The 72089-nt window shown below is 42.8% G+C and overlaps 1 protein-coding gene and 1 long non-coding RNA gene across 3 annotated transcripts; one reads left to right on the forward strand and one right to left on the reverse strand.

The window, feature by feature from the left end:
* Positions 1-24030: 24030 nt before the first annotated feature.
* Positions 24031-39264, reverse strand: TNFAIP3 (TNF alpha induced protein 3). 2 transcript variants are annotated; one of them, XM_048226130.2, is made up of 9 exons: positions 38963-39264; positions 35351-35660; positions 31971-32161; positions 31150-31297; positions 30821-30991; positions 29837-30017; positions 27741-28660; positions 26891-27087; positions 24031-26180 (listed from the first exon to the last, which is right to left on the reverse strand). In XM_048226130.2, exons 2-9 carry the CDS (start codon positions 35643-35645, stop codon positions 25896-25898), a joined length of 2388 nt encoding a protein of 795 aa, XP_048082087.1. In that variant the 5' UTR covers positions 35646-35660; positions 38963-39264; the 3' UTR covers positions 24031-25895. The 2 variants fall into 2 exon arrangements, with proteins under 2 accessions (XP_048082087.1, XP_026360673.1); XM_026504888.4 differs by having other exon boundaries at positions 26906-27087; positions 38963-39263.
* Positions 39265-40957: 1693 nt separating this feature from the next.
* On the forward strand, positions 40958-50645 carry LOC130543506 (uncharacterized). Its single transcript, XR_008958885.1, has 3 exons — positions 40958-41112; positions 47592-47646; positions 48678-50645. It is a non-coding gene; the product is annotated as an uncharacterized LOC130543506 (long non-coding RNA).
* The last annotated feature ends 21444 nt before the right edge of the window (positions 50646-72089 follow it).

Raw genomic sequence — 72089 nt, forward strand, 5'->3', positions numbered from 1 at the left:
ACCATACAGTACATCCCCGGTTTCCGATGTAAGGCTCGATGATTCATTAGTTGTGTATAACACCCAGTGCACCATGCAATACGTGCCCTCCTTACTACCCATCACCGGTCTATCCCATTCCCCCACCCCTCTCCCCTCTGAAGTCCTCAGTTTGTTTCTCATAGTCCATAGTCTCTCATGTTTCATTCCCCCTTCTGATTACCCCCCCCTTTCTTTATCCCTTTCTTCCCCTACTGATCATCCTAGTTCTTATGTTCCATAGATGAGAGAAATCATATGATAGTTGTCTTTCTCTGCTTGACTTATTTCACTTAGCATTATCTCCTCCAGTGCTGTCCATGTTGTAGCAAATGTTGAGAACTCATTCTTTCTGATAGCTGAGTAATATTCCATTGTATATATGGACCACAACTTCTTAATCCAGTCAGACATCTGTCTTTGGCCCTGCATTTTGGTAACGGGCCCCTAGAAGGGTGCAATATGGACGGCCCGGGTGTTACTTTAGGTGTCTGGCCTCGGAGCTGTTGTGGCTGTAAAGCCAAGAGCGTGGCGAACCCTCGGTTATGGTTTTGTTCCAAAGGCTTTTCAAAGTGCTCGGCTATGATCATGAATCCGTCTGGTGGCCTCCTATCCTATTTTCTGCCTTTTTATCAATCCACAGATCTCTGAAGATCATCCTTTTGTTGCGGAAAAATAAGAATCAGACCAGCGAGAGACCAAGTGACACTCGGAGAGTAGGAGAACTCGGATTTATTTTACGCCGGTGCACCCAGCTGAGCTCGTGCTCCAAATTCTGGGCCCCGGGCAACGGGGTTACAGGGTTTTTATGGGGGACTGCAGGCAGTCAGGCTCCAGGGGCTATGCTGACTGCTGGTAGGTGGGTTTGAACTCGGGAAGTGGGGGCTGCTTTAGGCGGGAACAGGACGGGGGGGGCTGTGGCGGAAGCCGGTTTACGGAAGCAGAAATGGCTGGTTATCTCTTACTCCCAGTAGGGCTCCTGGTTTTCTCTAGCTTACTGCTAGTAACTTCTGGGGCCTCCCGCCTGGGCCTGCTCTGGGCAGTTTCCCTCTTCACTTTTACAAATAGGGCAGCTAGAGCTGGCTTTACTTATTGTGCGGAGCCCTGGATGCTGTAGGAAAAGAGCTTTCAAATGGGCTTTAAAGTCTGCCACAGATTCAGCTCTCCTTTATTTGCATGTTGGAATAACAGACCAATTGGTTCTGCCAGGGAAGACTTCGGGGATGGCTTGTAAAAGATCAGGTGCTATTTTGCAACCTTTTACTGGTCCGTGAGGAGAACATGTTGAAGACTGAGAATCTCAAGTAACATCCTCAGAGGTTTGCCATTTTCCCTCCTGCGTCTAACTTTGGGCTTCACCATGCACACAAGCGGATAAAGATCTGGTAGCCCAGGGTCATGGTTCCCAATAATGACTAAGTTCTTCAAAAACTTTTGGGGTCCTTCGTAGGGTTAGGTAGTTCTTTAACTATGGCTCTAAGTTAGACCTTTGACCAAGAAGTAAAAGATGTCTGACGAGGATCTCCCGCAATCTTGGGGTCGTTTTATCTTAAAAAATAACTTTTAATAGTCTCTTTAAGTGGAAGGGCAGTTCCGACAGGAAAGCATGAACGCTTAGGTGAAGAAGGGTACAGGAAGGCAGTAGGAGTCATGCCAATCTTACTGTCTCTTGTGTTAGGTACTTCTGTATCTTTAATGTTTCATTAGACTTTTGTAACAAATCTTTTAATGAAGCTATTTTGGCAACTCGAAACCCTGTAGGAGCTTCTGGCACCAATTAAAATAGGTGTTCCGTTCTATTTGTTTAATTCAGAGGATTAATTATAGCAAGACTTTGCCATTTTTGTAGATAGCTGTAGCTTCTGGGACTACAGTTTTTAGACATGAAATAAGCAGGTATGCTAGAAAGTGGCGCACTTAACTCTAGATTACAAGATCCTATTTCTTTTAGCTAATCCTTTTTGGGTCTTTCGAAGGCAGATAAATACCTAAAGGGATGTGCTGTGGTGTTGGGGATTGTGTTATATTTTACAGTATACTCCATTGCATGGAAATTTTCTTGAGGTTTGGTGGGGGACGTGGTGTTAATCTAACCTGTTTCATGACCCAATTATCCTAACAAAGGGGTCTTTCAGTTAGGTGGCAAGTTCTGTTGTAGGCAAACACTCTTGCTCAACTATAGACCTCAACGGTTATTTCGTATTGCACTTTCTTGACACACTGATGAAGGTGTTTGAAAATGACCAGAACATTCCAATTGCCAGGCCAGGAAAGCCCTGATAGCAACAGAATGCATAGAAGAACACATCCCATGCATCTCTTTCCCTGCCCGGGATTGGGGGAACACATACCAACCGCCACCCATGATCACGTGCTCCCTGCCTGCTCTCCTGCATGGACCCCGTGGAACATCTCTCTATACAACTCTAGGTGTCTATCTTGCTGGTGGAGAAGTCGGTTGTTAAGAATTGAGCCTTCTACCTCCCCCAGCTGCTGGCACCTGAAATAAATTTCTCCTTTTCTCCTCTCTAAACCCTCCTCTCTTAAGTTATTGACTCCTTTTCAACAAGTTTATCTAAGTTTGTTTGACAACAGTGTTGGCAGCTCCCAGCCAGGAGCTAAGCTTTCAATTTGTTGAGCCCCCCATCAGGACTCCCCAGGATGGAGCTGTTGTCCACAGCAGTACGCCATGGCTTACCTGTTTGTTTCCTGAGTTAGTGGCTATGATAGTCACACTTGTAACACTCTAACACCTTTTAAATGTTCAACCCTTGCCCACTGATTTTGTGGCTTTTTTTTGGGGGGGGGGGTTGAGATTCCCATTAGCATTAGCCTTTCCTTACTGCATCCAGTCCAGTTTAAGTTGGACCCAGTCCAACTTCAGCTGGTAACCACCAACTGTTCCCAATATGAAATCTGGAGACTGGGGAAAAGAATGAAACAGACCTTAAAGAATGGAGACCATGGACTGATTTCAAACAAATGGGGAACTGTAGCTGCCACCAGTAGCTCCCAGCATGGACTCTGGGTATCTGGGGAAAAAAACAAAGGCTGAAGTTTCCAACCAAGTAGTGAAAAATGGAAAACCAATTAGACTGGGAGCTCAAGGCAAAGTGGAGCTAAGAACTGAGAGGAACTTATCCTTGGAAACAGTGAGAAAGAGAACTCAAAAGAGTTCATAGGGTACCATACATGTTTCTTGTCCCCAGATACCATCAGAAGTTTGCATCAGATCCCACCACTGCCACCAAATCTGTTAAAAAACAAAATTTAACTGAGTAGATTTGAAGATGTAATTGGCTTTGTTCAAATTCATGAATTGGGCAGTATCCCACCTAGCAAACAGAAAGGAGCTTCAGGGAGCTATATGAAACGGAAGACTTTTTAAGGCAGAAATGTCGCTGGACAAGTTATTAGCAAAAGAAAAGAAAGGTTTTAGGCAAGGTCACCTTCCTTTGGGGGAAGGGCAGGGGTTTATCATGCAGATGACTTCACTAGTGCTGATCAGGAAATTCCAGATCAACAGTGAAAGGTCACACTTCTTCAGTTAAGTCTTGATTTGCTGTTGTGGGGGCAAGTAACTGTATTTTGGATTTCTTTCTTTCTTTCTTTCTTTCTTTCTTTCTTTCTTCTTTCTTTCACAGTGGATATGTAGCTTAACTGGTGAAAGCAAGAAATAATCCTCTGACTTATTCATAGCTGCTGCAAGAATAGCTTTAGCTATATTACATTTGAAGTCAGAACTTTTAAAGATGGTTGATGCCAAGGAAGAGTCAAGGAACCTAGAAAAATCTATTAGCTAAGTAATGGCCCCGGGGGGAAAATATGGGTATTATAAAAGCAGTATTTCAAAAATACATGTAGAGATGTTGGGCTTTATTTTAATTGGTGGAAATTCCCCAGGCTTGTGTTTCCATAAAGAGAGCATACTTTGGAAATTCTATTTGAAGTCATGAAGAAGGAGAGGAGCACAGAAAGGGATCCAAGCGGAGAGAAGGATGAGGGTATAGACGTCCCTGTGGTTTAGCTTCCCCAAAGCCAATCTCAGCCCCTTCTCCTCTTCCTTTTCCCATTATGAAACCTGAACAGCCACAGAGTCTCTATCCCACACTCCCTGGACTGAGGGTGGCCATCTGACTGATTTCTGGTGAAGAAGGCATTAAGTAGATTTGCAGGGGGACTTTTGAGAAAAATATCTTGCTTTCTGATTAAAAGGACAGAAACTTTCCCTTGCCCCTGATTCCTACTTGAGATGCTGAACTGAGGACAAAATCTTACAACCATGAAGCAAACCGCAAGGAAATACACCTTGAGGTTGACTGAGCAGAAAGACACACGGCTTGGAAACGTAACAGTTGTCCAGCCACCCAATGATCCCTGGCAGCGCCTACCTTTGGACTTCTTGTAAATACGACAACTACATAGCATGGGTATATGCCACTAGTAGCTATCTTCATTCCCATAGAATGATTAAAGATGATGCCAGTTAGTAGAAGCAAGATTTTCTCACCTCAACCCTGCCTCTAACACATATGCCTTTTCTTTTACCACTTGACTTAAGAGAAAAGGAAGTTATATGAAAGGTACATACATAGATCTATAGATATATCCATATACCTATAGATCTATGTATGTACATATGCCAATGTACAAAAGGAGATAAAAAGCATGTTTGTTTCTAATTTATGAATGTATAGACATTATTCAAGAAGACAAGAATTGAGGAAAATACAAGTGCAGGTTAAACAGATCACCGAGGAAACTTAATAGTATCTCCATGTACGATACTGTAAGTAATTGCAGTCTTGTCGGAGCGTTGGGGGTTGAATGACCTCCTCTTTGAGACTCACGTGCACTACGAGAGTAGGAGCATAGGAACAAATGGGAAGGTCCTATTCTTGGTCTCCTACACTTTGCCTCCGTTTTCTGGCTGAGGTGAGTCCCAGGTCCTGTTGTTCCATGTGCCTTTTCTTCCTTTTCTATCAGTCTTCCTCTACTATGACGTATTTCCTAACAGTTTTTTCTGGACGAGAGTTTACTGGGCACCCCTGCCTGCCCCTCCAGGGGTCCTCTCTCTGTCATTGATCTGCTGTTTCTCCATGCGTGCTCCTCTGCTCTCTTCCCTGATTTTTTTTTTATGCTTTCTCTCCTTTTTCTTATTTTTTGCCTTCACATATTTTTGTGTCCACTTTCCTTCCTTCTCCCTCCCCTCACCCATCTCTATTCTTCCTTCCTGGCCTCCTTTCTTGAAGGGAAATGAGAAGTAATTAACCATGAAATTATGCCTTTTGAAGATACTCATGATTTATGAAGCAGGTTACTGGGTTGTAATAGATGTTCTAAACACAACGATGAAAGGATCAAATTCTTATATTATCTAATTTTCCTAAACAATATGACTTAACCTTCTTCTACTTTAGAATCTTGTTTTGCTAGAAAAACAGAGAAACTTCTACTCCTGTTTCATGAGTATCTTCTCTCCTGCTCATGCTCAGTTTTACCGTTTTCTAACTTCATTCAGAGAAGGTGGAGGATGGAACCCACATTACAGCACCAGTGACTGGGGCTGCACCTCAGAGAAATTCGATCTTAATCTCAGGCTGGGGCTTAGATATGGGCATTAAAAAAAAAAAAGAAAGAAAGAAAAAAAAAAGAAACAACTCCCTAAGTGATTTTATTGTGTAGCCAGATGTGAGAAACAATATTCTAGAATTTGCATTCTCAGTATGGTACTGCCTACTAAAATTGTGTAAGTTTAAGTTGGGCTGGGGATATAAGGAAACCCCCCATTGAGCTGAGAAGGGTAAAATAAAGCAGAAAAAAAAAATCTCCTCTGGAAGGTATCAGGACTTCCCAAAAGGGTAAGAGGAGGCTGAGATGACAATGTGTGGGCGCTGCCCACGTTCAGGGGTATGCCCCAAGTTAAAATTGTTTCCAAAAACCCCTGTGTGACCACAGACTCCACTGAGCTTGTCATACTTATATTTAGAAACAAAGCAATAAATGCATGAAGGAATTCCATCAGACACAATAAAATTAAAATAAAAAGCTTCTCTCACCTTAGAAAGAAAGATAAAGTTTTATACTCTAGACATCTTGTTCAAAAGTGCCCAGAGAAAACACATTTTTTTTTAAACTCCATGGGAGAAAGCACACCAATTTCTAGGGTGGGTAATTTTGCAGAAAGTTTTCCCAGGTAGTTTTAGTGAAACTTTTAGGAAGTTTTTTGGTTCCATTTAATGATTCAAGTTTAGACTCCTGGGTGGGTGCGTGTGTGTGAGAGAGAGAGTATGAGAGAGGGGGTGGGGGAGGAGAAGATTATAGACTAGATCAGACACATAGTTGGTGGAATTTCATATTAAAACAAAATTACTGGAAGGCCGTTTGGCATATTATTTTTTTTTTAATTTAGAATTTTGTACTCCAGAAATCTTTTCCTGAGTAAATTATTATGGAATGGTAGAAAGTTATAACTATTTATAGTAACAAAAATTGAATACTGTCTGCCTGTCACAAAATAAAATATTATAATACACATACATATATAATTAGACATACAATGGAATACACTACGCATTTGTCAAAAATAATGTTGCAGAAGAATTTCCAGTAGTGTGAAAAAATGGTTGCATACATTGTTTATGAAAAACTTCAGGTTACATAATTGAATGTACATTACCTCATTTTGTTAACAATGTGTTTATTATTCAAATAAAGGACGAATGAGTATAACATCAAAAAGTAGTTTTTCACTAGAAAGCAAAATCCTTGAAAATAGGGAATAAATAGCTGCATTCAGATACATGGTAAGTTATTTAAAAACGTGGGTGAATTTTATTAAATTGTGTGATGGAATTATGTGTGATTTTGATTTTCTTGTTACACTTTTTTGTAAATTTTCTGCAACTAATAGATATTAGTTAAAAATGAGAAAACATACCAAATTCATATTATATATGAAATAAATACACAAAAATGAAATTAATTTTTAAGTGATAAAATAACAGAACAATGGATATCTTTTTAGTCTTTAATGTATCTTTATACAAGTGTGTGTACACACAGACACACAGACACAAAACTTGAAAATCACACTTCCCATGATATAACTGTGCTCACAGAGATATGAATCTGTAGTTTATTAAAACACAAACTCTACACACAAAAGTCAATTGTATTTTTACATAACAGTAAATAAGTTAGAAAAAATAACCAAAGTTTTAAAAAAGATAGTACTCACAAAAGCAATAAAAAATAAGGTACACAGAAATAGTCCTTTCAAAAGAAAAGCAAGAATGTTATTGAGAATCAGGTAACATTTTAATTATTGAACACAGGTGGCCTGTCCTCTCCTGAATTCCCGGAAAAGAGTAAAACCAAATTCCTCACGATTCTCTACCATATCCCCAAATCAATTTTGGAGATACTGAAGATTTAAATATAGAGAGCAAAACTTAGAAAAGGTTTAAATGAACATATAGGATAACATTTTTACGACCTCCAAGAAAGAAAAGATTTCATAAGATTTTTGCTTCTAAGGGAAGAAAATTGACAATTTGAAAACTAAGACTTTATGAAGATTCACACAAAAATTTGGAGAAGATATTTGCAACGTGTATGTCTAATAAAAAAATAGTAATAAGAATATAGAAAGGCAGCCTAAAAATTAATTTAAAAAATGGCAAACAGAACAGAAAAACAATAGAAAATGAGCAAAAAATATGAGCAGACTTGTCATAGAAAAGCAGATCCAAATGACCAATAAACATAGAAAAAGAATTTCAAGCTCATTAGTAACCAGGGAAATTTATACCAAACTCAGAATGAGATTCTGTTTCATACTACCAGATTGGTGAAAATCAAAAGTTCTTTGAACAACATCAAGTGTTGGTGAGAATGTGAACCAACGAAACATCTAAAATACCATAAGCAGAATTGTAAAACTTTTTTTTTTCAAAATATTTTGAAAAAGTGATTGGCATCATTCTAGTAGATTGAACACTGACCTACCTTTCGACCTGCCAATTGTGCTCACGGAGATACACCCAAGGTAAAGTTTAGCATGTGTGTACCAGGAGACTTGGATGAGAATGCTTGTTTCTTTTTAACAGCAAAACCCAGGAATGACACGGGTGCAGATAAAGGAGAGAATGGATAAATAAATGTGGTCTCTCCAGACAGCTGCATCCTGTGTCGTGAGGGAGAATTCCACACTACTCTCATCAGAGTACATCACTCTGATTGAAAAGAACAAGTCACAAAAGAAAATCATCTTAAGTTCAAACCTGAGCAAAATAAAGCAATACGCTGTTCAGGAATAAATTCCTCTGTAGTAAAACCAGGAAGAAAAACAAAAGAATCATGAACCTATAACAAAAAGCAGCCCGTTTCTCATGAAGGCTGCCTTCTAACCAGAGAGATCACTTACCCCCATGCGCTAAATCACAAGTTTCTGGAATGATGAATAGGAGGGGAAAAAGCTACACGGGTCTTCAAAAGTGTTGTCCAAGTTCGTAAGCTCCATGGTGGGTATACAAGTATCCAGCCCATAATTATTCTTTAGACTTTACACCTACGTTAAAAATACGCTTTTTTTGTATTATTTACTTACAGTTCTTTTGTCAAAGAATAAAAATAATGAAAACGAGAAAACTTTATTAGACAAGCAGCATTTTTAATCTTGGCTGTCTGATATTTCGGAGCCTCAGTGTTTTCATGTATCAAATGGGCACAGTACTTAACTCGTTATGTATATTATGATTGAAGAAGATCTTTTGTTTAAGCCTAGCTCATGGACCGTTATATAATAATAAGTATACGCTATATGTAATTTTAAAATTATTATTATTAAAATGTCATATTACAAGAGTGAAGAGTTCTTTCAAAATAAACAGAAATAGGACTCAGAGTCTTTTGAAATGAAATATACTGAGGTTATATGAAACAGTGATGCATTATTTATAATATTGCTTCCAAATTTGAGGACTATGTTTTATCGGAATAACTCAAAATAATCGCTCCACATCATCTGAACTGTGTCACACCCCGTTTCGCACGGGGCATTGACAGGTTACTCGCATTTTGTCCATAACATTAGGCTTGATGACTTCTTAGTTACTACGGGTCTTCAGACAGCCAGCACTGAAGATGATTCATATTAATGTTCACTTCTCTTCGAAAGAAGATAAAGGAAAAAAGTGACATGAATTTCAAAGAGGAAACTGAAGGCGACAGGTCCCAGCAGTGTTGGCTGAGATGTGCCTCTTTAGATGACACCAAGACTGACAGAAAGGCAGGGAGCCCCCCAGGAGTTTGGTCTTATGTGCGCACTCCAGGGGCATGACATCATTTGATAAATTTACATCAAAGCCAATTGGTTTTACAGCCCCAGAGAGGTGGGTTTGGGGTAGCTTCCACTGATAAAAGTCAAACGACTTAAAAAAAAAAAAAGTTACACTGCTCAAGTTTCTGAACCAAAAGAAGACAGAATTTCCTCCAATCGAAAGGAACCAAGACAAAGATCACATTTCCTGGCTGCCCACTCGACTTACCACACCCCCTCCCCCGGCTCCCCTTTAGCAACAGAGAAAGAAATCACAGTAGTGAATTAATAATTCTGTGAGACAGACTTTCCTTCCCGGGTGTGATTCAGCCCTGCGGCCTGGAGGAGGGGTAGGTAGTGAGCTCTTTAACTCTGCGCGCTCTGGACTGGCTTTCAATATTAGACATTCGGAGTTTTTGAAAATTAACACTGGAACAAAAGTGACTATCATACTCCATGTCCCCTTCACCCGCCCTCAGTCCAAACTTGATCTTCTGTTGCTTTGGGGCCGCTTAAAAACAAAACAAAACCCCCCAAACAAATGGGCAACACAATCTAGAAATGTAGAAACCAAACCAGTACTAGGAGCGCGATGCGGCCATCATCACCACCTATGATTGATTTTACTACACGCTAAAGGAAAAATCTGTTTTACCATAAATGACACTCCTTCAGCTCTGTAATCAGCCTCCTTCCTCTCTCTTTCCAGCATATCTACTTAATCATGCATGACTGCCGCAAGGTGATGCAGTAGTTTCAATGTAACTGCCTTATCTAGGTCTGGAATGAGCAACCACGTGTAACCGAGGTGTCCTCGGCACCGACAGCACCGCCCCTTGGGCATAAGAATAGCAGCGAGAGTTTTTCCACTGTGGCCTTGCAGGGGTATCTGTGGCACCTGAACCCCTGGGACAGGCCCCCCGATAATCCACAGACCAGATGGGAACTCCAGGGCACTGTGCTGCCTTTCTTGCCCGACACATTTCTAAGATAAAGGTCTAATAAGAAATTTAATTTCCAGTCCCCTTCTCTGCTTTCTGGGTTTTCAAAACTGGAAAGATTTACCTATAGTAACATATTGGTCCAGAGGAGATCCTGTCCACCTGTAGTGGGGTTGAGGACGCATTTCTTTTCTTTCTTTCTTTTTTTTTTTTCTTTTAAGATTTTATTATTTGAGAGAGAGAGAGAGAGAGAGAGCGGAAGCAGGGGGAGGGGCAGAGGGAGAAAAGAGGGAGAAGCAGACCTCCACTGAGCAGGGAGCCCCACCCAGGCCCGATCCCAGGACCCTGGGATCATGACCTGAGCTGAAGGCAGATGCTTAACCGACTGAGCCACCCAGGCGCCCCTGGATTGAGGACCCAGAGTTGTCCCTGCCAACTCTGGTTTTTTAGTCCTCCCCTGGCATTCTTGGGGTAACCTCTATTGGAGATATGCTTCTAGCGGGTGAACTTCCCACTAAGGGGCGGTGTAAAGTACTAGCCCACCAGAGTAAAGTCAACCCTTCATGTTAGCCTCACAGGACTCCCTCACCTGGGGGGACGGATTATCGCATTCATAACACAGCTGTACCCCCAATTAGGTGGGATGGTTAACCCAAGCAGAACTTGAGATAATCCTTAAGACGCAACTCTCTGAAACCACTCAAAATTCACTATTATTATTCTCTAGCACATGCTAGAATACTTCAGAGAGCCCAAAGACTGCTCACACTCACTTTAAAGGAATAAGGATCCCCAGATATCACTTGGGGCTGAAAGGTGTTAGGACAATTGGCATCCTCTGAGGAGGGGAGCCCAGGCCTTGGGGCCCAGAGCAATAGGGTCCCTTAAATTTCATCTCCTCCCTTCCTCCTTTGGGAAAACGCTGCATTGGGTTTTGACCTTGAAAATCAATATGATCCTATCCATTACATCCATTTTGCACAAGCTATATGTAAAATTTTTGAATATAGACTCTGTTTTCCAGTTACAAGTATGTTCCCACTGTTAGAAAATTGGTCCCAAGTTTTTCTTGACAATGTTAACATTTGCTTGAAGAAGAAAACTGAGATGCTTTCCCACAGCTTTCCCTGAACTAGAGTAAATGGACAAAAAATTCTTATGGTCTGATATTGCATTTAAAAATAGATACCCTATGAGAGTTTGTTTTTTTGTAAATCCAATGTCTTTTATGAAGGATAAATCTGGTAACAGAAGGATTTTTATTTTGTCGAACAACGTGATGAGATCTGGGTATAAAACTTTGAAAGGAGGAGCTCTATCGGAGGGTAATTGTTTATCAAATTTATTAATATTTTCTTCTAGGACAGCATATTCAGTTTTGTTTAAGAAATTGTTTTCTATCTCCAGATCAGACCCGTATTTTCTTCCCAGAGATTTAAAGTTTTGCTTTTGACATACATATCTTTGCTTTATCTAGAATTGATTTTTGTGTGTGGTGTGGACTAGGCCTCACAACTCAGTTTGGTCCATCAATTTAACCAGTTTTCCAGCTGTGTGTATTACAGATTCCTTCCTTTCCCTATTGCTCTGCTATGTTATCCCCGTGTAACTAATTTCCGTGTATCCATATGTCATATAAAGTGATACTTACCCTCACTAATGATCAAGGAAATGCAAAACAAGACTATTGAGATATAATCTTACAACTGTTCAGTTGACTTCTCTTCTCTGTTCCATTGAAAATTTGTTGGTCCCTGTGCCAATGTCAAGATGTATTATTTTCTATAAGCTGTCGTTCTAGAACACATCTTGTGGTTTTCAGCATATGGGTCTTTTACCTCCTTGGTTAAAGTTATTTCTATTTATTCTTTTTGATGCAAGTGTACATGGGGTTGTTTTCTTAATTTCTCTCTCTGATAGTTCATTGTTAGAGTATTAAAATGTAACAGATTTTTGTATATTAGTTTTGTATCCTGCAACTTTACTGAATTTGTTAGTTCTAACAATTTTTTGATTGAGCCTTTACGGTTTCTTATTTATAAAATTATGTCAACCATAAATAGTAACAGTTTTACTCCTTCCTTTACAGTTTGGATAGATTTTCTTTCTTTTTCTTGCCTAATTGCTCTGGCTAGAACTTCTAATCTTTTACTGCATAAAAATGACAAGAGTGGGCATCTTTGTCTTGTTCCTGGTCTTAGAGGAAAAGCTTCCAGCTTTTCACTGTTGAATATGATGCCAACGGTGGACCTATCATATATGGCCTTTAGTATGTTGAGGTAGGTTCTCTATATTTACTTTATTGAGGATTTTTATCATAAATTTTGTCAAGTGCTTTTCCTACATCTATTGAGATGATCATATGCTTTTAATCTTTCATTTTGTTAATGTGATGTATATTGTTGATTGATTTTCAGGCATTAAATCATCTTTGTATCTCTGGAATAAATCCCACTTAATCATGATATATGATTTTTTTAATGTACTATTGAATTTGATTTCCCCCTATTTTGTTGAGGATTTTTCCATCTATGGTCATCAAAGATATTGGCCTGTAATTTTCTTTTTCTTTCTTTCTTTCTTTCTTTCTTTCTTTCTTTCTTTCTTTCTTTCTTTCTTTCTTTCTTTTCTTCTTCTTCTTCTTCTTCTTCTTCTTCTTCTTCTTCTTCTTCTTTCCTTCCTTCCTTCCTTCCTTCCTTCCTTCCTTCCTTCCTTCCTTCCTTCCATAGTGTGTTTGTCTGGTTTTGGTATCAGGGTAATGCAGTCCTTGTAAAATACATTAGGAAGGATTCCTTCCTCTTCAGTTTTTTGCATGAGTTTAAGAAGGATGGGTATTAAATTTTCTTTGAGTCTTTGATAGAATTCACCTGCAAATCCATCTGGTTCTGGACTTTTGTTTGTTGGAGGTTTTTGTTGCTGATTTAATCTCCTTTCTAGTATTATTAAATACTGTTAGTATTTAGGAAGTACTGCTAATTTACTACTTAATATATTTTGGTATATATTCTTCTGGAACTTTTTGTCAATTAGTGCAGAATATGTCCAATTTACTTTTCATATATATCTCTGCATATTCTTAGATACACACATACACATGCATACACACACATAGAATTATGATCATAGCAGTATATAGTACTTTATCTACTTCTTTTTCAACTTCATTTGCAGGAATTTTAGTAGCTGTATTTTAAGCTAATTATTAAAGTGAATCCAAATTATACTCCCTCTGGATCTTAGAGCAAAATTTTCATTTTTTTAAGTGAGTAATTATTTAAAAACTCAGTATAATAATTTATTAATGTAGATTTTCACTTCCTGTGAAGCTTAGGCACCTGCTGTGTTCATTCTTAGCTCCAACTAGTCTTGACCTATTTGGCCTTATCAAGCCTGGAGGTATATCAAGTGCCCCAACCCTAACCATAGATGTAATCTTTAAATTATGTGGGAGCCCTGCCATTGTTCATGGGGTGGGCTCTTACATCTTTAGCCCACTGAGCTGCATCCTTTCTTTTCTTTCTGGCCTGCACTGAGCTTGCTCAGCCCATGTCACTGGGCAACTAATCCTGATTAACACTAAAATTCCCCATATGTTCCTGGAGCCAGATTATAAAACTGTACTTAGCTTTTCTGGGGCCTTGACAGCATGCTTTCTTATCACCAGATATTTATTGATTTATGTTGTTAGTCAAGTCAATAAAAATATATTGATTACCTCTTCCATGCCAAGGTACTAGGTGGGAGATCTATGGCCTGGCCTTTGAAGTGCTGCTAAATGAATGATAAGATATCATTTCAAAACAGATAGACCTCGGTCAACTGCTAAGTGCCTGATTCTGAAAATCACTGCTGCCTGGACCGTCCTGTTTTGCCCCAAATTGGATCTCTTAGATATTGATACCACATGGAGTTTACTATTCTCTTTGGACACTTTAACTTGAAAATCTGGCTGCCCATTTTAGGACCCCGTTCTGTAGCTAGGTTTGTTCCACATCAATTCTGGCTTCCCCTCCTATCCTCATCTCCCCTCTGCCAACGTCCTTGCAGACTTTTCATGTAAGCTTTCCTGGGTTCTGAACTTCACAACATTTATAGCTTACAAAAATATCTTCATATGCCTTTTCTCATTCCAGTTTTAAGTCTTAAAGTAACTATTAGAGGTAGGAGGGAAGTCTTGTTACATTTCTGTTTCACTGAAGAGGAAATTAACTTTAAGAAGTCAAATGACATATTGATATTTACATAGTTAATAATTGGCCTCTTTAGGTCTTGAACACAGGACTTTTGTGTCTTATTTCAGTGGTTTTCCATCTGATGGGGGCCAGAGATGACTAATCTCCTCTTTTTATTTTTTTAAAGATTTTATTTATTTGAGAGTGAGAGAGAGAGTACAGCCAGGGGAAGGGGCAGAGGGAGAGAGAGGGAAGCAGACTCTTCACTGAGCAGGGAGCCAGATGTGGGGCTCAACCCTAGGAGCCCAGGATCATGACCTGAGCTGAAGGCAGTCACTTAGCTGACTGAGGTACCAAGGTGCCCCAACTAACCTTCACTTTGAACTGACCTTAGAGTTCATCTCAGGAGATAGCCAACTTGCCAGCATGAAAGATTAATATATCAGGCCTCCCAGGATACTTTAACCCCCAAATAGCTGCTCAATGGGTATCAATATCAGATTCTGTATAGTTAGTAGGATAAAAACCAGTGGATGTTAAGGACCTTTGAGAAACATCCCTTAAATTTCTACCGGTCTCTTGAATATAGGACTAGCTCCTATGTGACAATATGGCTTTTATTGGCATTAACCTATTGGGGAGAGAGCTCTGTATGGGATTTCTGCAGATCCAAGCTGACTTGGCTATCTCCAGAATAGAGAAATTATCTTATATATAGTGTATAGGCAGTGTGAGTTGCTACCATCTTTGTCAACCCTTCCAGACTCCCCTTTCTATGTCGGGTTGAAGGCCTGGACATGACATTTCCCAGGCTATCTTGGTAGCAAGACTCTTGTTTAGAGTGGCCCTCTGAGAGGAACTCACTAGAGCTTGAAAAGCCAAAGAAACCATTATCCTGTGGTGGCTGAGATAGGTAGATATCGGCAGAATGGAAATGCAGTTCTTGCATTTCCCTACATTTTTGAAAATCAACAGCATTTTTTTCTGAGCTTCTCTCCTCCAACAATTCCGTTTTAGTAGCATTGCATTTCTTATGTTAAATCCCTTCCTGCTTAGCATTTCTAGAGTGGTAGTATTTCTTGACCTAATTTTGACTGACGACAGCACTTTCCCCATGGTATTGTAATTTTGGTATTCATATTTGTTTCTTACTCTGAATGTTGCTTTCTCTGGTCTCTCAAAGACATGGATGTGTCTTATTCATCTTTGTATCCCAATGCTTGCAATATATGTTGCAATATATGGCACTCAACAAATGTTGAAAGAATACACAAAGAATAAATTTGAGTAAGGAGAGAGTGAGGTGTTTTGGAGTGAGCCAAGAAATGCATATGCTGAGTGGGAAAACAAAATCTTCCAAGTGTTAATCTTTAAGTCCCAGACTGGTTTTAGTTGGTCAACTAGTTCATTCAATCAACACTATCTTGATTAAGAAATTCTATGCAGGGGCGCTTGGGTAGCGCAGTCGTTAAGCGTCTGCCTTCGGCTCAGGGCGTGATCCCGGCCTTCCGGGATCGAGTCCCACATCGGGCTCCTCCGCTGGGAGCCTGCATCTTCCTCTCCCACTCCCCTGCTGTGTTCCCTCTCTCGCTGTCTGTCTGTCACATAAACAAATAAAATCTTAAAAAATAAAAATAAAAAAAAAAGAAATTCTATGCAAATAAAACCTCTTTATAACCAAGTTGGACCTCTTAAGAATCACAAAAAGAATGTATTTGTACATCCTGCAAATTAGCATTGATGTTCTCGTTAGGGTTAAACTCAATGGTGACATGCCTTCTCACTGAAGTTCATTAGTGGTGATCACTGTAAGACAAACTACATATATGTCGTCCAGTTTTGGCCCATCGTTGGAAGTAGAGAGGGTGGACCCTGAGCAAAACCTAAAACTCTGATCCCTAATAAACATATTAGACATCAGACATTAAACATATTAGACAATACTGTCTCAGCATTTGCTTCAGACAAAGTCTAAACTAAACTGTGTCAGACATTGGGTTAAGCTTTTGGGACACAGAACAGGTAAGTTTTTTTATTTTAAACAATTCACATTGATGATAAACAGCTTAACTAATAATTACAAAATAGTGACAGTTTAATGGGAGCATGGAGGAAAAGCAGCTAACTCAGACTGGAGAGTGAGGCAGAAGGTGTTTCTTAGGGGACTCTGCAGCTGACTCCTGAAGGCTGTATGGGAGTTGGCTAATGAACGAAAGTGGTGAAGAATGAGAATGGGACTAACAGAGGCAGGCTCTGGGCTGTGGGCTCACGGCACGCCTGGATTCTGTGTGGGTGTGCGCAGATGCAGAGACCCCAGGCCCACATCACAAAGAGCCTTGTGGGCCATGCTTAGGGGCTTGGATTTAGCTGAAAGTCCATGGAGGGCCATTAAGTATAGATCCTGTGTTTCAGTGAAATTCTGCTCAGTTCAGGGACCCCCAGCTTCATTCAAGTCTTTGTCCCTGAAATGTCCTCTAGTTCCAGGGTGTCCTCTAGTTCTAGGGTATCCCATACGGCCATAAACCTGATTAGATGGGCATTTAAAAAGATCCCACTGGCTGCCCTGCAAAAGATGGTGTTCGGGTCATACCTGAGAGCAAGAAGACCAGTAACAAGCTGGTACAGTGGTCCAGATGAGAGGCAATCTGGGTGAGGATATGGAAACCTCAAAGAACAGATCCGTAGATTCCAAATGAACAGATTTTGACTCTTCTCCTCTCTCCTTTAAAAACAATTTTTTTCATTTAAAAATTTTCTGGTTCATTTTATTTCATTTTCATTTGTATTGCATAATATTTTATAGTATGATTCCCTATTTACCTGATGGTTTGGAATATATCCCTACTATATTATCATGCCATCTGTTAGCAAATGCTCTGACAATCAGGTATGATCTTGAACATGGGGTGGGAGGGAAGAGACATGAGTGGATTTACTTGGACCTGCAATACCAAGTTGTCCTTTCTTCAAAAATACAAAATCCTACATAGACAACAAAAGGAGCATAAAGTCAGTTTAAGCAATATATTTCTAAACTCTGTGGTTAAAAATAATTGTAGTACATTTTCCACAGGCTCAAAAACTATCCTGCTGCCCCTAGGGTTCCTGTGTAGCTTGTGCTGGGCCAACAGATCCTTTTGTGGATCCAGAAACTTCTGTGGAAGCAATTTCCTTTCCACTCTGCAAAACTATTCCTGAATTTCTACCCCTGTGAAAAAGACCATTCATTTTTAATATTCATTTATTAAATACATTTCTTTCTTTCTTTCTTTCTTTTTTTTTTTTACCAGCAGTAATTTTGCATGCTTAGCCTTTAGTCCGTTTCAGCTATTAGAAAGCTGGAGATCTCAGTTTCAGATAAGAAAAGGTCAGTTGCCATTTTAGATATTCAAATGTTGAATATTTGAAATATTCTCCACTTTGAATATGACGTTTTAAAAAAATGTAATTTCAGACATGAGTTAGAAAATATAATACTTTGAAAACTGAGAAACAACTAATAACATGACAATTACTTTTACTTTCAAGTACCTGCTTTAAAACCCACAAACCTGATGTGTTTAAATCCTGAGGAAAATATAAAACAACCACCGGGCTTCTATCTAGTCATTTTAAATTTTCTAAAACTTGAGTTTAAGTCATTTTCTGTTTAAGTTTTCTAAAGATGAGCATGAAAATTGTGAAGTGCTAGCTAGCTACTTCCTATTTTCTGACTCATTATTGTACTGGAAAATCTAACTATAAAACTGGAATTCACAGAGCAGCAGTATAGATCTGTGAAACGTGTTCGACAGTCAACCAACATGTTCGGTGATTTCACTTCACAAAGCCTGTCGAGCGAGGACACAGGAGGATCTGGGGAGGAAGGACTTGAATGAAGTCTGGGTCCCTAAGCCCTGAGCAGAATTGCAGACTAGGACTGGAAAATAAATAAATCAGTATTGCTTTATTTTTAAAAATTTTTAAAAAGATTTATTTATTTGAAAGAGAGAGAGAGAGCACTAGTGGGGAGGAGGGGCAGAGGGAGAGGGAGAAACAGACTCTGCACTGAGCAGGGAGCCTGAAGTGGGACTTGATCCCAAGACCCTGGGATCATGACCTGAGCTGAAGGCAGATGTGTAACCGACTGAGCCACCCAAGTGCCCATCAGTATTGCTTTAAAGGCAGGGGGGTAGGTAGGTGAGGGGTGGGTGTGGGTGAGGACAGCAAGAGAGGGATTTATTCCACTTCTCTCCTTGGTCATGTCAGGACTCCAAGTTTCTTAATATTAGCAAAGTCATGATTCCTCATGCTGAAAATAATGTCTTCTCTTACATTGATTTCTGTATAGACTGAAGCTGGATGTCATTTTAAATATAATAAAATATTATAGTAATATTTGAAAATATCATGTTGAATCTTATTCTAACAATCTCTAAGGATTTCTCAAGTTACTACCTGTAACTCAAGATTCTTAGGTCTTAACTGAATGGGGGTGTAGCTCGGAAATAGGAATTTCCTCTGTGAGTTAAATAACAAATGAGTTCAGAAGTGTACAAAGTCACTGGAAGAGACAGATTGTGGCCTAACTGAAGGTGTTGACATGATTAGAGGAAAGTGGGCCAATCAGAAGTTGGGCTAGTGACACAAAGAACAGGCAGGGTCTCAAAAGCAGACATGGTCCATCGAAGTACCATGGGTAGGAGGCCACATCCTGGACTCCTGCTGTGTAAGGAAAGAAGACTTGACCATTGGGACCTAGAGATGGGCATGTCCCAGGACACAGAAGGGTGCATCTGTCCCGTGAACTCAGACACTAGCTCCCTTGATCTGATTCCAGGCTCGCCAGGCATCCTAATAAGGGTTCTCATGGACTGAGCCTCTGAGGAAGGGGTGCATTGACCAGAGGGTGCGAGTGTTTGTACTTCTTTGGTAGTAAATTTTTCTCATGCAAATTACCGATACACTAGTATATCTCTGATCTTGGTTAATATGACATTGCCTCTGGAAGATGGGGCTTTTATGCCAAAAAAGGCACATAGTGATAATCAATGCTGCCTAGTGGGGTTGCAGATGACAAGTTGATCACCTGCAGAAGGCATCACCTGAAAGAAGACACCTGCCTTCTTCAAATGCCCCAGGTGCACAGTGTAACTGTGTTCTCTTTTCTTTCGCTGTGTCTGTGAAAACAGTGCTCTTTTGGTTTACTACTGATTCCAAATCCTGGCTGCATATTAGATTCACCTGAATTTAAACAAAAACATCCAATACCCAAAAGCACCATCTCAGGCCAATGAAAGGTGGAAATCTCTGGACATTGGCTTTGTTTAAAAGCCCTCTGGGTGATTCTAATATGTTCTCAGCGATGAGGACCATTAGCTCAGTTACTGATAGAGACGAACATTTTCTGGTAGGATGAATGGGGAGAAGTTCCCTAATATATTTTAGAAAGCATTTAAGGAGCATTTTACAGTTGAGGAAGCTGAGACTTAGAGACAGGGGACAACTTGCTCAAATCTGAATAATTAACAGGCAACGGAGCCAGAGTTTGAACCTAACATTTCTTTTAGAAAATACCAAGTTCTTTCTATGCTATCCGAGAGAACGCAGAACACAAAGAAAAATTCTGCCAGATTCTGGTGAAGGGAGAAGGGAGATGGGAGAGGAAGGCAGAAAGGGCATCCAGAAAGACATCCCAAGAAAAGGAAAAAAGGTAGAAAAATTTGCAGGATGATCTCTACAACTGTCTTCAAGGTGTGTGCATAAGACTCCCTGGGGCATGCATGGCTGGAAGACGTAGAATTTTTTTGTTTTGGTTTTTTATCTCTCTCTTTTTTTATGTTTTACAAGGTTCAGGATCCATTGATATGGTCATGTATGTATATAATTTATAAAGAAATAAATACACATATAATGGAGTACATGCTCAAAAAATGTTTACTGGTAGGGACACACAGTCCATTGTTTAGAGATAATCTTCTCCATTAGGACTGCGTACAGGCCGCTGCCTGGCAATAGGCACGAATTACTGGCCGCAGGCAGGGCACAGACACAAGACATTCTCGAAACATTCTGCAGATGTCACTGGTGTGGTGATGGCAACCTTGTGTTAGTAAGAATCATTATTCTAGAGCAGAGGTTCTTAGAGTATTGTCTGGAGACCTCCAGGGGTCCTTATGACTTTGTCAGGGACTCCATGAAGTCAAAAATTATGTGCATAAAAATACTCAGGTGTTACTTGCCTTTCTTGTTCTCAGACCCTCCTAAGTATGCAGTGGAGTTTTCCAGAGGCTCCATGACATGTAAGGATATCACCGTTTGGAAGCTAATGGAATGTTTGCTTGTATATTCTGTGTTTTGACATTTTTTAGTTTAATTTCTAAATGCTAAATATTAATATGTATAACACACATAAACAAAAGCTCTCTGGAGTCTTTAATAATTTTTAAGAATGTAAAGGGGTCCTGAGACCAAAAGTTGTCTTTTCTAGAGACTACAGAAGAGTATATTGAAGGTCGTGAGACACTTATAATAGCGGCAGAAGGCAACAATGAATACTTAAATTGGTTCAAATCGTCAACAGCACTGCATAACGTGTTGGAAATTCAATTCCAAAGGCTTTTAGTCTCATCTCATATAATGATTTAAATCTTTAAAAACATTTTTGAGAGTGCATTCACAATATATGTATTATTTTAAATCAATGAAAATATACTATTTATAGAAAACATTAAAAAATCACACAATGTAGGGATTTCAAAACACTGAGATAAAGATGAAGTAATATTCTAAAATGATTATTTTTTATTAATGGTAAAAACACCCTTTGCTCTCAATAAGAAATAATGAAATCAATAAATATACTTCATTTTTTTTTAAATCATTATCACTTTGTGATAAAGCTATTCCAAAGTCTGAGTCTAAGTTCACTTTGTTGTGATCCTCAATGTTAATGACCTCTAGAGCTGGAAAGGACACCTACAGAGGATAGAAAAGCGATAGAAAGCAGAATAGAAAGAAAAAAATTGTTGTGCCTTCTTATTCGTGATGAATTACATTTCATTTTAGCTACCGACAATGCAATGGTTTTTGTTGAAACTCAGTAAATTCCAATATTTGATGTCAATTTGTTAGGAAGATGTAGAGTTATGTTGGTATTTTCGATAACTGGGTTCAAAACCCCCTGAAACTCTTCATTTGGATAATTTTTAAACAGACTAAAAATTGTGGTTTCCAAGCTTAGGTGTGCAGATAGGAAAGTTTATAGGGGGCGCGGCTCCATCAGTTTTGGCCCTAAAATCACATAACATGGGAGAATTCAAATGTAGTGTCTCAACATGCAGAAAGCAGATGAGTGCAGGTATCACTACTACCCCCTTAGCTGGGCAGCTCACCGTTCCTTTAGGACTGCTCAGGGGACAGGGGGCTCTGATGTTGAGAAAGGGAGAACGCCAATAGTAATTCATGTATCAAATATTCACCAAATGAACTCAGAGGTTTCCTATTTTCTTCCTGCAACTCCTATTGCCAGCACCCAGCTTTGGAAAAGTCATCAGGGAGTTTTAATTAGAGGAGACGCATCACCAGGTCTCTGGTCTACAAGCACAGGTGAGCAATTAAGTTACATTGAGAGAATGGGCTAGAAAGTGGAGAGTGGCGGCAAAAAGGCAGAAAGAGCCTAGGGCCCAGGCCAGAGCAGCAGAAGGATAGACGTGAGGAGTGGATTCGGATAGACACTTTGGAGATACGCTTCATAAGTTTGGGTGTGGGAGGAGGGGGAAAAAGTCTAGAGTGGCTGGGAAGATAATGCCATTTTCTGAGCATGGAAAGAAGGGGGCGGGGATAGAATATTAGGAACTCAATTTTGGATATGAACTTCCACCCCTGTGTGATATGAGGGTGACATTTGCAGAGCTGGAAGCAAAGATCAGCTTCCCCCAAGTCTTATTTCTCAGCCCTCTTTATGCTAAGGTTCTTGCCCTTTTTGGAAAGTCATCTTTTCTTTGAGACTCTGAAGAAAGCCACTGATTGGCTTCACTCCAGAAAAATAATGTACACACCCTGACATAAAATTGTGCATATGCTTTCTAGGCCCCCCATCTGTAGAGGCCCACCCATGACTCCAGATTGGAGCCCTGCCCTGACGGGCTCCCTTGCTGTCCTCCTAACCTGCCCTATTTCCCTGTTTATGTGCCATTCTTCTGAGTCAGAGATAATTTGCTAATTTTAGGTCACTTCTTATTTTAGAAGTGCTGATGACTTATGGTCAAATGCTTATGTTCATCATGCTGATTGAAGAATTGTAGTTTTTAATGCTGGGTGAGAGATGGGAGGAAGAATGGATAAAAAGGGAAGAGGTCAATTTGAGGCTTCATGATTCCTCCAGGTTGACTTTCACGTAGCTCACACAGGATGGGGCTTGATGGGACCTACGGCACCACCTGTGCACGATTCTTGCCTCCATCAACCAGAACTGGATCTAAAGTGCAGTAGAGAAGAACAAGCTAAATGGCACCATAAGAAAGCAGTCAGCCAAATTCCAAACGTGGGTCCTTTTACAGAATAAATGACCCAATTGCCTCAACAAATAAATAGGATGATAATGAAAAGACAATGTTACAGAATAAAAGAAGCTTAAGTTCTTTCATTGCTAGCAACCCAAAGGAATCAGACTATGTCTGTACAGTGGGCAACCCGAGAAGTTAGAATACGTATTCAGCATTGGATGACGCTAAAAGTCATTTAGCTAGGTGTAAAAACGGTGGTTGTATAAAAGAAAAAATCATCAATTAGAGATCCACACTGATGTATTTATGGGTGTGAGGACATACATGGCTGGGATTTGGTTTGAAATCATACAGGAAAAAAAGAGGGGGTGAAAGATGAAACAAATTTGGCAAAATGCTGACGGTTGTTGAAGCCAGATAATGGATACATGAGGGTTTATTAGACTCTACTTTCTTCTGTGTTAACATTTCCCACAGTAAGTTAACAAAAGATCATGAATGATTTGTTAAAACACAGTTCTGAAATCTTGCTGATGATCAGATCTCCTGGGGAGCTTTAAAAAAATAGATTCCGGGAGCTGCAGTCCTGCTGAATTAATCTTCTGTGGGTACGTTTGATTGGGTGGAAGAACGTGTCATTTCACAATTTCCCAGGACTTTGGTGCTGCCAGTCCTCGCAGCCATCATGGCCGTCCGTTACCTCTGCTAAGGTCTGACCCAGGATCTTATACCAGGCTTCCCTCTTCCCTCCTATTTGTCTTTCCAAGCCTCTCTTTGCTCCTCTCTCTTGCTTTCCTTTTCTGCACTGCATGAAGAGGGCAGGAACATTTGGAGGGGCACAGGGCACAGACCTAATGTCTCCTGGGAATGGGACAGGTGGACCCTTCCCACTCCTGTCTGGGCCTTGGTGTCCCCGCGGTTGAACAATGCCCTGCCCTCATAACGTTCACCAAGTTCTCTTACAACACGGGGGTGGGACGCGTGTCCACTGTCCAAGTGTACCTCAAAATGAGGCTGTTTGGGAAACATGGCCTTAATATTTGGGTCTCTTTCTCTCACCATTTGTAAACAGAAAACATCAAAATCTGTTCTTAAATAATTTATTTTTTAATATTGAGTTTTGTGAAAAGTTACACATATTTAGGAAAACTTGAAGGAATCCAACAGAGTAAACAGCTCTCTATTAAGGACAACTAAATGTGCAAATTTCAAATGCTTTCTATAATAAGTATAAATAATTCCATTTTTTCACATTAAGAATGAAAATATTGAGACACACAAAATATTAAAATATCGACTTTAGAAGAACTGGATGAACACTGAAGTTTATTTGAGATCTTTAGAAAAAAATTATTAAGATGTCCAGGAAACAGACTTAATGGCACGCGAGGTGGCAAACATGTCAGGCAACACAAGTAAAGGCTGTGTAGAGTTATAGATTGCTAATATAAGTTACAGACCAAAAAAAAAAAAAAAAAGGCAGCCTTTACCTCTGGGGACAATGTTTTCCCCCCTTTTTTTCTAGAAAAAGTATGACAGCAACACAAAGCAAATAGAGAATCTGCAGGCCAAGGACAGAAAGAAATTTCCTTATGCTCATGGTCACAGGGTTTTGCTGTCCCAGCACTAAGGTGCCACTGGTTGTGAGGTCACTGCCAGCACCCCAGGACACAGCGTTAACAGCAAATAGAACCATCATTAAAGGTCACATCTTCCTGGTGACCTTCTCCAATCTCATCCCCATTCCTTCCCAATCTTATCTCTAAGGAGGTAGGATATTCAAGGCATCTGTCTACTGTGGAGAGCAGTTTTGGTTTTTGTTTTTTCGTTTGGCTAGCAAGGGGCTCTGACCCAAGTTTCATTAAGAAGCATGAGCTTTTAATGAATATCCCTTTGATGCAATTCCTTCTTTCTTAGGGAAGACAACCACATCACATCAGAGAGACCAAATCCCCAAGGTACTCAGTGCTCTCCTGAAAGAGGACTTAATAGGAATATGTTATTTCAACACTACAGCAAGCACTTTACCCAGAGCAGAAGAAACGTCTTCATTTAAATAACCTTGAAATTTGAAATAAAATAAATAAAGTGAATTACATAGACACAATAGGGAGTTCACTCTAACAAGGCAGCTGGTTGAATTCATGCTAGCTGTATACAGATGGCGCCCCAACAACAACCAGAAAATAGGTTATTATTCAGTCTTCCTACTTACATCTCTAGGGCCGTGTTTCAACATAATAAAAAAAAATCCCTCATACATAATATAAGGGTACATTATATATGTACACATTTTTATGCACGCCTCAGTTCTGGCTAACTTCTCCAGGAGTGAAGACAGTGACACCCAAATGGTCACACATCTTCCCACTAGAATATTCAGATTTTTTCCAAGGTGCATACTGTAAAGAGCAGCTGGTTTGCTTTTCAGTGTGAACTGATTTGGCCTCAGCAGCCTCAGAACCACAGTCTGCGGGTGGCTTCGTGTCCGCCGCGTCCGTGGGACAGGGACGAGGCGGCAGGGAAAGGCCGTTCCCCGCTGACACTCCGGCTCCAGCCGGCCGTTCTCCCTGAGCTTCTGAACCCGCGGCCGAGCGGGCGCGCGGGGGGACGGCTGGGGGCGTCTTCTCCCTTCTCTCCCGAGACCACAAAGCTGTCCTGGCACACAAGCCACGTCCATGAAGTTCCCGGCCCTCCGCGTGGCAGGCGGCGAGGAGCAGCAGCAGCCCCGATGGGGACCGGGCTGGAGCGGACACACCATGGGCCGCCAGTCCCTGGCCTCGCTCTCCTCCAAGGCCCCCGCGGGAGGCCGGCCGCGACGGCGCCGCGAGCTTCTCTCCGCTCCCCTGCTCGAGGCCGCCCGCAGCTCCCCGCTGGGCATCGCAGTATTTAGGGGCCAGCACCACGCCGGCTAAGGCTCGCGGTCCCCCGTGGCCCGGCCGGCCCGCCGCATCCGTCAGCCGTACAGCTGCTTGAACTGGAAGCACTCGTTGCAGTAGCCGCTGCACTTGGCGTTGCCGAAGTGATCGCAGGCGGGGGCGCGGCAGCGCTGTTTGGGGGGCTCCTCAGGAACCGGCTCGCCCCGGTGGGCCCCCGGCCCCACTCGCGGACCCAGGTGCTGGCACTCCATGCAGAGCTCCTCGCTGCGGCAGGCCAGGATGTTCTTGCAGGAGGCCCGGGCGCACTTGGGCCTCGAGGCGCTCGCCGTGCTCCGAGGCGCGTCTCTGCGCTGGCTGGATCTCTGAGTGGAAAGAGCAGAGAACACTGTTGGCCCCACTGCTCAGAGAGAGCACCAGGCAACCTCGTCTGACAGCACGGGTGGTCCCAAGAACTCTGCGGGGTGGAGAGCAGCTGCCTGACCCAGGGAACCAGAGCTCCCCGTGCTGTGACCGGGAGCTGGCCAAAGACACTTCCCCCCAGTCCCACGACAGCAGGCCTGGCCCCCGGAGGCTGAGGGCGACCACATAGGAGCCTGCGAACACTGGCCCAGCTCACCTCCGCTTGCATGAATAATAAGCTGCCCTTCTCGAGACAGATTCCCTACATTCTCTAAACAACAGGGGAGGCAACCACCAGCCAAAGTTTGCTTTTCTTACATGCCATTGTGTGGAGGCGCCCGGGCTGCTGCCTCCCCCCTGCATCTGGGGATAAAGGATTACTTCCACTCATGCCTGTGCTGCTACTAACCAATCAGAAGTGTCTGCTCAGCATCCGGCTTTTCGGAGACTCCAAGAGGTTTTATTCTATGACTGACCTGCTTTACTTTTTAAATGAATTCTAGAGCACACTTAGGCCGTGAACATCAAGAGTAGCTGCTGCACTTCCAACCCCGGGGACCACAGTGACTTCTCCCCCCAACCCCCTCAGGTTCTTCCCCGGAACTTGGCACGGGGGAACGTCTGCTTGTCTGGCTCCAGCGAGAGGGCTGGCCCAACAGGGGAGGGCAAGTACCTCAAAGTGTCTCACCAGTTGCTCTTCGGTCCTTTTTGCTTCGTGAAATCTCTGACTCTGAGCTTCGATGAAACACTTCTGACAGTATCCTTCAAACACGGTGCTTCCCAGGGTGCCACATTCCCTCCCCAGGCAGGGGACAGCGTTCTGGAACCTGGGGGCCGTGGGACTGGCTTTCGTGGAGGCAGTGACAAAATCTAAAAGAGAGTTGGAGCTCATCAGTGCCACGTGTGGTCTCTAAGCAGAGAGAGAGACACCGCCGTGGGACAGACAGACAGGTTCTGGGTACAGGTTAGGGCAGCCAGGACTGTGAGTATGTGAGCACAACCTTTTCTAAATTCAGCCAAAGGAAAAACAATAATGCCATTACGGAAACATCTTTGACTTTACAAGCCTCTCGCTTTTGAACATGCCACACTGGCGAGGCATAGGAACAGAACAGGCAGAGACACTAACTGCCCGTCTGTCCCCCTGCAAACGAGAGATTTCTAAAATCACCTGTGTTTTCTCACAGTGTCAGCGGAGACTTCCCCCTCTCCAGCTACTGCCCTTCAGCTTTGGATTTTTCTCTATTACACCTATGTGTCCAAAGAAGTCTTGTTTAAACTCTATCACACAAAGGCCAGACACTGAACGACCTTGTGAAGACAAATTCTATGAACTCTATCTACGAGGGGCTGTAGGGCTTTGGAAGGTGGTTTTCTGTGTCTTTCGCCTCCACGTGACCATCCCTCTGGGCCAGCCACTCTCTCCCCCACTGCCCAGAGCTGCTCTCTTGCAGCTGGGGAGCAAAACTGCATCTAGCCCAGGAGTTTAGAAACGGGGGTTAGGAGTCCATCCTGTCACTCACGTTTGTTTTCTCTGTACTCGATGAAACACAGCGTGCAGAAGCCTTTGTTTTCTGGAGTCCCAAAATACATGCAGCCGGCTTTTCTGCACTTGCTCGTCCCCGTCCTGTCCCCTGGAGTCCGTGTGGCCTGAGAGAGGCAGCCAGAGGGAGCCTCGGTCCCAGCTCTGCGGCAAGAATGTGGGGAGAGACTCTGGATGAGCTGCGAGGGGTCTGACTTGGACCTCTGGTGACAGGAAGGAGGGACGCTGGAGCTGAGGTCCGAGGAGGGCTCTGCCGTAGTCCTTTTGAAGCAAGTACTGCAGATCCCATTAAACGTCCTGGTGACGTCCTGCAGGCAGGCTCGGCACTTACCAGGGTCCAAGTGCCTCGTGCTGTCCGAGGGGTGGCCCGCGTTAACCTGCCGGGCGTTGTGGCAGCGCTCACAAAATCCGTTGTGCTGCACGTTCAGCGTGAAAGGGCAGCCGGGGCTCCTGCACTTCATAGCAGTGGTCTCGCTGAACAGGAAGAGGCTGGGCGCTGTCGGAGGGGCCGAATGAGGTCCCCCAGCTGGCTCCTTGGGGCTCCAGTCCACGGGCTCACAGGCCTCGCCCCGGGAGGCCCCGAGAGCCATGCCGGGGAGCACCTCGGGGCCTGGCTTGGAGTGCAGCTTTGAGGATTTGCTCTGGGTCTTTTGCCGCCTCTCTGAGCACTCGTGGCACAGAGGCTGGGTGTTCACGGACATGAAGAAAGGACAGTTGGGTGTTTCACATTTTACGTCCATGAGAGAAAGCTGGGGAACGGAAGGCTCCAAAGGGTTCTGAGCACGCATCTCTCTCCGCTCCTGCTCGCTGTTCTCCTGCCATTTCTTGTACTCGTGCTGGACAAGTTCAAAGTAATCGTCTACCAGGTTTATTTCTTTGGGTAAGTTGGCTTCATCCAGCCTGAAGACAAAAAGGAAAAACATGAGACTAAGCACAAACACAGACACAGACACACACACACACACACGCTTTCACATCATGAGCTCATAGGGCAAACCTGTAGAACGTGGATTATGGCAATGACTTGATAACCCATCACTGACATGCAGGGTCATATGACTAAGAGTCCGCGCCTCCAACACGGCACAGTCTAGTACTGCTAAGAAGATTTCGCTACTTCAAGAATCACAGTCTTACTTAATCAACTTGGTCCACCCCAAATGACTGATAATTCTAAAGAAAGGGCTATTCTGGGGATGCCTCTACAGTGGATTACTCTATTCCTCTTTTAAAAAGTCACTTTTACTTTTTAACGTCTCGGAGATCAAACTTCTAGTAAAACATTACGTCGGGTGTTCATTTGGGACTAGGCTGTGTTACAGTTCAAATCACTGTAGGACCTTGTTGCCTATATTTCACTGTTATTAATCTTAAACTCATGCCTGGTCTCTACCCACATGAGCCGCCCCGCACAGTGACTGAGCAGCGACGCGCCCACAGGTGCTGTCCACGGACTTCTGAGCCTCCGTCACATGTTCGCCTCCACTATGAGAAACTGATTCTCCTATGCCTCCATGGTCCCCTCTGCTGTATCTCAAGTCCTAACAAACATGTATCTCTCCGACAGAAAGCCAGTGTTTGCGATCTGGATACCTGCACAAGACGCGCTCTGGGTCTCTCCTCCACCTTCCACGTGGCAAAAACCCTATGGCTGCCACATACTCACAGTCTACAGCCCCGTCTGTTGTCTTCTGTGTCTGTCCTCACCCATAAGCCAAGAGAAAAAGGTTGTGTTTCCAAGAATTTTCACTTGCTAGCCTCGGACTAGGGCAATTAAACAAAACACAACAAAACTATCTTTGGTTTAATATACTCAAAAGCCACAGTTCTGACTGTCAGCATCCAGACTGCAGGGAAGTCACCACGGAGAAATTCCTCGTTCCCAGGGGAAACCCAAGTTAGGATGGCCTCTGGTCATCCTCTCTGACTCACGTACACCGCTCTGAATTTGTTTCACATGGGAGGAAACTGGCTTCAAATAACGTTATGGTGGAGCTCTGGGGTGGCATCAGCCTATGTGGCCGAAGTAAAAACGGCTGAAGATGGCAAAGGACAGAGCGAAGGATAAACTCTTACTTCGCGGCATTGATCAAGTGGGTGGTGCCATGGTCCCAGCCCTGGACAGGGATTTCAATCACCATCAGGTATTCTTTCAAGAGCTTTTCCTTCATCTCATTTTCAGGATCTGTCAAAAAGTGAACTTTTAAGTCTTCAAATCTTCCTCGCTCTCTGTTAACAAGTGGAACAGCTCGGATTTCTGAGGGAAAAAAAAATACCATAAGCGACACATGATTCTACTAAATGAGATTATGTGTGAGGCCGCATATGTAACGATCACATTTCAAAAACACAGAAAGGATACAATGAAAGGGTGGAAAAGTATCATCCAGCCACAGTCAAACTCAGATGGGGAAACAAACTCTAACATAAAAGGCTTTGTTCTGGAAGGTCAGAGAATATTAGGCAGCCTGGAGGCAGTGGATCTCGTCGGGTAAATTGCCACACTTCAGAATCACACTGATCTGAGTCTGAATCCTGACTTTGCCACTAGCAAGCTCTGTGACATCAGGCAGGTTACTGAACCTCTCTGAGCTTCAAGGGTCTCGTCCGTAAAACAAGGCTCACAGGGCTTACAGTCCACAGGGATGCCGAGAGGATGAAATGAAGTGAAATGATGTCCCTAAAGCACTTCGCACCCTGCCTCTTGCAGAGGAAGCTATCATAGTAATAGCTACCTGACATTTGGCTGCTCCACGCCAGGGCTCTGTGGGCCTTACTCCGTCATGTATCAAAGGGCAGCAGTCACGTGTATACCTACATCTCCCACTTGCAACTAAGCTGTGCAAAGTGCTTTCCAAGCCATACGCAAAGATAGTGGGATTACTGTCATTGCATTACTGTTGATAATCAGGCAAATGACAGAACACTGTATTCACATAAAAATAATTAAAAAACATAAATGAGGCCAGAGGGCCCCAAAGAGCCCGATGTTCAGTGCGAACAGGGCGTCCCAGTATCTACCAGCAGTTACAAACGTGAATCCACGCTCAGTGTTCTCACCAGGTCCGCTGTCCTTCAGAGTCACCAGGGGTACAAAGTGCTGGCTGTCATAGCCGAGAATGATGGGGTATCGGTAGCACTCCTGGGCTGGCCAGTGGAGAGGCAGGTAAATCCCGCCCACCTTCAAGGGAGCGAAATTGGAACCCGATTCCAAACTTCTCAGCATTTTGTCTGTTTAGGGAAAGAGCAAGAGAAATAAGGCCCTCGGGTGATTTCTATCGAATTCCCTTCAGCTTCTATCGTCTGTGACTTGGGGTCTTTTCCCGAGAGCTAAAGCATTCCGGCCGAGCAGCACGTGAATACAAATAAGCAACCTGCAGGGATCTCACCTGAAATGACAATGATGGGCCTTCTGAGGATGTTGCAAAGGACAAATATGTGTATTTCTTCCAGTGAGTTATACTGAAGTCCGCCTCGGGCCACGGGTGTGTCTGTTGATGCCATTTTGACAAGGCTGTCCCACTCATCCGTCCAATTCTAAGGAGAAGTGGGTAAAGGGAAAAATCATGATTGAATGTACTATGCATTAAAAACTGAGTCTGACTTTGCTTTACGATTATTCATTTATATAACTCAGCTTACTTTTCCCCTTTCTGGAAATCATCGTTCAAATGATCACCCTTTTTTCCCCATTTTGGTTTTCTTCCTTTACTATTTTCCACTATAAGGCCAACTTAAAAGCGGGGGAGGATGGGGACAGTACCTGCTTTCAAAAAAATCCCTGATGAGGCATAACACCAGAGCCCCTTATCCAAATGTACACAAAAATTCCAAGCTCGTGACTGAGAATGGTGAGCCCCACGTCTGAGTCTGCCTGGCAGGCTCAGTAGAGCATGCAAAGGGCAATCAGATTGGAAAGCAACCAAAGCCCCACAGGAAAGGCCATGAGCAGAAGCCCTTTTGCTAAATGGAAGGAAGAGATCCACAGCTGGGAATCTGCTGCCTGGAAACCTCCCAGCAGTGACAAAAGCCTCAGGTTCACCCCACAGGAGCTTTCTGGTGTTTTCCATGGGCTCTGCTTTGCTTAGCCAAGTTCACGTGACCTAGTACATCATATGCTCCTTGAGAGCAGGGCCTGGCCAGAGAGACCCTTCACCTACCAGGGAGCTCTACCGGTAGATACTTAATGGCGGAACATTTGTTAACATACCCGAGTGTCGTAGCAAAGCCCCGTTTCCACAAATTCCTGAGATTTAAGGGACTCCAGCTGCCACCGGAATTTGAAGTTGCGTGTATCCGTCTCCTTGAGAGTGCTGAAGAGCGCCTTCCTCAGGACCAAGTCTGTGTCCTGAACACCCCACATGTACTGAGAAGCAGCATGCATGAGGCAGTTTCCATCACCTGAGGACAGAAGCCACACACATCAAAGGCCGAGCATAGGTTTATAGAATGCACCAGCCCTGCCACTGGTACAGGGGACCCAACAGGGCATGTGAGAGATGCAAACGGTTTACTTTCTTAGTCCAATGGCCAACTGAGAACATTTCACAAGCTGATGGTGGCTTTGAGGGAAAAAACCATTCTTTTCACTCTTATTTTTAATGACTGACACTAAGAGAGCAAAGGGGCCAGGGACTGATTATCAGGGGACCTTGGTTCTAGCCTGACTTGCCTTAACTGGTTTAGGTGTGACCTTGGGGGAAATTCCTCAGCTTCTGAGTGTTTTTTTTTCTCTTTGTGAAATGAGAGTATTGGATTATGATCTCTAAAGTCCATCGCATTCCAGTATTCCTTGATGTTTTGCCCAAGACACTGGCACTCTCACTGTCACTCTGAGGCTCTGGAGAGAACACACAGGGCAATATGCACAAACCAGGAAGCTGCCTGGGCTCGGTTTACTAGACAGGGACGGTCTGGCTATGACTCAGTGGTAAATGACTTGACCATTCCACTGAGGCCTCTGGGGCCTGGGAGTTTCCTCTCCTGGTTTGTAAAGTGGGATGGAGGACACCGCACTACCTCCTCAGCCTGCCTTTGAGCATTGTGAGAAACAGGTCCAATTTTACCATTAGTTTATTACTTTCACAGGTTAAAACCTACAATTCAGGACACTGACTTTTTTCCCAACCTCCACGCAATAAACATTTCGGGGAATGTTTAATACCAAAAAAGTCAACACCTTAATATCTCGTGGCCAAGTACACCACTGATTTTATGAAGAAGGGGTCAACTAATTTCTTACATTACTCTACAAGCAGGGTTATCAACGCTTTTTGAAATTTTCTATCAAATCTTAAGTATAGTCAAACTGTAAAAAACAAAAACAAAACAAAGAAAACCCCTCAATCATATATATCCAGAGCTAGTATCCCTGCAACTCACACATATGGAAAGACGAAGTAAGTCAGTCTTCACAAGAATGAACGAAAAAAGATCGCTCAGCCTTTTGTCTTGGCAGAAGTGTGGCAACGATTGCATTCTGTTGAAATTTCCCCTTTGCAAAATCTAGAGCAAAGATAAGGCTTTTTTTTTCTTCTTCTTGTGCTTACTTTCAGTTCTTTATTGAGATGCACCAGTACAAAATTCCCTAAGCAACATCTGGAATTCCCCAGCGCTAAGTTATTTGACTAGCAATTGAGCAACAGCTATTGTACTTTTTGTTCTGGTGTGTAGACATTTAAACTGCGAAGGGCACCCTGGACTTTCCAAGTGGGTGTGGTCAGGGTGAGCTGGAATAGGGCTACTCATTATACAAGTGAAATCGCGGCAGCCAATAGACGCTGGAATTTTTCACATGAAGTTTCAATTTTATGCCACCTACTCCCTTCCTCATTCACCGCAGTCTCATATCCTCAAATGCAAACTTGTGAATCACCCCCTCCCCAAATAGACCACTGACTTTGTAGAACCCTCCTAGAGGGGAAGGGTTAAAAAAAAAAAGGTGCTTAATAAAAGCCAGAGAGTAAAAGTCACTTTGTCTATTCCCCCTCCCCTAAATATCTTTTCTTCCTTTTCCAGAATTTTAAGGAATTTTCTTGAAAGTGGGGAAATAAGAGGATCTGAGCTCCCACATTCCTATTTCCCAGAAAATGTTATCAAAATGCACTTGCTTTTGTGGCTTTATTTGTAGCATGCATCCTTGTTGACTTTAATGACAGATCTTTGCAAAACAAGTGTTTACCATTTATATCCATTATTTTCTTAAGGAGTAAGTTCAACCTAAAACGTCAGTTAATTCTGTTAATGATAAGGTTTTCCTCTTCCTACCACATCTCTAGTTTGGCAGAATCTCTCTGTTTCCACCTCTCCCAGAGTTCACTCCGTTTCTTTTTTGTAACAAAATGGGAGAGAGTTAAAACCACAAACTGTCAGGAATATAAACCCCTTGATGATGACTTAACATAATTACCCACTTCTACGCATCACTTGATTTAAGGCCAAGAAAAATGTAAACACTAGCTCTCCCCAGTTTTCATTCTACCTTTGTTTCTAAGAATCTGTGCTTCAAAAGTAGAGGCAAGATGTTGAAGTACTGCACAAGAACCCTCCCCCCTCCCCCCGCCGCCCCCAGGAACACCGCAAAATACCTATCTCCAATCACTCCACGCTACCCAACTCAAAAATGGCCACAGTTAACGCACAAAGTTAATTAATAATCTTATCCTCTCACTGTCAACAAGGATTTCTGTGCTTGGATGTATTATTTTGATCAAGGTGGTCTTAAAGAAGGACTGTTACTTAAATAAGAACCTGGTTCCTGCCCTCTTCTAGACTGTAAGCATTTAATTGATTGTGGCAGTCTCCTTGCTTCTTGTAATAATTAGCGACATTATAATGAAGGATTATGTATCTGCATGAAACAGTGTGCTTGGCCATGATACACATACTCTTGCTCAAAGGAAATAATCAAAAAACAAAACAATAAAGTTTAGAACAGAAAACAGTTCCTAGTGGTAAAGGACCACTGGGCAGATACAGATAGCAAGAAATTCAGAACTAGGAATCCCTAAAAATAATGAAGAAAAGGTCTAAAGTCTGTGCTACAAATCTCGAGTATCTTTCTACTTCATGTCACGGGACCAAAGCCAACAGAACCTAGGTCAGGGAGAGGCAGACAACAGCTGCTCACTGGCTAAGCCATAAAATGTCATCAATTCAAGATGCGTAAGGTCATCATTACGAGCATTTTCTAATGATAGTGGCAAACGACAGTAATACTAGTTTTCACACCATGCTTTCTTTTTGAACTTAAAGCCTTTTATTGTTTCCATTACTGGCCAGGAAAGGGTATTTTACAAATGATTACACAAACAGCCACAAAAATTAAATACCGAAGTCCTCCAGTGGGAGGCATGTGTTCAGAAATGCAGCCCTCCAGCTGCAGTGGCTCTGCTAATACGCACAATTAACAAAATATCCTTCATAAAAAGGTTGAAAAACAAGCTTGCTTTTATCACATGCCTTTTATGGAGGATTCTTTTCTAAGGGGTCTATGCTCTCAAGAGACTTGAGTTTGGGCCAGCGGTATCAGAAATGAAGGAACGGGGACCCCGCACTGTGGTAGCCAAGCCTTAGACGAGAGCTTCTTACCATTCGTTTTCAGGGCCACCAGCTTCCTGACTTCCCGACACCAGTTGAGCCTCTTCTGGCTTTCGAGGGAGTCCTGGATGTTTCTGTCGATGAGAGCTTTGTGGATGATCTCCCGAAATTGTGGACAAAACTGGCAAGTTCTGAACATTTCTAGTGTGTATCGGTGCATGGATTTAAAATGGTGAATGATCCCATTGGTAGGCTTAAATATATCTTCTGGAGTTCTCTCTCGTATCTTCACAGCTTTCCGCATGTTGCTCAGATACAAAGCCTGGGGAAGGAGTTGTTCAGCCATCGTGCTCTGTAACACCTGAACAGGAGGGGAGCAAAACCCATTCCGTTAGCCCGACTCTGAGGACCACTCCTAAATACCTGCCTGCAGGAAACCCCGGGGTTTGAGCTTGTCATTACCCTCATCTGTAGGCAAAAGATCTTAGTCACCTCTCCTCCCAGGATACTAGCTGGCCCCCAAGATTAACTCACACTGGACTGTTCTAAGTTACATCACTTTTAAAGATTAGTCTAAACAAGAGAAGGAAGGCGGGGAGTGGGTGCTGAGGAGGAGGGGAATAACCCGTATTTTCAGTAACGTCTGTCAGGGAGCCCAGCCTATCTGTCAGCAACAGGTACTGCACCTCATAACCAACAAGTTCCCATCCCATTCTCGTGCCACTCTGACAAAGCCCCTGGATCTCAGGAGCTCTGGATGCCAGTGGCGGCCACAAGGCGGCCCTGACAAGTCTGTAGCTCCTCCCCTAAGACCACTGCTCAGCAACCCCTGCTCTCAGGTGAAGCCTTGATTTATCTCTTTTAAGCGCTCCCTCCCTATACGGCAAAGTAAATGTTTTGTGAAAAATCTTGCAATTTTACGTTGTCACCTAAGCCGCTGATCAGAATTTGCTCTTCAGCCCCAAAGAGAAATACTTACAAAGAGTTCATTTATAAAATGTATTATAATATTTTTAAGGTTAAAAACTGAATAAGCCTATCTCCAGTAAGATGCTTTGCAATTTTAAGAGCAAACAATAAGTCTTTCGGAACCTCTCCATTGAACTTTACAACATCAGAATAAGAAATAGAATTTTAACAATAATAGAAGAATCAATTTTACACTTTCAAGAGCAGGCAGTAGAGTTCCATTATTCCAACTCAAGTGCCAACCACATTTGTTACCATGCTCCAGGTACCAACACTCAGATGCATTTCCCACCCCGTCTTCACCCTGCAATCTTCAAGCGTAATCCACCAGTGGAAGGAAATGAAAGTCTGGAAGCAGGCAAGGAAAGATGGCCAGGGGGACACTCAGGACAAATGAAGGAAGCAGGGGGCAAAACCCACCATCTACAACCCATGCCAACAGCCTGGGATGTTGTGAATTGACACAACATGGGATCCCTGCAGTGTGGAGCTGTGTGGAAAGCCAGCTGTCACTCAAGCCTTAGCAGGGTCCCTTACCACACATCTTGGTTTCCAAGATGGTTTCAGAGCCTGAACATATTCCCTAGGAAGTTTCACGGCGATTGTTAACCTCACTCCTGTGTCCTACTATTTGCCAGGGCAAGCTTTTAGTTGAGGAAGACCTTAAACCTATGTAAGAGAGACAAGAAACCTAGATTTTTAGGGAAGCCATTCCTAGGTGGGTCTAGGCTCTCTTAAAGTCATTGATGAAGTGGTTTAAATTCTTGTGGTCCACTCAAAGTAGAGAAGGTGGACTAGATGACCACAAGGTTGCTTTCTGGTGATAATTTTGGATCAGGATTCCCAATCTGATTGCCAGTGAGGCCTGGGAGGAGTAATTCTCTGGGTCAGTTGGTAATCTTTCCTTTGACGTCAGCCATTCCCTGAAGGTGGAACTGGGCAAAATTATAGCAGGACCACAAGCACAATGAGGGGATAAAAACATTACACCCGTTTCCACTTGGTGGCATGGCCAAAGTCTCTCAATGTCACTCATTCATCTGTCCATCACTCAAAAAGCACTGCCTGACCACCTACTGAAGGCTGAGTGTCATGCTTGATGCTGGGGCTAAAAATCCAAGACGGCCTTATTCCCTGTCTGCAGTCAAAACAACAGAAGGACAGGTCCTGCTCAGGTTCCACACCATCGAGGGCAGACAGCTTTGCCTAGACGCCAGATAGTCTTCCTAACACCTGCCCCTTGCTATTCCCACACCACCACCCCTGTGGCTGTAGTGCCTGCTCTCAGACGAGAAGAGGCGGGAAGTAAAAAGATTTGAAACAAACTAGGTGTTGCCTTTTTGTTTTTCTAAGCCTTCTATTATTCTCTTCTCACTTAAAGATTTTTCTGCCAAGACCTCAAATAGTGAGAGCTTTTAGCCCTAAGCAAGACATGCAAATGTCAGTACCACATAGCCCAGGGTCATCTCATTCATAGGTTTAGCCTTGCACTGACTGCAGAATCGCCTCCTTAAAAGAATCAAAACCCACCATCCAAATTCCCAGTTCTCGGATTTCTCCGCATCTAAGATTAAAGAATAAATTTCCCTGACCTGTGATTGTAACGTCCTTACAGGAAAAGACATACGCTATCACCCTTAACATTTCCTTTACACTTGTTACCTCACTGACTTTTTATCAACAAATGCCTCATCGAATTTTGGGTAAGTCTCCCTCCCAAACTTCGAAAACTGTACAAAGAACCGTAAAAATCAAAGAAGCACCTCAGACAATGAGAATGGAACTGGGTACTCAATAACTGGGGGCACTAGGGCTATGGTCCAGAGGACTGTTGAATGGACAACGGTTCTCCCCAAGTGCTGCCCTGAGACACTTGACCAGCCACCAGCTTTCCAAGGAAAGAAGATCAGAGGCAGGGAGAACTGAAAACAAAGCGGTCTCAAAAGAGCTGAGCTCCTTCCTTACTTAATACCACTGCTTTCCTGAGAGGCCAGGTGGCAGGATGTGGGACGACCCGGGCTGACAAAGACTGTCTGACTGTGGGCTAGGGGCTGGGGCAGGGGCCTGCAGATCCCTGTAAACTGGAGCACCCGAAAAGCAGGCCAACGACCTACTTTAACATGCACACCTCTTCCAGTGCTGCGACTGAAGATCAACACCGTCCCTCGACCCCACCCACCTCCCTGCACTACACTCCCTGGGTCTGCAAACCGTCCCTGGACTGGCTGGGTGGCGGAGTCCCCCACCCCCGCCGGGTTTTGTGGCCTCCCCGACATCCCACCCGCGGTGGGCTGCTTCTGCACAATCTGGGAAGAAGCCACATTGGTTCTGCGAGGTCGACGTGGCCAACAGCATCCAGAGCTCGATTTAAAAATAAAAAAGGCACGAAAAGGAGCAAAGCACCAAGGACCACCCGACCTGGGAGTCCGGAGGCTACTCGCCAGCAGTCTGCTGCAGCTTAAGTTCTTTGCAGTATTTAAAAGGAACAGCTGGCTGGAGGATTCCAGAGCTGTCACCCCAACATCTGGCGCGGCGACCTCGACTCCTAGCATTTCAAAACCTACAGTGGCCACGAACAGCCAACAAATTCCCCTCCAGGACCGTTGCAAAACCCATGGCAGGTAGACGAGGCCAGCCCGGGAGTCGCTGCCAATTCCGCACCCGCAGCCCTGGCCCCGCGAACCCGGTGGTTACCTGTCCCGGCCGCGCGATCCTCTTCGGAAGTCCCAAGTCCGGGTCAGGGCAGGCGCGCGCCGCAGGCGGGGGTCGGGACCGCGCGGAGGAGGCGCCCCATGGACGCCGGGGCTCGGCGCTCGCTCGCTGGGCCGGCCGGGGGTGTGGATCGCGCCAGCTGCCGCCCGCCGCCGCCGCCGCGGCACTTCTCCCGGCGGCTGCTGTCACCGCTCCGCCCCCACGGGCTCCGAGCTCGCTGCACTTGGCCCGCTGCGAAGACTGCAGACTGCCAGTTCTCTTTTTCCCTTTCTGTTTTACCGCCGGCGGAGAGCGGGGATTTCCACACAGGGACTTTCCAGTCACGTGACGCCCTGCCCGGCGCCGAGAGCCGCGGGTCGCCGGCCGCCAGGGGGCGCAGGGGACGCGGGAGGCGCAGGGGGCGCGGGAGGCGCGGCAGGCGCAGGAGGCGAGCGGCGCCCCGCCCCGTCCCGCTCCGCCCCGTCCCGCCCCCCGCGCGAGAAACTCCTGAGCTCCGCCCCCGGGTGTCCCCGCGTGAGTCACCTGGGCATTTCGGAAGCTGGCCCAACGTCACATCCATGTGGAAATCGCGGTGATGGGAACTGGAAATGAAATAGGTTCTTTTTTCTCAGCCGTTTTTCTGCAGAAAATCACCAACTGTGGAGAACAAGAAGGGAAATAATAAAGAAAGAAAACCCTAAAAACCACCCGGGCGTCCAGGACTGCAGGCTTCGGGTCGGGTTTGAGAAGCTGGGGCTGTGCACGTGATGAGCTCGTAGGGGAGCGCCCTACTCTGGGCCCCGGTGGGGATTTCGAGAAAAAGAAGCGGTCACGGCCCTCTGTCGGTCCCCACCCCAGCGTTCCCGCCACCCAACCCCCAGGCTGGTGGAGGTGACATCCTGAGGCCCCGCAGCCTTGAAATTTGCAGGGGCAAAACCAATCTTAGGTGAAATTAAGAATCAGAGCAACTATCAGCCCTGTCCTGCACTTAATTGATTTCCCCTTCTCCATGTCTGCCCAGGTGACGCCATGTTCAGGTAGCATTTCAGTTAAGACATCATTTCTAGTTCGTTACTATCCTTGCCATGTCTCTCTAAGACCCTACTAGGAGTCCCTGGAACTCTAAGAACCCTACTAGGAGTTCTTTTATTTATTTTTTAGTTTTTTAAAAAAAGATTTTATTTACTAATTTGACAGCGAGAGAGAGAGGCAGGCAGAGGGAGAGGGAGAAGCAGGTTCCCCGCTGAGCAGAGAGCCAGATGTGGGGGGCTCCATCCCATGACCCTGAGATCATGACCCGAGCGGAAGGCAGACGATTAAGTAACTGAGCCACCCAGGTGCCCCTAGGAGTTCTTTTAGATGACCTGACAGTTGGTTCATGCCAAGGTGCCAAAGGCTGATAGTACTTTTTACCCACCCACCATCCCTACGCCTTAATAAACAGTGTGGTAACCCACTGTCTTTACCCAAAGGACGTCCTGTGAAAACAGGTATCAGGCACCTGGGCAGTGAAGGTGCATGAATTGCAGAGTGAGAGGCAGGCACTTATACTGTCTAGCAGTCCCCCTAGGCTCATTTTTCAGTATAGCTAAACTAGAACCAGATTGAAACATTCTGGGCATTATCCCCTTCTGACTTCATTACACTTGTCAGGCCTTGTATCTCAGCTTTGGAATTAGAAAAATATGCTTCCCTCTCCAGTTAGGACCTGCAGAGACCGGGATGGGGGCTGGGCAGAGGGTGGCACTTCTTTGGCAGAGGGAGACTTAGAGCAGAGAGTCGGTACTGGTCAAGTTTCCAAGGCTGGTGCTGGCCATTTGAAACCGATAGCTGGGACTTTTGACAACTCCAAACCTCCTGGTATTTCTTCTTATACTTGCTGGTATAAGCTACTCATTCACAAATGTGTGTAGCTGCCAACTCTCACACAATGGGTAGTGAATAAGATGATAATAATGTTGATTATGTCCTTATTATATGCCACTCTCCAGGCTAAGTGTTTGAAATGCCCTCCGCCACTTAAACCTCAAAACAGCTCCACTTTGAAGCTGAAGAAATTGAAGTGTAAGAAGTTTAAGCCACTTGCCCAAAGTCTACACAATCAGTCAGCAGCAGAGCTGCGATTGGAGCTGGGCCTGTTCACTCCGAGCAAGGTAAGCGCTGTTAAGTCTTAACTATTACTCTCAGAAAAGATCCTCCAGGATTTAAAATCTCAAGGCTCCTGTTTCTACCCTGGCCCCAGCCTCACAAACACACGGCAGTCCCTTAGTCAAACGTGGATGCCGGGCAGTGGCAGAATGTGGGCGTGGGAGCCAAATAAGACTTGGTTCCATCCTCGGGAAACTTTCTGGGCTAGTTGAGATGATGAAAGATGGTGTCTTTGAATGAACATCCTCAGACCATGCTCCCCTTACGTTTCTTTGGAAACAGAATTTGTCTTCTTTGTGTCCTGTCTGTTTGGCTCTGGCCCCTCAGTCCCTCCTGCAGCTGCTTTTGTCCCTCTGGGTTTACCCCTGCTGCTTGGTTTGAATTCAGTCGTGGGAGTAACAAGCCTGAAAGACCATGACCACCTCTGCCACTTCTGAGTGTCCCAAGGTAGCTGCTATACCATCTTGCCTTCCGGGATTTGTGACATGTTAATAGCGGTCAGGTGCAGGAGTGGTCTGTAACCCTCAGTTTTGCTCTCTCTGCATTTTCTCACAGTTCTTCTGCTGGAGTGACTGTCTCTGTTGAGGAGGCATCCTCAATCCTGTCCTCCCCCAGTGCTTACTGTCCTTTTCTGTCTTCTAAGACAAGGCTCTGGCATACACGTTTCCCTTTCTAAAACTTAACACGTGGGCAAAACCAATGAGGATTTTCTCAGTGGTAAATCAGAGGGAACAGTGGAGGAGGAACAGAGAGACTCTGTATGGGCGTATGGGAAAGGAAATATAAAATTTGGAGAGATTGGTGGAATAAATTGGAACCAAACAGATGCAGAGTGCCCCAAAGCCCTGCAAGGCACTTTAATTTCCGGGATCGTCTGTAGCAACATGAACAGAACTCCGCAGGGAGGAAGGGGTGCTTATTAACATCTAGTGGACACATAGGAGGAAGAAACCTGTTTCCTTATTAAATGAAAATCGAATTCTGATTATATGGAGCGTTTTGGAGAATTCCTGAATGATGTGCCATTTTTACTGTGGTGCCAAGGTCCGCATGTCACCAACCACAGAGAGTGAGCACGCGTGACCTCTTGGAGTTCGTCTGTAGGGTGGTGTCTGCAGCCTGTATGCGTATACCACATAAGGAAAAAGATGTGCGTCCCAAGATAGTGGGTTGGGGGAGGGCGCAGGGGGCAGGAGAAACCAGAGGCCGGAGAGGCCGATAGGACAATTGGGAAGGGGACCTGAATCTGACTCAGCACTAACTGTAGTTCAGGAGTCTTTCTTAATCAAGATATGGCCGTGTGTGTTCCTAAGACTGTATGGAATAGGGCACAGCAATCGTGGGTCAAACTAAAATTGCACGTTTCACGGCCATGGTGCCAATCTTCCTTTTTTCCCCCCGGCATTGTGCTCTGTTGTGAAGGAAGGTCCCCACACTAAACATATTTGGAAACAGCCTCTTGTGAGTATAGCAGATTAGTTATTGCAGGCTCGCTTTGAAGCCTGCTTCAAATTTTAATAACCCTTGGCTGGGCTCTGAGATTACCAGTGGTGCTCGCCTTCTCAAAGCCTGGTGCTGAGAAGACAATGCAGGCTCTCTGTGGGCTCTGGCTACAAGGAGAACTGCGATAAGTGATGTCATAGATTTCATTACGATATGAATGCCAACTTCTCCTGAAATACTACTTCTTATCTAGGCACCTCAGATCCTTTGTAGGTATTATCTGGGGGTGTGGAGAAACAAAGACCCACCGTGGTAAAGGGACGTAACTGAGGTAATCCAATGAGTCACTAGTAACAGGAACAAAGACCTTCCAGTGGAAGGGAGGGAGTTGATTCCCTGCCAAGCACAGCTCCTCTTACTCCATTTTGCCTGAAACTAGGGGAGGCTGAAACCTAAAACCTGTCAGAAAATTCATTTTCCCGTGAATTCTGGTTGAATTTCCTGTCAATACTTGGCTGAAGCCCCTGGAAAAATAATTTTATTTTACATTATGGATAAATATTCAATTCTTGGTTTCATTTCTGTTTCTGTGGAAGCTGCTGTTGATGACCAAATATGAACAATGCTAGATCTGAAGTGAGTGGTGCTGGCAACCAGATGGAATGCAGTGTGGGGTTTAGCAGTAAGCAGGATGTTAACTGAAATAAATTTGTTTTTATTTCGAAGAGTGTGGCCGTTGTGAAAATTGGCCTTTGATACTCCCCTTTTCTCTTCCTTTGTGCCTGAACTCCCTCGGTCCAGTTAGGGATGGCCATAATGTTTGTCTCCTTACCAGTCTTGCCTCCTCTCCCATCCTACCCCTCCACCACCACCTCATCTCCATAAAAAAAGAATTTTGGCTTTCACGTTTTCAGGGGCCTGTTTTCTGGGACTGGCTATCTAGTAAGGTAAATCATGTTCATTTTCAAAAAAAAAAAAAAGATTGCAATGTGTTACTGTGCTATATTTCTTGAGAAACATTCCTATTGAAATCAGAACTTCTTAGAGCTTAAATGGTGGAAATTCTAAGCACCTTAGCAGGCTGGAGAAGAAGCTGTTATATTTCCATGTGGGAGTCTGTAGTTGTAAGACACCCCATAGACTTAATAATGTGGGAGAATCAACCTCGTAATATTAAATGTACACACGGCCCTTCTTTTACTCACTGACAATGGGCTACATTCATTGATGTCATCACGTTCCTCTTTCTTCTCTCTGTGTGGGGAAGGAAAGACTTCTCCTCTCTCCTAGATTCGATAGCTGGGTCTATGAAATGGACTGACAGCAGCAGATTAACAGAAGAAAATGTATACAAATTTGATAATTTTTAATAGTACGTTCATGGGGACATCATAGGAAAACAGTGCATATCCCAAACAGTGGTGAGATTTGACAGCTTATGTAGAGGAAGGGAGGGAGGGATGTAGATAATTTAGGGGAAAGTAAATGGTTTTTAGGGAAGATGAATGGGCCCTTAGAAGAACAGGTAAGCGATGTGACAGTTTGTGACAAAGTTTGGGTGTGGTGTTAACATCTAGTCACTTCTCCTGGGATGAGTCAATCTTTGGTTAATGAAGCCCCTGGGTAGAGGATACATGACAATTCCGTTCAATTTGGAGGATCTGTCCTCTAGGCAGGTAAGGGAAGTTCACAGAAAGACTGTTCCCACATTTTCTATTATTCAAGTGCCTTTAGGTTGAAAAATTCAGTAACCCAAAGTATAAAATATGGGGTGGCATGTTCTGAACTTCATCAACACCAACCAGCCAAATTCACCCCTGTGGTGGTGTGTTTTCAGCTCAGCAAGAAACTCCACTTAACTTAAATTTGGATGCCTATTAGTTAAATAAAATATCTTTAAAAGATACATTATGATATTGTATTGAAGCTAAAAGAGAAAAACACAGAACAAAAGCACATGAAAATATTCTAAGAGAAGCAAGGGCTCATCATTAGAGAGATGATTGCTCTTTGGGTGTTTCTGGTAAAGCAGAAACCAGCGGCCTTTTCGGACCCTAAAGGAAAGGTCCCCACATAGAGATAAAGTTGTTTAAATATGTAGTGGAGATACAGACCATGCCTTGACGCTGAAGGCTTAGACAATGCCCAATTCCTCCCCAAAGGTAGAAAAGTACCTGTCACTGAACAGAGTGTCTTAAAGAACTAATTATCAGTTTCTAGTTGACCTTCAAGAGAAGTGTAAAGGAGTATAATTTCATGGTCAATGCTAACGTTCTAAGGAGGCCAGCAGAGGAACTGGGTTACTGGAAGCAGCCTGTCTTGGCACTTCTGTGCACAACTGTCAAGGGCACCAGTCAGCTCAGAAGAATCATAAAACTCCAAGAAGCCTGAGATCCAAACATGATGGTGACAGTTGAAGGAATTCAGGGCATGTCAACCCCAAAATATGCACTTTGCAATATGGATTATTTTGAGCTGAGACACTTGGAAAAAAAAAAAGTGCCTGGGGTGGCCTGGGTTTTTCACACTTGAAATAAATCTGCTGAAACTGTCTTGAGAAAACAATTACACGGGCATCGTACTTCATCTCCAGGATGAAATGTAATTTTCTACCGAAACAGGTGACTTTCATGGTATCTTAAAGAACTACTCCCCAAAATGTAACTCATTCCATCTCGGCTCTGAAATAAATGCTTAAGAAGAAATGCCTTGATTCTTCAGGCTCTCGTGACTGGTTCTTGGCTTCTCAGGCGGAACGGAACACTTATCCTTGGGTTGGTTCTCAATGATGTCAGACACCCAAACTTGAACAAATGAGAGATTAAACATCTTTTATTTATAATGAAGGAACTTAATTCATATGTACATTCCTGGCTTTGAACTTCAGGAAAATTACTGTACTGCTTGGGAGGTTGAAAAATTCTTGGCCCTGGGCATTTTAACAATAATCGCTCAGAAACATACAATCTGTTAAGTCTTATTCCCTAACTACAGGAGGGTTTTTTTGTTTTTGTTTTTGTGTGTGTGTTTTGTGTGTGTGTGTTTTGTTTGTTTGTTTGTTTTGATAACTGAACTATCCATGCAGAACTCTTGTTTTCAAAGTGCATTTCTAGATAGAGCTAAATCAGATGATTTGAGTGGAAAACTTACCACGACAAAATGTAAAAGTCTCCTAAGTTAATAATAACTCATTCTAAGTTTTAAAGCTTCTATTTTTCCGATGTTTTCTGAGTTAATACTTGCTTTACTTTTTTAAAAGCAATGTTAAGTCTTTAAGTTGAAAATTCTGATAGAAATCATTTTGAAAAACTTTAAGGAAATTGGTAGAACTTTCAGCTGAGCCAAGATATTCTTTTTTCCTCTTTAAATTGGTTTTATTTATCAAATGAAAGATTTGGAATACACTGGTCCCTCAGCGTCATTCCAACTCTAACATGTTATCCTTCTATGCTTCTGTCAAGAAAATTGTATATGGATTAATACTCCAGTGGGCTACATTTAATACAGAAATCTGACGACAGGGTCTGAATCACATTGCTAGGTTCAAAGCTCAGCTCTGCCACTTACTAGCTAACTGTCCTTGAACAAGTTACTTCAGTTCTCTGCTTTTAGCTCTCTGTTTGAAAAATGGAGATGATATTAGGACCTACGGTTATTAGGAGGGTTAAATAAATTGATACATGTGATGTGCTTCGAGCAGTCAATGACACATGATAATGTGAATTCTTATTATTTGCTCATTTTAGTGACAGGGCAAATCCTTTTTTTCCCGGGTTTGCTTTGCATTAATCATACAAGGCATTCCATGATTGTTTTCCATATTGTTGGGTAAGTATTATCTTATTTTGCAAGGGATTTCAGGAATTCCTTTATGCATTTACTTCTTTTTTTTTAAATAAATATAGAATTATAGAACTATGGAATGTTAGCATGTTATGGGGCTTTAGAAACTTTCAAGACCGATAATTCTTTTTCTTTTCTTCTTTTTTCTTTATGACAGTATTTTGGTCCTTTAAATAAACATTTTCCCCAGCTTTATTGAAGTATAATTGACAAATAAAAATTGTATACATTTAAGGTATACAATTTGGTGATTTGATATATGTACACATTGCGAAATGATTAACATACCGACCTAATTAACACACCTGTCATCTCTCATAGTTACCATATTGTGTGTGTGCGGGGAGAACACTTAAGATCCACTCGTAGCAAATTTCAAGAATCCAATATGGTATCATATTTTATACTATTTATATTATACTATTTTATACTATTTATATTATACTATTTTTCATTAAGCATTTGAATTTTTTGGTCCATTTAAAAAAAATAGCACAGCAAACCAATTTTAGTTCATATATGCTTATTTTTAATTCACTGAATGTATTGTTATGAGAATCAGTTATTTTTATGTAAGTGACTTGATTTCTTGTCAACATCATAATTTGCTTTTTAAAAAGATAAAAATTATATATTTTTATTAAGTTAAGGTGTACAATATGATGTTTTGGTATACATCTACATAGTAAAATGTTTAGTCAAGTTAATTGACATACCCACCTCCCCACATAATTACCATTTGTGTGTGTGTGTGTGGTGAGAGCATCTGAAATCTACTCTTTTAGCAAATTTCCAGTATGTGATCTAGTATTATAAACTGTAGTCATCATGTTATACATTATCTTTAGACTTATTCATCCTATATAATTGCAACTTTGAACTTTTTAACCATAACCTCATTTTCCTTACCTCCTGGCCCCATAGGTCACCATGCTAATCAATAGATCCCCAGGACTTAGTAACCTTATAACTGAAAATTACTACATTTGACCAAGATCTCCCTCTACCCAGGGATCCCTGAGTTCCTTGGAAATGATATGAAGGTCATCCTCAAAGCCATGCAGGATGGGTTCGGAAGGAGGGGCCTCTGTGGTCTCTCGTCCACTTCTACCAGAATGGCTTTGCTTCCGACTACTTTATGTAATTGCAATTCCTGGTAAGAATTTTCTGACTTAACACAAATTTTCTCATTTTACAGATGAAGAAACTGAGCCTCAGTGAAGTACATTGATATGCCCAGGGACACAAAGCAGGTGAATAAAAACCAGACTTCCGACTGCCCAATCGACCACATTCTACACCATGTTACCATGGAAACTTTCAAACAGATTAAAGTAAAAACAAACAAACTCACAAACAACAACAACCAAAAAAACCTCAGAGCATCACTAGGAAACACCGGCGTATTTTTGCCAAGTGGGGTTTTTCCACTTGATGAAAGCAGTGAAGACTAAACCAAGGGAACTAGAATTTAGAAGTTAAATAAGATGCCAGCAATTGGGCCTTTAGATTGTTTTATAAGATCTTCAGCACCTAAATTTGATTTTCTATAGAGAAATGAATAATTGCTTTTTAAATGAAGCAACTCAAGGAACAAATAACTCATATGTGTCAAGCACCATGGGATTCAGGGATGAAAAATTCCCTACAGCTGGAAGGCAAGCATTATAATTTGAAATTTCCTGACAGTTTTTGGAAGAAAAGAAATACTAACCTTTCTTTTCCAGGCCAAATGCCAAATTAGATAATTATCCTTTGCCCACTTTCTTTCCCCAAGCTGTTTTAATTAGATAAGAATTCTGCCTTCACTTCCTCTCGTGGACTGAATTGTGATGTTGGCACATGTCTTTTCAATAACCGTTAATGCCCTAGTTTGCTGAATGCTTTTCCCTTCAGAATGGAGGAAAGTTTTGCCATAAGTACCTGGCTTTCTTTTGGGTACAAAAAGCTTCCCAAGGAGCAGAGGGGTTAGGGGACAGATTGTTATGTTTCCCAGAACTAGATCTCCCAGCTTCAAGTCTGCTCCAGACATTCAGAGAAGAATTGGTAAGCCATACCTTTTCTGCTAGTCCCGGATATGTGTGACAGATATTAAAGGGAAAGCTGTAATACATTGCTCAAGAAACAATTAACCAGGTCAAAGTCTTCCAGTTCACCCTCCACCCTGCACCCTTTGCCCCACTCCTTGAAACGCTGCCTAAAGAAACAAAGGGTCCGTAGAGATACAGATGACATGCAGTCCACTGACCCTCCCCATCTTATCAGCGCCATGACTTCCCCACAGGAGCAGAACAGCAGGGCCCAATACCCGTTCAAGCAGGGCTTTATACTCCGCAAGAGCAGAGTTCTACCACTAACTACCCTACTAACAGCGTGGTTATTTCAGGTAAGTTATTCAACTTCTAGAAGCCTCTTTCCTCAGGCTTACATATTTTTTCACTTAAAATATCTTGGAGCTGTCCCATATCAGCATGTGTGATCTACTTTATTATTTTTTTGATGGCTGCACAACATTCCATTATATAGCTGTACTATTATCCAACCATTGATGTATATTAGGCTGCTTTCAGTCTTTTGCTCTAAGAGGCAATGCTGCCATGTGGGTGGGCCATTGCACACATGGGACGACGTCTCTTGTAAGTAGAATTGCTGGGTAAAAGACAATGTTTGTATTTGAAAGTTGGGGGGCACCTGGGTGGCCCAGTCAGTTAACCACCTGCTTTTGGCTCAGGTCATGATTCCTGGGTTCCCTGGGATGGAGCCCTCCATCGGGCTCCCTGCTCAGCGGGGCTTCTGCTTCTACCTCTGACCCTCCCTTCCGCTTGTGCTCTCTCTCATATGCGCTCTCTCTCTCTCAAATAAAGAAATAAAATCTTTTTTAAAAAGTTGGTAGATAATGTGAAATGGCCCTGCACTGTGGTTATCTCTTCATATTCTCGCCAGCCACGCACTAATGTTCACTGGAAGAGACATCTCGTAGTTTACAGAGCGCCGCTCTTGTCCTAAGGAAGGGGAAGCATCCTTTCGTGGTGTAAAGAGGTATTCTTATTTTCCTTTCTGTAACTGCTCACGTCTTGTGTGCATTTTTTTTCATTGAGTGTTGGACTTTTTCTTACCAAAGTATAAGAACTGTTTATAGACATGGAAATTAGCTTTTTTTGATGTATGAATTGCAAACGCACACACATACACACACGAACACAAACACATATTTTTGTCTTTTAACTTTGTTTTTTCAAGCAGAATTTTTAGAAAATGTTTTATAGCTTCTGGGTTTTTATCATCTTTGGACAGTTCTTTCTCAGTCTGAAATGAAAAAGTTAAAATCTCCCAAGTTTTTTCCCTTCCCTTCCCTTCCCTTCCCTTCCCTTCCCTTCCCTTCTCTTCTCTTCTCTTCTCTTCTCTTCTCTTCTCTTCTCTTCTCTCTTTCCAGATGGCCACCTAGTTGTTCCAATGCTATTTATTGAATAATACATCCATCTCCCACTGATTCTGAATTTCTGTGCATATTTTAATATATTGTTAGGCTTTCTGCACTGTTTTATCGATTTTTTATCTGTTATTTTTCAAAGAAAACATTGTTTTAATAATTTGAGTGTTAAAATATATTTTCAGATCTGATGAGTATCTATCCCCTAATTTTTTCAAGACTTTTCCTGGCTTATCTTGCTTGTTTACTTTTTCATATGAAGAATTCCCTTATCTAGTACCCCCCCTCAACAAAATTGACCAGTATTTTTGGGGGGCGTGTCCACTAAATTTATAATTTTTAAGGAAGACTATATATTTATGATGTTGAACCTTTTTATTCAAGAATATGATATGCCTCGGGGTGCCTAGGTGGCTCAGTCGGTTAAGTGTCTGACTCTTGATTTCGGCTCAGGTCATGATCTCAGGGTTGTGAGATTGAGCCCGCAGTTGGGCTCTGTACTGGGCATGGAGCCTGCTTAAGATTCTCTCTCTCCTTCTCCCTCTGCTCCTCCCCCTGCCTGCTCAATCTTTTTTTCTCTCAAATAAGTAAATCTTAGAAAAAAAAGAATATGATATGCCTCATTTTCATTTAATAATCTTTGTCTTCCTCGGTAGAAGTTTGTATATACAGATATTATAAAATGGAGATAAGGGCACCTGGATGGCTCAGTTGGTTGAGTGACCAACTCCTGTTTTCGGCTCAGTCATGAACTCATGGGATGTGAGATCAAGCTCCAAGTCCGGCTCCGTGCTCAGTGTGGAGACTTTTTGAAGATTCTCTCCCACTCCCTCTGTCCCTCCCCCCACTCATGTGTACATGTGTTCTCTTTCTCTTTAAAATAAATAAATAAATTTTAAAAAAAATAAAGTGGAGATATTACAAAGAGAGATAAAAAGTTATTTTTTTTAAGATGTTATTTATTTATTTGACAGAGAGACAGGCAGTGAGAGAGGGAACACAAGCAGGGGGAGTGGGAGAGGAAGAAGCAGGCTCCTAGCGGAGGAGCCTGATATGGGGCTCGATCCCGTAACGCCGGGATCACGCCCTGAGCCGGAGGCAGACGCTTAACCGCTGTGCCACCCAGGTGCCCCGATAAAAACAGTTATTATCTCAAAGAGATGGTAAGAATTAAATGAAGGTAATGTATAGAACCTGGTCTTTAGCCATGCTCGGAGGATATAATGTGAAAATGTGTGACAAATGCACACTTTATTGCTGCATCCTGAAGTACATGTGACTAATCCAAGAAGACAAATCAGTCCCTCAATAATCTGAAATTTCCATGATTGTGACTCATACTTGGCTCTACCCTGAAATAGAAACTATTCCTATCTTTGCCACTCCTCCCTATGCCCTACTCACCTTTGTGACAGGTGCAGCAAGGAGACCAGAAGTCCCACCAGGGGCATCTATGGCATCCTTGTTGGACGTGAGAGTTTGCTAGGTTATGGCTGCCCTGCCTCTCCAAGGAGGATATCAGCAGCGCCCAGGAAGAGGTAACTGAGTGGGCCTCCCGCTACAAATCTCTTGAAAACCGTGGACAGAATGAAGAAAATATTGCCAGATACTTTAAAAATTGTAAAGCTATTTTATTTCTGTTTTGAAGGTAGAGACTCTCCCTTTATAGGATAGTAGGGGGTTGGATTAAGATTGCTCAGTTGTCAGTCAAATGGACAATTATCATCTTCTGACACTCAGGGCCCCATATCCATATATTTTATATACCCTTAGAGCACACTCACTATATGCTCAGTATTGAACTAAATGTTTTATTTGCTTTGTCACATTTAATCTTCACAAAAAGATATCATTATCCCATTTTACAGATAGAATAACTGAGGTTAAGGTCACAGATCTAGAAGCTGACAAAACCTCTACTGGAGATTGGCTTGTCTCTAAAGTCTACAATACTAACCACAATGCTTAAGTTAGCAGATATTAAATAAGTTAAATAATATCAACTGTAAAAAAGTTAAAATACTATTTGACTGCTTGTGGGAGCATGCTCCTTCATCTGGGGTGGTAGCATGTGTGCTAGGTATTGTTAGGTAAGTATTCTTTTTGTTACTAAAATCACACCTCCACTGAGGGCTACAGTTCCTGGTCCTTCTTGAAATCAACCTGAAAAAATCCTGGGGAAATTAACTATCTTTTCAGCTGCGTTTGCTTTGAGGGAACAAGATTTACATTTTCACATGATCAGAATGTGCCATGGCCTACAATACCAGAGGAATGCTCTCTTTGTCTTAATTTTTTAATGCTTTCATTTGATAGAAAACCTACATATGTCACACCTCCATTTGGCCTTTCCCAGGTAACTTATCCAAACTCAGAAATATTTCAGCAAATATGGAAGATGATCCAGTGAATTACTTACTCCCCAGGGGAAAAAGCATGTGGCCAATGAATCAGGGGAAACTGCCCAGGGAAGAGCACACTCAAGGCATTTCACTGTGAGTCACAAAACATAAGGACTATCCCATGATCAAAAAAGGTGAATGAACAAAGCCAGAGTTCCTTTTATAGTTTCCATTCATGCGTTTAGCTTGGGCTTGTTTCCACGCAGGCTGGTGAGGCCTGTCATGGTAAGGAATAAGGGATTGTCACTAAAGCACCCAAAGGGATGCTCTGTCACAGAGGAGGCTCCGATCAGGTGTGGAGGGACCCAGGAACCACCCATGAAAGAGTGGGACAAACATTTGGAAGGTCAGCATGGATGAGGTCCAGCAGGATGAGCCTGGGAGCAGAGGTATGTGGAGACCCACATAGTTACAGCATCAGCAGGAGATGCTGGCAGGACTAGGTGTCAGAGGACCTCACTCCTAGAAGAACCGGGGAGAGCAAGTCTGGGACTCAGTTTTAGAGGGAGTGGAATATTTGGTATTTTGGCAAGGCAGGTACCCAGGGAAAGGACCGATTCAGTGGGGTGTGAGGGGAAGTCTTGTTCTTAGGAGCTGTGTGTCTGTCTTGCTCACTGCTCTTTTGTCTTCAGGAAGCCATAGGAGGACATAGAAACTGCTTAGCACATAGGAGACACTCAAAAAGGCATTTGGTGAGTGAATATACAAGACATAAGGCAAGCACTCAGTTTCTGAATGTAGGACACGTGGTGCGAACGGGTCCCGGAGTGGGGCTGACTTGGTGTTGAGTCACCTGAACACTGACTAAGGTTGTGGTTATCCCGGAGCCTAGGGTGGGGCTGAACCTGCAGGTGGCGGTCGAGGGCCCAGGGGCAGGAAATTAGGAGGACAAGCACTAGGTAGTTTCTTACTCATTCTTGGACAGCTTTACATATTATTGGGTCTTCACTTCTGATCACACTGTCTTAGCCCATTCAGGCTGCTATAACAAAGGTACCAAGGACTGGGTCACCTATAAACAACAGAAATTTATTTCTTACAGTTTCAGAGGCTGGAAAGTCCGAGATAAAGTTACTGGCAGATTAGGTGTTTGGTGAGAGCTCGCTTCTGGTTCACAGAGGGCCATCTTTTTAGTGTGCTCTCAAATGTGGGGAGAAGGTGAGGGAGCTCTCTGGGGTCTCCTACGTAAGGGCACAAATCCCACTCATGGGAGCTCCACCTTCACAACCTAATCACATCCCAAAAGCCCCGCCTCCAAATGCCACCACTTGGGGGATTAGGTTCAACATGTGAATTTGGTAGGGACACAGTCAATCTATAGCACCCATGGAAATGGTCTTCGTTTTTTATCAAACACATTGAAAAGTTCTGCCAGTTTCTTCAGTTTCTATGGAGCCCAATTGGTAGACTCTTTTTTTCCCCAAGATTTACTTATTTATTTGAGAGAGAGAGAAAGAGAGAGAGAACGACATGAGCTGGGGGAGGGACAGAGGGGGAGGACAGAGATAGATCCCCAAGCAGACTCCCCACTGAGCGTGGAGCCCACCTTGGGGCTCAACCCAGGACCCTGAGATCATGGCCTGAGTGGAAATCAAGAGTTGGATGCTTAACCAACTGAGCCATCCAGGTGCTCCCCAAATGGTAGACTCTTAATTAGGAAGATCACATATTCCAAGGTGCCTGGGTGGCGCAGTCGTTAAGTGGCTGCCTTTGGCTCAGGGCGTGATCCCGGCGTTCTGGGATCGAGCCCCACATCAGGCTCCTCCGCTAGGATCCTGCTTCTTCCTCTCCCACTCCCCCTGCTTGTGTTCCCTCTCTCACTGGCTGTCTCTTTCTCTGTCAAATAAATAAATAAAATCTTAAAAAAAAAAAAAAAAGGAAGATCACATGTCCCAAATGCCCATCTTTGGGGCTACCATTCAGTTTAAGTGTTTTATTTATTTATTTTTTTAATTTTTTAAATTTTTTTTTAAAGATTTTGTTTATTCATTCAACAGAGAGAGAGACAGCCAGCGAGAGAGGGAACACAAGCAGGGGGAGTAGGAGAGGAAGAAGCAGGCTCCCAGTGGAAGGGCCTGACGTGGGGCTTGATCCCAGAATGCCAGATGACGCCCTGAGCCAAAGGCAGACGCTTAACAACTGAGCCACCCAGGCGCCCCTGGTTTAAGTGTTTTAAGTGCTTGCTAAGTGGCTGTCACTGTGAGAGGTCCAGTGTAGATAGTACCCCTATTCTTCCAAGTAATCCTTAAAGGTAGATGTTTTTGATTGCATTTTACAAATTAGAAACCTGAGGATCAAGTCCAATGTTATATGCAAGGCTACATAGACAGGAAATGTTGGAGCCGACACTCACAGCACTTACCGTGTGCTTGGGAATGTTTTGTGTTTTATGAGCAGTGATCTATTTCATCCTCATGATCACTTTATAAAGCAGGCACTGTTATTATCCCTATTAGACAGATAAGGAAACTGAGGGTATCATGCCCAAGGCCACCCTTTCCTTTAACTGGCAGCATCATTTGGCTCCAGCACTCTTGTTCTTAATCACCACACTGGAATTTTCCACCTCGGGCTCTCTAGACTCTCTGGATAAAGTAGTCTTCCCAGCCACGGGGACTGCAGGGTGGGGGATCTTCTCTCTGGGAGCAAATGGGGCCCTGGGGACTTGCAATTCTTTTATGCCACTCAGTTATGACAGACAGCAAATCTGATTCAAATGGAAATGGAAATAGCTCTCTTTGTCTTTGTCTTTCATATTTACTAACCACTTAACCAGAGTTCTGCCCTCATTCATACAGCACACGGTGCAGGTTCAGACTATAGTCTGTGTCTGGATGCAGATTCATTTTCAGAAGCAGGTGGGGGTGGCATGCATATTTCTATGTCTTTTCTGTGTGGGTGATGACCTTGGCCTCATATATGGACGGTGCACAGGCAATATGAAACAGAAAGATGCCCGTACGGATCAGAAGGAAATGTCACTCGAACCAGGTCTCCCGAAATTAGTGCCTCTACTTGGATCCTATGAGTCTATAGAAAACTTTGGGTGATTCCCCACATCGTGACTATTGTTTTTCCCATCAGCCATATTCTAACAATTGAGCAGATCATCTTCAAGTAAATTTGGAAAAGGAATTTTTAATAAGGGTATTCCCAACTCAATACACCTCAGAGAATTTGCACTGGAAAATTCGCTTACTGAATGTGCCCATATTGGGTAGTTTCCTCATTAGTGAGATCAGATTTCCTGCATATTCCAGAATTGCCTCTCCCACTTTTTTTTTTTAACTTGTGAGAGGAACACTGAACCTAGAGACGGATCTCAAAGGGTAAAAAAAGATACATGAACTATATATCATTATGGTTATAAAAAACTGTATTCATTAGCTTTGAGCATTATCTAGTGTCAGCTTTTACAGTCAAGCAAAACAATCTCAAATTCTCTAAATTCTTTAAGGAATCCTTCCAATTGATTAATCATTGTGTGCCTTTGCATTGTTTCCAATAGAGTAATAGATATGTCACGGATTCTGGCCCTGCACGTAATTAATATTTTATTAATAGAACATAATAGGTAATGATAATAATACTTTTATTAATATCATGATGGGCATTATTATAAGGACTTCACACAGACACATAACTCATTGGCATTTGTAATGTAAACTTATTTTCAGTTTTCTTTTTTATTGATTAAATACTTAAAGTTTTTGAGTGGAATGTATTTGAGTTTTTTAAGAAATACGCCTTCCGTGGCTAAAGGGCAGAGCTTGCCTAATTTCTATGAGATATGCAGCCAAGAAAATGATTGCAAGGAGTTGTTTAGTTACACGAGAGTCAGAGAGAAAGTCCTGAATTGCTGTAAACGTGTTTTGTAGCAATTTCTTAATATGTTATGAGAGCCGGTGGAATCAATTAGAAAACTGCACGGAATACCAGGAATTCCTATCCCTACCCCAGCCTCACTCACAAATATGGTATGACCTTTACTAAGTGACTGGAGACAGATCCTTATGGCAGTAAAGTGTTGATTTTGTGTTTTAGAAAGAGACTGTTCATAATTCAACCCCGAAATGTCCCATTAACTACTATTTGCTTACTTGAGACTAGGGAGAAAACAGAAAAAGGGCTCCCAAAATACATTTTCTAAAACCTTTTAAATTTGAAAATAAATTTTTGAGGCAATAAATAAACAACCTGACCAGTATCACCAGTATCTGGGGGAATACAAAGGTAATTTAGGTATTTTAAGCTTTGGTTCCCTTTGGTTAGATGAAGAATTTATTATCTCTTAGGAGATATTGAGATATGTGCCACTCTCGAGAAACCATACGGAGCAATCCAGGACAGTGGACAATTCAGTTCTAGTTTATGGTTCCCATGGTCAAATGCTGTTGGAATTGATGGATCAACAAGGTGAGACACGTACAAGCTTGAAGGTCCATGGAGGAACCGAGAATGGAGACGGGTCTTAAATGACAGGGACAATGTCAGATGGGTTCTGGAGAAAGGCAAGGGCCTCCCAGGAGAGGGAAGTTATGCAGGCTGAGTCACTGAGGTGGGAAATGAGCCCAGCCAGTTAGTGGGAGAGTGAAGAAACTTGCTTGCCTTGAGTAAAAAAAGAGTGGGCTTGGAAGAATTACAGGGGCCAAAGCAAGTCACCAAAGGACATTAGTTTTGCTAAAGGAAAAGGGAGACCCCGAAAACTTTCAGCAGGGAAATGCTGGGATAAAAATGCTACTTAAAGAACATCGATGTGGCAGGAGGGAACTCCGTGAGAGAGAGAGAGGTAGACAGTTCTTTGGGTAGAAGCTTCTTATACGTTTGTACACGATAGTGTCTCAATTTGGGAGATTAGCTATTTCGCCAACCAGTGAACAGTCTACTTTCACATTCATTTAGACATTTTATCTAATGTTTTAATCTTATGTAACATAATATTGTTTCAATATTTTGTATAGAAATACTCCTTACAATTGTCCTGTCCCGTGTCCAGTCCTTTGGACCAAGGGTAAGTAAAAATAAGTAAACGGGTACACTATTAGGGACAGTTATCTCAGTAGACAAAGCAGGTAGGGTTTGCCCTCAGAAAGCTTATCCATTGAGAGAGATTGGCTGTATCAGTAACAAATATAATAAATCATTCCAAAAAGAGTTAGTTACAATTGTGGTACATGCTAAGAAATTGTAGGTAATATGGAGAAGTCTAATGGAAGTTTCTTTTTTTTTTTTTTTAAGATTTTTAAAATTTATTTGACAGAGAGAGAGAGACAGCCAGCGAGAGAGGGAAAACAGGCAGGGGGAGTGGGAGAGGAAGAAACAGGCTCCCAGCAGAGGAGCCTGATGTGGGGCTCGATCCCAGGACTCCGGGATCACGCCCTGAGCCGAAGGCAGACGCTTAATGACTGAGCCACCCAGGTGCCCCCTAACAGAAGTTTCTAATGCAAACTTAAAGCCTGAGGATTTGGGGAAAGTCTCTCTGGGGAAGTGACATTCACAATGAAATCTGGTTGGAATGGAGGAAGGGAGAGTTGAAGCTGAAGGGTTAGAAATTCTAAGAAGAGGAAATTATATTTGTGAGGGCCCTGAGGTGAAACAGAGTCCAGAGCGTTCAAGGAACTGAAAGAAGGCCAGCTGGGCCGGAGTGGCAGAGCACAGTCTGAGCAGTGGGGGGGAGGAGCTGCGGGAGACAGACGGCCCTGCGCCTTGTAAGCTACTTCTCCACCTGCTGGAGTGTGCCAACCCCCTTCCCCTGCCAGGAGTCACGGTGACTTCAACATCCACACCTAACATCAGGCCTCACGTGAACTGTGTCACATCAGTGCAGGTCAGCTGCCACTGAGCTAGGCCACACCTTAGGCTTTAGCGTCAACCGAAGGCACTCCATCTCTAGGATCCTAAATGCTGGAATTCTCCATGTGACCACAGCCACTTACCCTTCATCACCCCTTGAACCGTTCTTTGACTTCAGAGCACCTTCTGCTCTCTTCCCGGTTCCCGAGCTCCCAGCTCACTCACTAGGCTCCTCCCCGACTTAGCACAGCGGACAGCCCAGCCCAGAGCTCAAGCTCAGCCACCTTCAGCCGAGCCCTTGTTGACGCACCCCAGTGTTCTCTTTCGGCCTGGCCTTCTGCCTTCCTCGTAGTCCGCCCTTCCCTCCAGAGCACCGATGCACCTCTTCTCCCTGCGCCTCTCTTGAGCTTTGCTGGGAAACCCAGCTCTACTTTCCGACAGATTTTGCTCCTGCTTCATGCTCCTTCCACTTGACCCTCATGCCACTTGGTAACTATTTTTAGTTGATTGCTTATTTCATCCCTCCTAACTGCTTTCAAACTTTCAAACTTCGGTGTCCCAAATTCCCATGATCGGTTTTCTGGCCTCTCATCTGGAATTCTTCCAGTGTTCCACCACAGGGCCTCAGACCTAAAATCTAACCTTGTCACTGCTTTCTAGAGAACTCTCCAGTAACTCCCATCAGCTACAAGAGGAAAGTCCAACCTCCTTGTGCACAAAACAGGACCCTCTGTGGCCTGGCCTCTGCCCACCTCACTCACCCTTCTGCTCAGGTATGCCGCCTGCTTCTCCTGCCCCATTCCACTTTGTGAACCGTCTGTTCTATCCATTCAAACGTGCCCTTCTTCCTGTAAGCCGCCATGCTACTGCATATGCCCCTGGACATGGTGCCCCTCTGTCCGGATAGCGTTTCCCACCCAGGTTACTTTCCACACACTTGTTGTCTTTTGAGATTCAGCTCACCAGTTATAGGGGCCTTTTCTGACCCCCTTTCTTTCCCTCCTCCAGCAGTCCTGATCCCTCCTTCCACCATGCCCCCACTCCATCTAGTGCCTCCTTCTGTCAGAGCGCTTACTATATAATCGCAATCATCTCTTTTCAAATCTCCATCCTTCACGATACTTCGAAGCTCTGCGGAGAGAGGAATGGCACATTGCTCCCCTCTGCATGCTGGGTGCCCAGCACAGTGCCTGTCTGGCAATGGTAACTCAGAGGAGGTCACCATACCGGACGACAACCTCTCTGTCTTGCCAAATGATCTTATGCTCTCCCTTACTGAGATGAACTTCTTGCAAGGGACCCTTCAATCTCCTTCTTCTTCCTTCTTTCCAGAGAAAATTCTTTACGCCCCATTTCTTTCCTCAATCCTGTTTTGAGGAAGAAGTGCTCCCTATCCTTTCCAAGGTTTATCTCCACCCTGGTGCCTTGGCTGGAACACAATCCCATTTCTCCTGTACTTTCCTCCATCAATGGTTCCTCCACCATCTTCCACATTTGTTTCTTTTGTACTTTGATTTTTCCTACTGGCCTACAAATGGGCAGTCTCTCCTGCTCAAACAAAGCAGACCCTCTCCCCTCAACCCTGCCTGGATCATCCTATCTACGGGCGTTTTTCCTTTTACACCCGCCCCTGACCTCACTCTCTCATGCTTAATTATTTTCTTAATTGCACTTATTACAATAGTATTATTTTATTTTTCTAACTCATTTTTTTGGTTTTGTTTTCATTAGAATGAGAGCTGGGGTCTATTCCAAATGTCTAGCACAGTGCCTTATGCACAGGTCCAATTTATTTATCTGTTGGATACATTAACACATGAGGGAATAAGTGAATGAATCAATGAATCAATGAAATGAATGCCTTCGCTGCCAAACCACTTTGGGCTCTGTACTTCCTATGGTCTTTCCAACCCATTCTGGGTTCTAGTCCACTGCTCTACTGAAATTGCTCTTTCAAAGTTTGTCAATGGCCCCTTCATTACCAAACCCTGTGGCCTTGGCATTTCTGTGGCATTTGATAAACTTTCCTTGAAATTCTCTTCATTATTGGTTTCTGGGAGAATATAGTAACCTGATTTCTCTACTAGATCTCTGGTCATTCCTTCTTTGTCTCTTTCTCTGGCCCTCTTCCTTTACTCAATTTCTTATTTGTTTACTGAGAAGTCGTCTTTTCAAATGCTACAGGATTTCTCCCTCACTTGGCTATGGGCTATTAGGCCACCTCCAGGATGAGCATTTGAAATATATTTTAAAAATGTAATTTTTTACAAAATTACAAAATTTTACAAATTTACAAAATTTACAAATTTACCAAAAAAATGAAATATATTTTAAAAAGACTTAAAAAAGACTTAAAATTATTTTCTTTTTTTACTAGAGGGATTTATTAGAAAAACAATATTTTTTTCTAATTACGATTACTCTATCACTGAGTTACAGTAGTATTGCAATAAAGTGGTATGTATTAAATAGACTATCCTGGGAAAGCTAACAGCCTTTAATAATATTGTTTTTATAGGGAAAAAACGTTTCAAGTTTCAAACAGCCAAATGTATGCAAACTTTTAGAACACACAACAGTGGATGTTATGACTTTGACTTTGAATTATATATTCTAGTATTTGTAAGTTATATATAAATAAATATAAATATAAGTTTACTTATACATGTTATTATTCATATATATGTTATATATTATAATACATGCATATTATGTATATGTGCATATATATAATTATGCACATATATTTACATATGGATAAAGATTGGATTGAACATAGCAAAAGAAAAATTGTGAACGTGCAAAGTGATGGAAAGAAAGTTGTCCTTAAAATTGTTTTATTATTTACACAATTAAAAAAATAGCCTTAGCAATAGATAACTGTAAAAGAAAATGATCATAATATGGCGCCTGGGTGGCTCAATTGGTTAAACATCCAACTCTTTTTTTTTTTTTTTAAAGATTTTATTTATTTATTTGACAGAGATAGAGACAGCCAGCGAGAGAGGGAACACAGTCAGGGGGAGTGGGAGAGGAAGAAGCAGGCTCATAGCAGAGGAGCCTGATGTGGGGCTCGAACCCAGAACACCGGGACCACGCCCTGAGCCGAAGGCAGGCGCTTAACCGCTGTGCCACCCAGGCGCCCCTAAACATCCAACTCTTGATTTTGGCTTAGGTCATAATCTCAGGGTGGTAGGCTTAAGCCCTGCCTCAGGCTCTGCACTTGGCCATGGGGGCCCGCTTTAGTTAAGGATGAGGATTATCTCTTAGCAGTCAAAGAATAGCACATGGCACAGAGTAGTAGGCATTTGAATTTTGTCAGTTACTGAATAAATGAAAATTGAATGGACACGCAAGTTTTTTCCGTGGTCCCACGCTAATGGGAGTGACACATTCACATAGCTATCAGTTATGATTTGAATACATGAATATCATCTCCCATATCTGAAAACTTTGGTTAAAGCAGAAAGTGACCTTCTTTGAAGTAGGAATGTGTAAATAAATTAATTAATAAGTGAGTCTGGAGGAAGTGTGAACAAGAGATTTGGGGCTTTGTTCCTTTGGTATATTTCCTGACTTCAGGCCTCAGACATTTTCAGTTCCTCAAGTTTTTGGCTTTTTTTTTCCTCCAATTTTTCCTATAGTCCATTAAATGATAAAAATTGTTTCGTCTCTCAAAGGTTCTAAAAGTTCTTGAAACGCACATGCATTACTCTGACCATCAGGATTGTAAAGAAGTATTATCAGTGAGGACTATTTAGGTGGGAGTTGACCAGATATCCAGGCTGGGGATATAGATAGGGATAAGCCTGCATGGCTGCCATTTAAGGGAGTAGATGAAACTCCAGGAGAGGAAAATGTAGAGAAGCAGGAGTGAGGAGTGAGGTTCTAACAAAAGGATCACTGAAATGCCTGTGATAAGAAAAGAAAAAACAAATGATCAAAAACCCTCAAACAAATGAAATATTATAAACAGAGCAAGGTGAATCAATTAGTTTGATATTTTCTACACTTGCTCGATAACAAAAATCACCAGGAGCTACTTGTGAACCATGCAGGGTTTTGTCCTCTCAAGTCAGAGTCTCTATGACAGAGGCCTGGAAATCAGCACCTTCAACACATGGGTCCTGGTGATTCTTATAAACAGGCAAGTTTAGGAAACATTGAATTAGAGTTTATTTTACTTTTTGGATGTGGAATTGAGAAGGTCATATCCGCAAATCCTCTCACCCATACACCCATACGTACGTCTGTGCCTGTGGAAGCACTTGGTGATTGATTCGTTCGTTTGTTCTTTCATTCAAAGGGCACATCCACTAAATACAAATGTCTGTGATGGAAACGAGACTCCTCTCATCACCGTCAAATTCTACACGCCACTACTTGATGTAATTTACAAGTGTAAGACTTTTGTGGGTGTTTTGAGTATATTACCCAACTACATAATTGGGCTGGTTTCGTGTGTGTGTGTGTGTGTGTGTGTGTGTGTTTTGTTTGTTTGCTTTTTAAACACTCACTGAATGAAGTGGGATAGTCAAGCTGAGTCATTTACTCCCTTAAAAAAGTCCCTAATTCCTCTTCCACTTGGGAATTTTGGATCTGGAAAGCTGAAGTATTTCATGTATGATATATTCTTTTTAGAAAACTATTTGCACAAATCCCTGCACCCTTTCCGTCTGTGCAAACAGCGTATTGACACGAAGGCACAATGGGGAAATCTTGGGCTTACATTAACTATAAATTTGGCCCCCTGGTGATTTTTCTACCACACCCTTCTAATTGTCAGATAGGCGCCTCTTTGATTCCAATCCACCTCTTACTTTTTGAGAATTAAGTATCTGGGTTCTGAACATAAGGACGTTTTATTTTCTGGGATACACACAATGTACTTCTAGTATTATTGATAAATGAATATGTCTCTACCTGAAACGGATTAAGAAAAAAAAGTATAAAACCACAAATGGAAGTCTGTAGTCAGGAGGTAAATTGAACTTAGATTGTGTGACGCCTTCACATGTCCCTGAGTCCTCTCGTTTATTCATACTGAGGACAGAGCAAAGCGCTTAACAGGTAGCAGTACCTAATAACTCGAATAATAAGTATTAAAAAGTGTGTGGATATAGTGTGTACTCCCCCACTGGATAGTGCGCTCTTGGAAGGGTAAGACCTTGCATTACTAACTCCCCAGGGCCTGTTAGCACAGGGTGGAGCGAAGCAGGCATTTGCAACTGTTGATCAGACTTGAATTCGCTTAAGGAAGGCCTAGGAGTGATTTTTTTCTGTCTGATCTGAAGAAGTAGGGTAATCAGTCCTTACGTAGGTTATAACTTATCCTCTTTCTTCCTCTCTAATGTATTTAACTGGTGAAAAGCAGTAACAACAATAATCTTTGGTTAATAAGCTTTTTGTAAAATTAATCCAGTCTATTTCTTAAGAAGCTTTTGTCTGTCTCCCATGCATCTTTACCTAATATGGTAAATAGTGGCTTTCAGAGAGAGTTTTCTTGACTTGGTTTTACTATTAGTTAATACTCCTAAAATGTCCCATTTTCACTATCAGAAGTTGGTCATTTCTTGTTGGGAGCCGTGGTTTTTGAGGAAGGGGAGTCCCTTGAAGGCTAGCAGCACTTTGGAATCCCCAGGGATGGTCCATGACAAAAAAGATTAGAATTCTGAAGTGATCCCCTTCAAACCACAACTAGTGAGTCTATCATCTGAGTCATAGCCGTCAACCAGTTCAGACTGAACACAAAAAGGAGAAAAAAAAAAGGACAAAATCCTCATAAAAGTACAGTATACCTAGTAGAAAATTATTCAGTCATGCTTTAGAATTTTGAGATCTAACCCATTGAAATATTTCCAAATTGAAAATTCCAAAGAGGCTGCCACATCAAGTATCTGCCATGAACTTTCTTACACTATAGTAAGTATTGTTATCTTTATATATTTTGTTGAACACATATTCCTTACATTTGTTCATACTATATTCCTTGGTGTTTTTCTTTGAAGGAGATTTTTGCTGGCACCCTAAACTTCAAATTGATCAGGGTATGTCTACATGTTCAATGTAATAGAAAGAATTGAATTTATTTGAAAACATATACCATCATTTGTTAGAGGCTATCTAGGTAAGCAGTAGGTCCGAATGGACACACAGATCACTGCCATGCACTTTAGTCACTGAAGAGTTTCTAGAAGAGGATCTCATGTTGTCACAGGGAGCAAAGAAAATCAAGGGGTAATCAAATTAAGTCATTTTCCCTAGGAATTAGTGCTTATGAACATAACTGAGTATTTCTGGCCATTACCTAGGAAGGCCTTCTACTCTCCACTCTGCACTATGGCCCAGCCTTAGCATGGACAAGTCACCTAACCATGGTTGTGTCCATTTTTAGCTGCTGTCACTGCCACCTGTTCTAAAGTTAGCTTTCACTTTTTTGGTATTATTTTTTGCTCTCACAAGCAAAATTCCTAAACATGTAAGGAATATAGAGTAATATACAGAATTCAGATCTTGTGAGCCTGGATTTCTGTGCCAACTCTTTAGCTACTTGGCAGTGGGTTTTAGGCAAGTTACTGAACAGGCTCCCTCTCTTTCCAATTCTTCCTTATGAGGTCATCCTCATCTGTAAAATGCTGGTTGTAAGACTGTAAAGGGGAGGTAGGAAAACATACTGCTAAGTTCCCTCCGTAATGTTGGCACAGAATAAACTAACAAATGTTAATGTCCAAAGAGAAAAAAGCAGGGGAGGGGCTCCCAACACCCATTCTGAAGTCCTGACCCAGTGTCTGCTAGCTACCACCTTTGGACTTCTCCTAACTCCCTCCCCTCAGCCTCAGTTTCCTTATTTGTAAAATGGGCAGGATATTCTTTAACCTTCCTCACTGAGTTAAGTAGTTTAAAGGAAACAATTTTTGTGAAATTACCTTATAAAAACTGTAACATACAAAGTGTTATTAATATGGTTATTAATAGTAATAGTAATACGATTACAAAGTTTTTGGAATTAACTTTATTCCTATTTGGGAAAAGTATTTTTTCAACTGGAGCTCAATGGTTCTTTCCTGCTGTAGGTTGTAGTTTTTTTCTTTCTTGAATGACTCATGGCACTTGTTATGAGCTATCTTGTAGGTTTTTGTTTTTCTTCTTCCTCTTCTTCTTCCTCCACTTCTTCCTCCCCTTCTCCTTCTTCTTTTTCGTCTTCTTCTTCTTCTCCTTCCTCTCCTTCTTCGCCTTCTTCGCCTTTTTCTTCTTTCCTGTCACCTCAACTCTGTTCCAATCTCTTCAAGAGCGAGGACTCAGTTTTAAACCTGTGGGCTGCAGTGCTCAGAGCTTACAGCAGAGACCAAGGGGGAATCCTCTCCAGGACCACAGGAGGGTGTGAAGGGCTGGGGCCCAGGAGTGGAGCAGACATGGTCTTCTGTGACAAGAAGACAAAAAAAAAAACAAGAACCTTGACGACATGGAAAAATTCTGAGTTAAAAAGGAACACTGAAGGGCTTCCATTGACTTGCCCTGATCTTAATAAGGAAGGAAGGGCCCTGAGATGAGGAAAAACAAGAGGGAGGGAGAGAGGGAGCTGGGATCTTCAGAGTCTATGTGTCAAAGTGCTGTGTCAACTTTAAAGCATTCCATAGTTCTTTCTCTCTGGATGATGAACAAAGACTATGTCTTATTAATGTTTTAAAATCCCTGTGCCTGTCAAGATAATGCATATAATTGGCACTTAAAAAATATTTTGTGACTCTGAGATGAATAGAAAATAGCACAATTATTATTTTGTTATTTTATTATTATTTGTTACATAATAACAAATAATATATATAATATTATATAACATCCATATAATATAATAACAATAACAGCATTTGTTAGGTATTTATGATATCATGTGTTTTATAACCTCATGTCCATTGTTTTATTTAATACTCAGAACAACCTGTTCAGGCAGATGCTATGATTATCCCCATTGTGAGATGAGATAACTGATGTTCTGGAAGAACTTTCTTAGACACTGTTGTGAAGTTTAGGGTACCAAGTTGAGTAAGAAAACACAAAATATTTACAGAGGGTTACTAGAGACTCCAGCCGCAGGTGGACTATGTGAGTTCGAGATGAAACTCAGCACGATTACTGTGTTTGCTCCAGCAATGCTCTGCAGCCCAAAACAGCTGGTGGAGTTGACCTCGTCTTAGAATCCACGCAGACATTATTCTTTTTGTGTTTCCTTGGACCTAATGGCTGTGAGTCATCTGATAAAGAGGGGAGAAGTTAATGAAAGGAGATAGAAAAAAATGAAATGTGTTCTTCAGCCTGGTGGAGTCAAGTAATTCTCATTGGCTCTTGAGTCGTTGAGATACTTCAAAGCTTCATCTAGGTGTGTTTCACCCCACCCTCTTCAGCAAAACTACTTGGCTCCTGGCCAATAGGATCTTAACTTCATTCAGGAAATACTGGTTAAGAAGATTCAGGAGGAGCCACTGGGAGGCTGGTGAACTTGACAACCTAGGCAGCCTGTGTTTTTGTGCAGCTCAATTGTTTGCTGACTAATAGGTGTAGGGGGTAGAGGAGGAGAGAGGAATCCTCACCAAAGAACTGGGCTTTTTGGGTGGAGTTGCTTGGGTCATTCAACAAAAACCATCATGTAGTCCATCTCTCATAGAACAAGGGCAAGGCAGAGATCCTAGCTGTGAAGGTAAAGGCTGGTCCCTTTGACCAAAGCCAAGTCTGTTTAAAGAAAGGTGGGAGGGTTTGTATGATCTTTCCTATACAGGGGAAGGGGAAACAGGTGGGTAGGTACTTAAATGGTTGAGGCATGAAATAACAGATACCTTTTATTTTAATTACCTTGGACAAGGAAGAATGTGGTATTATACCAGCTCAGCACTTAGAGTTTTTGCATCCAGTCTACAAAAACAGCTTGTTCAAATTGCGCTGTTATGACTTGTGTTGGGATCTGGACAATGGAGCATTCTGAAAAGAAAGCAGAGTGGGTGGTGAGAAGGTTTGATACAGTGTTACCTAGGGAGCAGGTGGAAGAGGTCCCGAGTTTGCCTGGCCAAGGGAGGCTCTGGCTCGCTCTCAGCTTGCTCTCTGCGCACTGACTCTGCCTGTGACAATTTAAAAAGTCCCCCTGCCTAGTCACACCCTAAGAGATGCTGAATTATTGATCTGGAAGGCAATTTGGACATCAGAAGTTTTAAAAGCTCTGAGGGTGACACTAATGCACCGTCAAGCTGAGACCCCTTGTTTAGGGGGCAGCAGGTCTGCGGGTGAAATGAGAAGAGGTCTCGAAGGAGAAAGGCTGATGGTGACCTCGCGCGTGCCGAACAGAGACCTAGTACCAGTGGTAGGAAGGGATAAAGAGGCAGTTGGGCTCAAAGGAAAGAAGAATGAAGGCTTTAAGCTGTCCTGAAGATGGAAGTGGCTTGGTGGTAAATGAGCTTTGATGACCGGAGGCGATAAAGGAGAAGTCCACCGATGGACTGGGCATGGTGATCAAGGCCAGTGATGAGCCAGTGGTACCTGGGGAACTAGCAGCCCGTCAAGCCCCTCACCCTTCACTCAGAGCAGCTCTGCTTTCTCTCTTTTTCTACATTGGGCTTCCCCATAAGATTTCCTTTGAAGGAGATCTGCTCAAAAGAAAAAAAAAAGGTTTTAAAACCACTTAACTAGTTGACCTTTATGGCTACTACAACTCTAAAATTCTATAGTATGAAATCCTGTTTGATGTTTTCTAAGAAATCAGGCTACTGATTGATGCATTCTTCCGAAGTCTGAGGAGGAAGCAAGGGGAGCGTGAGAAGCATGGAAAGTGTGAATAGAAGAGGGAGGGCTTCTCTTAGCTAGGGGCCAGATGCAGGAGCCCTCACCTGTCCAGGCTGAGAATTACCCGGGAGCTTTTTAATAAAACCCCCTCCCAAACCAATTACATGGGAGTCTCTGGGGATGGTGTCTGGTGATGGGTATTTCGATAACGGAGCCAGGTTGACAGCCACTAGTTAATGGGTGACCATGTCCTGTATATATGTGTCCATGTTAGACAAACTGCCACACTCAGGTGCATCGGAATCACCTGGAAGACTTGGTCAAACACAGACTGCTGAGTGCCACCCCCAGAGTTTCTCCGGCCCCAGATTTGCATTTTTAACAAGTTCCAGGTGGTGCTGATACAACTGACCTGGGACCACACTTTGAGAACCTTTGCTCTAAGAAAAGGTATCTACTTTATTTTTATCTATTTTATTTTATTTTATTTAAACAAAAGGTATTTACTTCAGGCATTAAAAAGAACCTGCAGACAGCAGCGAGTCAGTTCACAGTACGCACCCTTGAAACAAAATGACAGCACTTTCCCTCTGCGGTCCTCCTTGCAAAAGTACATTAGCCTCGTCCAATCAAGAGAGAAACATCAAACAAATACCCGTTGAGGGACATCCTACAACACAGCTGACCAGTAATCCTCAACACTGTCAAGGTCATCAAAAACAAGGAAAGTCTGAGAAACTGTTGCAGCGCAGGGAAGCATACGCAGACACGACTACTAAGTGGAACGTGGTATCTCAGATGGGATTCTAGGACAGAAAAAAAGACATTGGGGAACAATTGAGAAAACAATGTATTATATGGGTTCATGGGTTGTACAATGGTACAAATGTACCATTCTTATGTAATGTGATAACAATCGGGGAAACAGGGTGTGGTACAGATGGGAATTCTCTATAATATTGCTGTGCCAATTCCAATAGTTCTGTAAATCTAAAACTGCTCTAAGATAAACAGAGTTTATTAAAGCAGGGCCGGGAGGGGAGGGGCTTCCTGGCTGTTATAATGCAAACCATTCCTGAGGGCAGGCGTAGAGTTGTCTTTGAAGAGTACCAAGGAAAAATAATCAAATAATTGTATTTTCAGTTTGAATGAATCCTTGTTCTGAGTAAATTACATAAAATATCTTTAATTCCTTTTATTTATAGTTGTGTGACTTTAAAATGATTCTTAGAGCTGTACTTTAAATATAGCATATGCATATATAATACAGACAGACACACACACACACACACACACACACACACACACACTGCTAAAAGAAAAGGTAGCTGACTCCTCTTCATTATACTGCAGCCCTGCAGTGGGATACAATCCCAGATAAGAAAAGCACCTATTGCAATAACTTAAAATTCTTGGTAGAAATTTTCAACTTTTTGTTATAGTTATCTAGAAACCACTTCAGTGGTTCTCTCTCCCTCTTCCTCTTTTTGGCTGTTCTGCTCAAGGTGGTCTGGATAAAGCCGAATCCTCCAGGCAATATTTTGCTGCTGGTTGGTAGTTATAGATTACTTTATATCACTGGCTTCAAAAGTGAAGCTTATCGAAATTCCCATCTATTCATTTAAGTTTTAATGTGTCCTTGAAACACTGTGGGCTCACAGTGTGTGTGTGTGTGTTCCCTGGGGGAATAACCCAGCCACTTTCTGGTTGTGTGTGTATATTAATTATTCAATATTGATGTTACTTCCCCAACCAGGCTTTAGGTCCTCTCAGCCTTTATTATTGGTTGTTCGTAGTCCCTGCCGTAGTACCTGGCAAGGTTCAAAATAGTAAGTAGCAATTGCACCTGGAAAGGAGTTAATAATTCAAGGCCAAACTAAATGCCCCATGGGCAGTGACAGTGGATTGGACCTAGCAGACACCATTTATTTTTGGTGCCAGGTTTGAACCATTTCTCTTGCCTTTTTTTTTAAAGATTTATTTATTTATTTTAGAGAGAAAGCATGTGCATGCAAGTGGGGAAGGAGGGGCAGAGGGAGAGGAAAAGAGAGAATCTCAAGCAGACTCCTTGCGATCTCACCATCCTGAGACCATGATCTGAGCCAAATCAAGAGCCGGACCCTTAACCAACTGAGCCATCCAGGCGCCCCCCATTTATCTTTTCTTATCAAGTGCCTTATCTATACATTTGTAAATGTTAAATGAGGAAATCAGAAGTACTCTTAGAGATTACCATTGGTCTAAATACCAGCTTTAAGGTGAAAGCTCAGATACCTGATTGATCTTCCTACCAGGCAGGGGCTCCTAGGGGAGAAGACTGCAAAGTTAAATGTGAAACTCAAAATTTGAGGCAAAGTGTTCTCATCACGTGGACTTTCTTTTTCCTAAATTGAGCAGCAATACTGGAAATAGTGATAGCTAAACTTTAGAGAGCTTTTCTGGGGGTACTAGGCACCATTCTAATGAGCTCATTTCATCCTCCCAGAGGCACAGAGAAGGTAAGCAAGTTGCCAACCCTCACACAGCTTAGAGTAAAGCCAGGATCCCAGTCTAGGTTTTCTGGCTTCAAAGCCCATGCTCTAAAAACACTTGGCTCTCCTGCCTCTCTTGGAGAGGACACCAGAAGTCCCACTCTTGACTAGCCTGTCTAAAAGATCTCTTCCAGGATCCGGACTGGAATTGCCCAGGGACCTCCACAACTGCCTAAGGCCTAGAAAGAGAATGTCCCATCATTTAGCTGTACTTCATCCTGCTTCTTACACGACCACCACCCCCATCACCACCAGCAACTGGTAAATATTGATGGAGTTTCTGTTCTATGCTAGGTACTATGGATACAAAGATGAAAAGGAGACTGTAATTCTGCCCTCAGGAACTATGGAAGAGATAGACACCCAAGCAAACAAGCTGACAGAATTCCAAACAGCCTCCGGTAAAGACCAAAAGAAAGAGCTGTGGGAGCCCAGATGGACAGGGACCCAACTTGCTTGATTCGCAGCGCCCTGACTCCCTTCGTCGCTCACTTAGTTTTCCCTCCCTTACTTCCTTGATTTCTTCTACTTACAGCTCACAAGTCTAAATGGCAGAGACTTGAAGTTCTCTCCATAAGGTGTTGGGTTGTTCTGTCCGTCTCATAAATAACTTATAGAGGCTCCAACTCAGCATATGTTTATCTGCTTTCTTCCCCCTTGAGAAACAGAGAACATTTATCTAAGCCCCTCCTATCTGAGGTTTGCTTTCCAGGGTTTCAGTGACCCCAGTCGACTGTGGTCTGGAAGCAGGTGATCTTCCTTCTGACATATGGTAGCCCCACGCTACGTTACAATTCCTAAGTCATTCACCTCATTTCATCTCGTCATGTAGGCATTTTATCAACTCACATCATCACGCGAAGAAGAAAGGCAAGGACAGTACAATATTTTGAGAGACAGAGAGACAACATTCACATAGCTTTTATTACAATAAATTGTTATAATTGCCTTATCTTATTTTTGGTTTTTGTTGTTAATCTCTTCTTGTGCCTAATTCATACATTAAACTATATCGTAGGTATGTGTTCGGAGGGAAAAGCATAGTAGATGGAGGGCTCAGTACTGCCCGTGGTTTCAAGACGTCCGCTGGGGGTCTTGGAACATATCCCCCATAGACAAGGGGGTTGGCTGCACTCTGTTCCTTCTTCCAGGGCAGGAATCTGCTGTTCCACACACAAGTTACGCTGGCAGGCTTGCCCTCTCTTTGTATCCCTGTCTACCACAATAACAAACAGTGTTGCCGAGGCGTTGTTGTTGACGTGTTACCTTTAAGAAACACCCTCTTGTCATGGGATAAGCCTCTTCCTGACGATGGATCATCGTTATCTGGCCTGACAAGCGGCCCGGTTGCCATGGAGAGTCGATGGGATCAGGTGTGTTTTTCGCCTGCATCACTCCCACCTGGGTGAGACAAGGGCTCTTCTGTACGTCATGCGTGGCTGGCCTGTGGCGGCCTGCGGCCAGGCTTTTCCTGAGGGTAACGCCTAATCAACTCATCAGCTGCAGATAATATCAAGACCTCTGTTTGATACGTTAATAGTGACAGACAGGCTTCCACAATTAATAGCACAGAGCCCTTTGACAACAACGTTGTTGTGGGTGCAGAAAACACTCTGGTCACCAGATATGGGATGAGAGGGCTTGTGTTCACATAAACACAACCTCACGTCACAACTTGTCACCGCAAACTGTTTTGTTCTCGAAGATAGTCTGCGCTCGTCCTCTCATCTTGATTTCCTACATAACAGCATTCTCGGTTCGTATGCCCTTTG

This window comes from Ursus arctos, unplaced genomic scaffold (assembly GCF_023065955.2).
Source record: "Ursus arctos isolate Adak ecotype North America unplaced genomic scaffold, UrsArc2.0 scaffold_13, whole genome shotgun sequence".
In the NCBI taxonomy this organism is placed as follows: domain Eukaryota; kingdom Metazoa; phylum Chordata; class Mammalia; order Carnivora; family Ursidae; genus Ursus; species Ursus arctos.

What these genes read in the sequence shown, in the direction of transcription:
- TNFAIP3 (XM_048226130.2), bottom strand. Translation starts at nt 35,645, where the DNA reads ATGGCTGAACAACTCCTTCCCCAGGCTTTGTATCTGAGCAACATGCGG. An exon ending in TCTGAAGGACAGCGGACCTG is followed by an intron (nt 30,018 to 30,820) that starts GTGAGAACACTG and finishes TTTTTCCCTCAG; the next exon opens with AAATCCGAGCTGTTCCACTT. An exon ending in CGAGTACAGAGAAAACAAAC is followed by an intron (nt 27,088 to 27,740) that starts GTGAGTGACAGG and finishes ACTCTCTTTTAG; the next exon opens with ATTTTGTCACTGCCTCCACG.